The sequence below is a fragment of the Pseudonaja textilis genome, chromosome 9, assembly GCF_049901715.1.
Source record: "Pseudonaja textilis isolate UNSWEBS1 chromosome 9, rPseTex1.2, whole genome shotgun sequence".
Taxonomy (NCBI): domain Eukaryota; kingdom Metazoa; phylum Chordata; class Lepidosauria; order Squamata; family Elapidae; genus Pseudonaja; species Pseudonaja textilis.
This window is the reverse complement of record NC_141998.1, coordinates 10,275,471-10,336,418: the sequence shown is the minus strand read 5'-3', so window position 1 is coordinate 10,336,418 and position 60,948 is coordinate 10,275,471. Positions and strand designations below refer to the sequence as shown.

The 60,948-nt window shown below is 39.0% G+C and overlaps 2 protein-coding genes and 1 long non-coding RNA gene across 5 annotated transcripts; 1 reads left to right on the top strand and 2 right to left on the bottom strand.

Moving 5' to 3' along the window:
• The first annotated feature begins 1,040 nt into the window (after positions 1–1,040).
• DDHD2 (DDHD domain containing 2) lies at positions 1,041–28,758 on the top strand. 2 transcript variants are annotated; one of them, XM_026717234.2, is made up of 18 exons: positions 1,041–1,164; positions 3,643–3,861; positions 4,772–4,962; positions 6,943–7,032; positions 8,758–8,878; positions 10,326–10,415; positions 12,477–12,609; positions 13,180–13,388; positions 14,621–14,688; positions 15,774–15,896; positions 16,625–16,720; positions 17,902–18,018; positions 19,389–19,544; positions 21,075–21,177; positions 23,407–23,580; positions 24,247–24,409; positions 24,979–25,100; positions 25,316–28,758. In XM_026717234.2, the coding sequence occupies exons 2-17, from the start codon at positions 3,651–3,653 to the stop codon at positions 25,058–25,060; spliced, it is 2,127 nt and encodes a 708-aa protein (XP_026573019.2). In that variant the 5' UTR covers positions 1,041–1,164; positions 3,643–3,650; the 3' UTR covers positions 25,061–25,100; positions 25,316–28,758. The 2 variants fall into 2 exon arrangements, with proteins under 2 accessions (XP_026573019.2, XP_087795014.1); XM_087938888.1 differs by lacking the exon at positions 17,902–18,018.
• PLPP5 (phospholipid phosphatase 5) lies at positions 28,312–38,415 on the bottom strand. Of its 2 annotated transcripts, none has more exons than XM_087938889.1 (7): positions 37,127–38,415; positions 36,459–36,567; positions 35,416–35,506; positions 34,887–34,950; positions 33,796–33,920; positions 30,109–30,279; positions 28,312–29,144 (listed from the first exon to the last, which is right to left on the bottom strand). In XM_087938889.1, exons 1-7 carry the CDS (start codon positions 37,207–37,209, stop codon positions 28,975–28,977), a joined length of 813 nt encoding a protein of 270 aa, XP_087795015.1. In that variant the 5' UTR covers positions 37,210–38,415; the 3' UTR covers positions 28,312–28,974. The 2 variants fall into 2 exon arrangements, with proteins under 2 accessions (XP_087795015.1, XP_026573023.1); XM_026717238.2 differs by having other exon boundaries at positions 38,310–38,415.
• Positions 38,416–42,136: 3,721 nt separating this feature from the next.
• LOC148125029 (uncharacterized) lies at positions 42,137–46,912 on the bottom strand. The gene is made up of 2 exons (XR_015744658.1): positions 46,801–46,912; positions 42,137–44,577 (listed from the first exon to the last, which is right to left on the bottom strand). It is a non-coding gene; the product is annotated as an uncharacterized LOC148125029 (long non-coding RNA).
• Positions 46,913–60,948: the final 14,036 nt, after the last annotated feature.

The following is a 60,948-nucleotide window of genomic DNA, read 5'->3' as shown; positions in this document are numbered from 1 at the left end:
TCTGAATACAACTGTTTCTTCAACAGACAGGCTTATTCTTAGAATCTTTACTCTTCCAGCTAAACTTCAGGGAGTTTCCCATGCTATGAACTGTAGAACCATGGTGCTGGGTCTTGGCAATTTTCTCAGGAGTGGTCCCTGGCTTTCTCTAGAACTCATTTTAATCCCTGTCAGTGAAACTCTTATTTCTGTTCTCTTCCACTCCCTTTATAAACCACTCTTATTACAGACTTCCCTGACATTACAGAGGATTACCTGTACCAGCATCAACCTAGAACTAAGGAGACATTTCCTGACAACAATCAGTGGAACAGCTTGCCTCCAGAAGTTGTTAAAGCTCCAATACTGGAGATTTTTAAGAATTAGACAACCATTTGTTTGAAATGGTATAGGGCTTCCTGGCTGAGCAGGGGCTTGGACTAGAAGACTTCCAAGGCCCCTTCCAACAGTTATTCTGTTTTGACATTTAAGAAAAAATGTACAAAGGAAAGGTGAATGTCTATGGAGATTCTTCAATCATCCATGTCATGATAGTCCCAAAGATGCTTTTTTCAAAAGGCAACTGGACTTTGTTTTTTGGTATTTTTAAAAAACTTTTCACTTCTCCTCCAACAAGTTTCTTCAATTCTGACTTCAGAACTGAGGAAGCTTCTTGGATGAAAAAGCCAAACTCTCCAAGGAAGCCCCAAGTCCACCTGCCTTTTGAAAAAGCACCTTTGGGACAGAAGGAAAGCTGAGTTAATAAAGAGGGACTCTACTTTCATGCTCTGCCTGGAAGGGGGTGAAAGTGGAGCGTACAACCTGGATGGAACCCTAGGATTGGCTCTGGCCCCGCAAAGCGCTGGGTTCTGAAGACTACCCGAAGAAACGTGTCGACCCTACCCCGCCCTTCCTTCTTCCCCACCCTGTTCTGCCCTCGCCAGGGGAAGGTGCCCTGAAGCCTCCAAGGGGCGGAGCTTCGGAGCCCCGCTGGCATCGCCCAGCACAAATCCGCATGGCGGGGAAACTGACCAGAGGCCCTGTCCCTTCTTTTAGGCCCCGCCTCCTGGGCGGGGCCATCGCTCGGCGTTCGCCCGCCCACCTTCAACGGCCGCCGCGTCTGTCAGTAGCCGCGGCGGCCGTGGCGGTGAGGAGGAGCCTGCTTCTCGGGCTCTCGCGACCCGGGTGAGGCACTTTTAGCCGGGGCCGGGTGGCTACTCTGGCGCCGGAGAGAGAGAGGGAGAGAGAGAGAGAGAGAGAGAGAAAGACTGGGGGATGGGCGGTAGAAGAGGGATAAATTATACCTTCTCTGGGTTGGCGTTTTCAGACGTTTAATGGGGTGCGTGTGGGGAAGGGATGCGGCTCTCCTCCGCCTGGCCGAGGAAGGAAGGGGCTGGTCATGTGGGGTAGCGACCTTGGATGGAGGTCCCCGGAGATGCTTGTCAGGGGCAAAATGCTGAGGAAACGATCTGTGTGTGTGTACGTGTTGTACAAAACCATCAAGCTCTTCCCTGGGATTCCTTTTGGTTTTCCTTGTGGTTCCCTCCTTTCTTTATTGAATGCCTGTCAACGTTGCCCAGGCACAAAGGAGCGTTGTAACTGGCACCACATTTAACTCTTGCCTTTGGGGGGTGGGCGGAGCTCAGGGGCTCCCACCTGTGGACCCCACCCCCTTTCATGGCTCCTGAGAGGTGGGCTGTGGGCAGACGACCAGAACCCAGGTCTTTTCCAAATCTGCCCAGGTTTGGATTTCCAAGGCTGGCTATCTAGAATGGGAGGAAATAAATGGGGATGGGGGCAGGGAGACCCCTGGAGAGAAGAGGCTCCGGCTGCCCGCCCAACTGCTTCATTTCTTTACTGAAAAGTCATGGGTCATCCACTAGGCAAAGGCTTGGCTGTAGGCGTGACCTCTGGAGAAGCTCCTCAGAAGCTGATGGATCAGATGCAGGAGAAAAAGTGGAAACCGTATTTAGCAAATACGGTTGGATGGTTGCCAGGGTTGCAAGGAGACCTTGAATGGGGCTTTGGTGCCATCAACAATGGCTGGGAGTGGGCACATGCCAATGTGACAGAAGGATGTTTCTTTCAGCTCCTTCTCCAGGCTGAATCCATCACATTGTGTGCTGCCACTGCTGAGCACAATGTCTTTGATGAAGCTGGGAGCAAGAATTTGTAAATGTCCACATTTTCCATATTTATCCACATTTATCATTGGGCTATTGCCAGCGAAAGCCTACCCTTCAATGGGACCAGGAAATTGGTGTTTCACTTATGTTGCAAACTATAAATTTGTCAATTGTATGATCAGTTAGCATAGTGTGTGTAAATCACACCCTGATTTTTCATAAAGATCTGGAGTATCGCAGATATTTGGGTACCATATTAATACTGAAGGTCTCACTGTAAATATCACTATAGAAAAATGATATGGGAGAAATAGTTCAAAAAATCTGAAGGACCCTGCAGAAATAACAATCATTTAATTTAAGCATAATCTGTAGTGACAAAAAATAAAAATTGAATTAGTGAGACAGTGCACAGTTAGAAATGTAACATTTCCAGAAATGAGATGCAATGAGTACTGTCTCCTCCCCTTTAAAAAAGAAAACATATTTTTGGAAGGGAAAAAATGAAATCTGTCCACTCCTGAATTTTTAACAGCTTTACAGAGTTAGCTATTTTGTTACTTTATAAAGTATATGATTTGTAGTTGAGTTGCTTCCCAAAGTTGTTTGTTATGTAAACTTTGAACTCTTAAAGTTTGAGTTATATATAGATTGTTTTTTGTTACAAATGAAGTTATAAGTTTCTAAACTCTGAATCATGTGGTATCTTTTAATTTTGTTACTTCAGGAGAAGCAGGCAAAAAATTGAATAGAAAACAAAATTAACACCAATTGTTAATTTTCAGAAAAAGAGCAGACAAATTATTAAAGACACATTTTTTGGCACATGAAGCATTGTTTAATGAGATCAGTGTTGCTTGACTCCAAATAAACTGGATGCTGCCAAAATTAAATTCAATCAGTAGATGTTCTTTGTTCATCTTTAATTTTTTTTGTGGGCACGGGGGTAATTGTGGAGCCCTTAGTTGTTAAATGTTAAAATGTTCCTTGTTGAGGAAAATATATTAAGATGTATAGTCCACATGTATGTGAAATGCAGAGTTGAGTATTAAAGTCATTTTGGATTGTTGCTAAGGATAAAGTATTATTCCGTGTTTTTATAAAACACAATTTACGTGCTGATCTTGTGCATATTTGAAAGTACAATCTAGTGAACTCAGGAGCAACTTTTTTTTGTGTAGGATTGTATTATTAGCTTAGTTTCAACAAAGATATGTGAATTAGACACGGGTGCAACTAGTTGAGCTAAAATTACATATGTTTGCTCGTTCCAGCCTTGCTTGGTAATAAGGTTGTTGAGGTTGTCCATATCTATATATTTGTAGATGGTTCCAGGGGCTTTTTTTAAAAGTGAGTCATCTGCAGTTGTTGTTGGTTCATTTGCAACTTTTTAGTATTATTTCTTTCTCAATTCTGACAAAAAAACACTATTGATCTTTTCACAAAAAATAATAAGCTTTTACTGAGAAAAATATGAATTAAGTTTTTAACATGATTTTTTTTTGGCTTGTTTGCTTCATTTTCATGTTTGTACCAGGCAATATAATGTCCACAACAGAGCAACAATCAACAGAGGCCTCTCCATCTGCTAATTCAAATTCATCCACTTACTACGAAGCTGTAGAAGCAGAAGCAGCCAATAAATATGAACCTGTTTCTCCTCACTGGTTTTACTGCAGGACGGTAGATTCCAGAGAGAAATGGATTCCCTTCAGTGAACAAGATTCAGAGAAGTTGGAAACAGCTTATCAGTCTAGTAAGTAGAAACGTGATATCCCCCCAAAATTATGCAGTTAATTCTGCATTTTAATAGTTGCTGGGTGATGTGATTTAATTCTCAGTTCCATTATGTTGGGAGAAAATAACTAAAGCAAAAGCTTAGTACTCTCTACATCTTGTTGGATTGTAATTCTTTTCTGTTGAGAAACTCTTGTCTAGGCAGAAAGGAGGGGGGGCGTCAAATAGGGTACTATCTTGATTCATTGTGCAGCCACAAAAAGCATAAGCCTGACCCTTCCCAAATTCCATGAATCTTTATGTGGTTGTTCCTGGGGAAGCCAAGTAGTCTGGAGAGATTCTTGACACCATGAAATGTTGATTGGGACCTTTTACAAGTGGATCTGGTTGCACTTCAGCTTTACCCAGTGTAGCCAGTGATAATGAGTGATGGCAACTAAAGTTCATCGATAACTGGTAACTGTATCTTCTCTACCCTGTGCAGAGTCCGTGTCTTCCCTATATCACAAATGCATGAAAATAAATAAACCACAGTTATGAGATACAGACATTCTCAGGCTAGATCAGCCATCATTTAAACTGGAAATCTACAGTACATTATATATAAAATTAAGGTTTCCAGGGTATCAGGAAAAGATAAAATGAATGGACAAATACAACTATAGGACACAACGGAGGGACAAGACATCTGCCACTTGCCTTCTGATGTATTTTTTGTAAATATGATCCAGTGTATTTTCCTGGACATTTTCCCATCTAGATAATGTGTCTTCTAAAAATAATAATAATATGGTTGTCAACTGTATGAATTTTGACTTAGAGATCCTCCACACACGCCTACATCTTTGTATTCAGTTTTGGCCTTTTCCTTTTAACAAAGCCCTATTAATAGTACGCAGCTACTATCATGGTTACCCTTTGTTCTGTAGGCAAACATTGCAAGGAGCTAATTGTGCCGACCGAAGGGGGACGGTATGATGTCCACTTAAAGAAGAGGGTGCGCTATGCTGTTTACTGGGAAGAAGCTGAATCGGAAGTAAGACGCTGTACTTGGTTTTATAAGGGCGATAAAGACAACAGATACATTCCATATCCTGAAAACTTCAGTGAACAGTTAGAGGTAATGTTGATTAAGAACATGAGTCATATTCTTGATTGCATCACTTTTATTTCTGGCAAATCTTTCTGATTTCCTTGGGAATGCCCTTCACACTTTCCAGGAGCTGGTTGTGGGGGACATTGTGACCAGGATCTCTTATATAATTTGGAAATATAAATATCAGTCAAGAAACTTCCATTAGACTTATAGTGCTGTGTGGACTAGTTCTTTCTGTGATACTTTTTCATCCTGCCACATGTTCCCACTTCCCTGGAAAGAAAATATTTCTTCCACAGAACATGTGGTAAGAGCTGTTACCTCTATTTATTTTGTTAAGTGCGGTAGCAATAGCAATATGACTTAGACTTATATACCACTTCATAGTGCTTTACAGCCCGCTAACCAGTTTACAGAGTCAGCAGATTGCCCCCAACAATCTGGGTCGTTTTACCAACCTCAGAAGGATGGAAGGCTGAGTCAACTTTGAGCCAGTCAGGAGCCAGTCTCCTCGCAGTGAGCAATCAGCCTGCAATACCTCATTTTAACCAATACACCACCATGGCTCTCTAGTGGGTAAATAACCGGGCACCACTAAATTAACAAAACCGCTGCCCTGAACCAAATCGGGATCCCTCCAAGGACTGCTCTTTTAAATTCTAAAATATTTTACTAACTTTAGGGTTTTGGAGACCACATTCATGAATCAGCTGTTTTGAATCTAATTTAGTCCTTGGTCATTCAGCTCTTTCCGATCCAAAGGGGACTGGGAAGGCCTTTTAAATTGAAATATTTGGATTGTATGAGAGCTGCCTCTTCAGCAGTCCCCTCCATCACATTGGAGCAGTTGGATCCTCTTAGTTACTGGTAGTTTTCCTTCTCTTTGTTTCATGACCAAGTTAATTTGGTATTGTCTGCAAATGCCAATTAAAAAAAAACAGTCTTGACTTTGCAAGATACCTTGCCCTTCTGCTTTGCTTTTTAGAACCTAACATATGGTGACCACTACACTGCAAGGAATAACGTGTGGCTTACTTGATATATCTATCTACCTCAGGATAGCTCATATTCCAATTTCTTGCTGCATTGTATTCTTTGAGTCCCTTTTACCTTACAAAATACCTCTTCATTCTGGATTTTTGTTTGGAAGCTAGGACAAGTCTACCCAAATCCTTTGAGTGGGAGATGACATTTTAGGACAAATTCATTGTGATGAATTTGAGAACTGAGGGTAACAGTAAGAGATACACATTTTTCTCTGTTAACCTTCATCTAGTTACAGTATATATTATTCCTAGATACTAATTAGTTGATATTCTGGATAAGCATCATAGTTTCAGAAATGCTTTTATTACCTCCATCAGCTGAGTTTGAACAGAAACATTTGTTTGATAGTAGGCAGTACATTTTGTAGTATGTTCCAGTTGGAAATTGAAAGCATGCAAATCTAACTCGTGGATTCTGATATCTAATGATATGAAGCTGAACTAAAACCTTAAGTCTTATATTTTGTGAATCAAAATATAAATTGCTTCCAAAGTAATGAAAGTGGAATCAAACCATTTGAAATAGTAATCCATACAAACAAAAAAATAAGTAATAACTTCTCTACAGACAATTATCATGATTAGTGAAGAAGAAAATCTCGTTATGTCTAACATGCAAGCAATTTGATTTCTTGTTTTTTTTAAACTATAGCTGTAGTCTTGTTGAACAAACATGAAACCTTATTAGAGAACACTGCATGGAAAACAAGGCCTATTTTCCTTCCCTTTCCCTTTCCTCTCCTCTCTCCATTCCATTCCATTGTCTCTGTGTACATCTTCTGTTTGACCTGTGAATGTAGAGAGGATGATATTGACAGTCATTTGCAGCACTTTTGGCTTTATGTAATTATTTAGAGTAGTCAACTCTGAGTAAAATTTACACAGAGTTAGATTTTTATATTGTAAAAGTAAAAAACATGTTAACTCTCACAATATTCTATTCTGGTTTCCTTTGAAGGACACTTATATGATTTGTGTGACCTTAGATGAATGGAAGAAGAAATTGGAATCTCCAAACAGAGAAGTAATCATATTACATAACCCAAAGGTATGGTAAAGTTGATGGTTTTCTCTTCCCAAGAAACATGTTGCTGTTCTTAATAATTTGAATTGTATTAAGGAAACTTCTGAAAGTTTCCATAATACAACACAAGCTTTTGTGTGCCCAAGGAATAGCTGGGGTGGAAGGGAAGAATTTTCCTGTGTGTAGGCCAAGATATACTTTATTTTCGTTAGGAAACATCTCTTAATGGTCTGTGATGTTGCCCAAGGTCATAAGCTTTCCAATTGCAGATAACAAGCTTAGAAAAGCATGTTAGAATTACATCTGGCAGTTTATAGAGGTATTGTAAGAAAAGTAGAAGGAAAGTGTTTTATGTATACATCCTTGAGCTCCTGAATGAGGTCTTGCATGACTCTTGTACATTCTACATTAAATTAAAACTAAATTAAAAAAATAAATTAAAACTAATTAAATTAAAATGTTTGATAAATTGGAGTGAGATAATATCTTGCTCAGCATATGTACAGTATATATTTTCTTATATTTTCCTTATTTTGTACTAAGGATATTGAGAAGGGAGAGAAATTATATGGGGCATGTTAGAAGAGGATAAATATACTCCATTTTTAAAAGTGAACTTAGTAATTAAACTGTCTTGCAAGATTCTAGGAAAAGAGTTGGCAACCTATGGTACTCAAATGAGCTGTCTGAGCTATATAGGTATTCCTCAACTTACAACAGTTCATTTAGTGACTGTTCAAAGTTACAGCAGCACTGGAAAAAGTGCTGCTGTATGATGATTTTTCACACTTATGACCATTGCAGGATTCCAATCCTATGTGATCAAAATTCAGACACTTGGCAACTAACACATATTTATGATGGTTGCTATTTCCTGGGGTCATGCCCTTTTGTGACCCTCTGACAAGCAAAGTCAGTGTGGGAATCCAGAGTCATTTAACAACCATGTTACTAACTTATCAACTGCAACAATTAACTTACCAAGCGTGACAAGAAAAGTCATATTATGGGGCAAAGTTCACTTAACAACTGTCTCACTTAGCAACAGAAATTTTGAGCTCAATTGTGGTCGTAAGTTGAAGACTACTTGTACGCCTGACAGCTATAGTTCCTCCCATCCCCAGGGACATGGCCAATTGGGACAGATGCTAGGAAGTGTAGTTCAGCAATGTCTGGATTGCTATAAGTTGCCTACTATAAGTTATACTACTACTAACCTAGTAGGACAAGAGCAAAGAGGATTCTTTTTCTTCTAAGGATCCTCAGGTCAGCTGAGGTTGCTTTCTTTCAAAGAGTTGGTTTCTATTAAACTTTGAGCTTTTTTATTGTGACTCAATGTCTGTGGAATGCTGTAGCTCTCTCAAGTGGTTTCTTTCCATTGTTCTTTGGTCTCATGTTGGAGACCAACAAAAATTTGTATTTTTAGCTCTGCCAGGCTTTGGGAAATGACTGGGAGGCAGAAGTTCTGTTTACTGTTTTTAAATGGATTTAAGAAATATTTGAATAAATGTAGCTGTTTCATAACCTGCCCTTGGAACACTGTCAATTGCCTCTCTGCAGTGTTACAAAAATCAAAGCACAACATAATCAGTAGCAGGAGGCTGAAAGCTGCTGCATGGTTGGTGTCTGTGTGCCATTAGGATTTTCTTTAGTTTCTTTGCTTAGTTACAGAGATCTTTATTAATGCTTGTCTCCATTTTGTTATAAGATTAATTGATCTGATTTGTTTTTCTTTTTTTCCCCTTTAAGTTAATGGTGCATTACCAACCAGTAACAGTTACAGATGACTGGGGTGTGAGTCCTGCAGAACAAGGCCGGCCAAGGACTGTGAAGAGAGGAGTGGACAACATATCTGTTGAAATCCCTCATGGTGGATAATTATTTTCATCTTTGTTTGGAACACTCTTTCCTTCTTTTAATATGCTTTTGCTCGAGTGCTCAGGGATTATTTACATTACATATTTTTAGAAAATTATTCTGAGCAAGATTATTAAGAGTAAAGAGAACAGAGGAAAGGAACAGCGGTAGCAGAATCTTAAAACGTTTTTATTTAAAGTATATTTATGCATGTAGTATGACTGTTTTACTATTATCCTTCTCATTTTATACTACCTTCTCTTCTTGGTATTATTATGGTTATTATTAGAAGGGAAACTCATCAGATTTGCAGATGACACTAAATTGGCAGGAATAGCCAACACCCCAGAAGGCAAGTTCAGGATCCAAAATATTGACAGACTTGAACAATGGGCCCTATCCAAAAAAATGAAATTTAATGTGGAAAAAAACAAGGTTTTATACCTGGGCAAGAAAAACCAAAGGTACAAGTACAGATTAGGTGAAACCTGGCTCAAAAACAGTAGCAGTGGTAAGGACCTTGGAGTCCTAGTGGACAATCACTTAAACATGAGCCAGCAGTGTGTAGTAGCAGTTCAAACAAACTAATACATCCTTGGTTGTATAAACAGAGGCACAGAATCAAAATTACATGAAATATTAGTACCGCTTTATAAAGCCTTAGAAAGACTATACCTGGAATATTGCATCCAGCTTTTGTCAGCACATTACAAAAAAGATGTTGAGATTTTGGAACAGGTGCAAAGAAGAGCAACTAAGATGATTAAAGGCCTGGAGACTAAAGCATATGAAGAATGATTGCAGGATTTGGGTTTGCCTAGTTTAGAGAAAAGAAGGACTAGGGGGATATGATAGCAGCATTCTAGTATTTGAGCGGCTGCCACAAAGAAGAGCGGGTCAATTTGTTTTCCAAAGCACCACAGGACAGGACAAGCAACAATGGATGGAGACTAATCAAGGAGAGAAGCAATCTGGAATTAAGGAGAAACTTCCTAACAGTGAGGACAATTAGCCAGTGGAACAGCTTGTCTCCAGAAGTTGTGGGTGCTTCATCACTGGAGGTTTTTTGGAAAAGACAGGCAGATACTCGTCTGAAATGATATAAGGACTCTTGCTTGAGCAGGGTTTGAACTAGAAGACTTCCAAGGTCCCTTCCAGCTATATTGATTATTCTGTTGTTTTGCATATACCTTGAGAGCTTCTGCACTGGAGACAAATTCCTTGTGTGTGCAATCACACTTGGCCAAATTAAGCTATTCTGTTCCATTCCTTTCCATCCTCATCCACATTCCATTCCACTGTAAAAATAATATCAACTGGAATAATCTTGAATAGTATCGAATGTTTCATCTAATTCCAGCATTTTTAATTTTCAAAAAACTAAGACACTCCAGATATAATAAGATTTGGTATCTTTTTGGAAACAACACCCTGAGTAGGTTCTTGGTTGTTTGTTTCAGGGGAACCAACGCAAATTGATCATTTAGTTTTTGTTGTTCATGGAATTGGACCAGCTTGTGATATTCGATTCCGGAGTATTGTTCAATGTGGTAAGTGCAAAGAAGAAAAGTTGCTGGCTCTGCATCCCCAAAAGGAATTGGTGTGTGTTACATGGACAGATGTTATTACCATGACCTTTAACCATATAAAGCCAGGTTTTACTAAATTTGTCCTCCTATACAAGTGGATGCTAAGTTATTTGCAGACCTGAGTTACTAATACAGATGACCCTCGACTTAATATCAGGATTAAGTCAGGATTTTGGTTGTATCAGGATTTTGGTTGCTAAGCAACATGGTTTTTAAGGGAGTTGTACTCAATTTTGCTATTTTTGGGGCATGGTTTTTAAGCAAATCACTGCAGTTAAGTGAATCTCACAATCATTAAACATATCTACCCCCCCCCCAATGATTTTGCTCATTGGAAGCCAACTAGGCAGGTGAAGATCACATTACCCCGGCATAAATATATGCCAGTTGTCGAGCATCTGAATTTTGATCACATGACGATGGAGATGCTGCAATGCTCGTAAGTGTAAAGGCTTTTCCTAAGCCATTTTTTTCTGTTTGAACAATCACCAAATTAAGTTGATGACTACCTGTACATGCCTACTGATATATACCAATGCTTTTTAGTTTTATTCCTCAACAATTAAAGGTTTAGCATTGTTATCATAATAAACTTGGTAAGAGATTTTGATGTTGGGAAATCATTTATTTATTTCTACTGTTGCAATTACCTGGAGATGAGCCAGATTCCAAAGAAAGATGTGCCCAAATGATAATGGCTGCTTCATATTGGGGAGCTCTCAATTACATGGGATTCTTTTGTTGGGAATTATTTGAGAATTAATTTTACAACATCCTTAAAACACATTTTACTATGACATAAAGATTGTGTTTCTTGTTGACTGTGAACCAGGAAAGCTTATGACTCAAAATTTGCGAAAATATAAATTACATTGTGTTAAGATAAGCATCAATAAATCTTGACTAGTATTGTAGGAGGTGGGACGTGAGCAATGACATCCTTTGCAGTGACAGGTTCTCCAAGGTAATGTTTACATAATGCTATTAACATTTTAAATGAAGAAGCAGTTGAAGCAGTTGCTTGGACATTTCCCTTTTTCACAATGAATCTAGCATTCTAAGGTTAATGAGTTTCAAGACCATCTTGTCCTATTGCACAAAATGGTCCCACTGCATAGATTGCATAAAATGGATTGAATAAGTATGGTTTGGAGGGGCAACTACATTAGTGAAGTAACCTTGCTATAGAAGCTACCTGTACAGTAACATGCCAATGGTGTGGCTTCTAAGGGGGACTTCTTACAAGTCTTCTGAGAAAATGTATCTGTGGAAATGCTAAATTTCCAGAATCATAACTGGAGAGAAGAACAAGAATCAGGCAATTGCTGCTACTGCTAGGACTAACAACTTCTTTTTTTAATAAATATATGAGTTATGAACTGCTTACAGAGCCAGTTTGATGTTGTGGTTTACAGGAACCAGATAGGAATTGTTGAAGTCTAGTCCCGCCGTAGGCACAAATCCAGCTGAGGGACTTGGGGCCAGTTCTTATCTGTCAGCCCAAGGGAGATGATGAGCAAACCATTTCCCAAAAAATGTTGCTAAGAAAACTTCATAGGCATCTCTATGAGGTAACCAGGAGCCAAAATTGATTTGAAGACACATTTTTTACAAACACTTTAGGACTACAGTAGATGAAATGTAGAAAAGGCTTGTCTCTGCATCTATTGTGTTTGTTCACCCTAAAAATAAATTGGAACAGTCTGGTATAGAAACCAGACTGACTTCTAGTCTCCCCTTAGGCAGGAAAGCTAGCTGGGTTACTTTGGCCAATCACTCTGTCTTAACCCAACACACCTTTTTTGTTCGCTGTTGTGCCTTGAGTTACTTGTAACGAGGTGGAATAAAAATCTAATCAGCAAACAGTGCTGAGAAAGAGGAATTGATCCATTCTTCCTGTTCCGTTTTCTCATTTGAGTCTAATTCCAGTCTTGCCAGGAAATTGAATTTTCCTTCCCCATTGTGAAGTGTGCAGTAATAGCTACTTTGGTTCAAAAATAGTGTCTGCTGCTTCTTTTCCAGTCAACGACTTCCGCAGCGTTTCCTTGAACATGCTCTCAGCCCATTTCAAGAAAGCTCAGGAACAACAACGGATTGGTCGAGTTGAATTTATTCCAGTGAACTGGCACAGTACTTTACATACAGGAGTAGATGTGTAAGTACATTTTGCAATGCTTCTGTATGGGTTGATGATAGCCTGAGATCAAATATATTTTTCATTTCATAAAATGCTACAATTGTAACTGGTAAGAGCTGGCAATAAAGATAGAGTCTCTGCATTTTAGACTTTTAGGGAATCTATACAATGTATATAAAACAGATCTGATTTCCTTAGTCCCAGAGGTTGATATGTTACCTCACTCTTCCAGACCTGTGATCTGTGACCCAAGCCAAGCCAAGCCAAGCAACTAATTATCCTTTCTTTGTGTAGTTAGATGTAGGCATTACAAACAATTAATTTGCAAGTCAATTCTCATGTTGTTTTGGAAGTTCATTGAATTCAGTTGTGCTTATGGGTTAATAAAACCAATCACAAGAGTCCTTTAATATTTTTATAAGTGAATTTTATTTTGATACAGCTTTTGTTGTGAAGCCTCCTTACAATTACCAAAACTGAAATGGCAGAATATAGAAGTTGGAATACTAAGAGGAAAAATGACAATGGTCACTGGGAATTGTTTAAATCACTGTTCTTTCTAAATGTCCTTCTCTCCTTTACTCACAGAAATTTGGAGAGAATCACCTTGCCAAGCATCAACCGCTTACGTCACTTTATCAATGATACCATCCTGGATGTTTTTTTCTACAACAGTTCTACCTACTGTCAAACCATTGTAGATACAGTTGCATCAGAAATGAACCGGATCTACCTGCTCTTTTTAGAGAGAAATCCTGATTTCAAAGGAGGTGTCTCCATAGCTGGCCATAGCTTAGGTATAATTATTTTTCTTACTTTGATGCAAAGCCTATCAGCATACAGTATGTTATTTACAATATAATGGACTAGAAATGTTTTGGATTCTTCGATCAACATAGAAAAAAATTTCCAGAGAGAGCCCAATATATGCATGATTGTCGTGAATTAATTTACAGTTGAAACATACAGATCACAGGAAAAAGAAGAATTAAAACCAAATACATTGTTTTAATCAAGTATTAAGGATCTTGAGCAATTCATAGTAGAGTCTTTGTTTTGCATTCAGATGATCCCAAATTCAGTCTCTGACCTCTCTAGGTAGGGCTAGGAAAAATGTTGCTGAAAATCCCAGGTGACTACATCTTGGTAATCTAGTCCAGGGGTCCCCAACCTTGGTGCCATGGCCCATGGACTGCAGAAACAGCATACAACATGTGTGAGCAGCGGGCGAGCTTGTGCACACATGTTCCATTTGTTCACACAAATGGAGCTGCATGTGCGAGCTTGCCAGCTGCATGCACAGAATCCTTCTCCCCTCCACTGGTCCACAAAGCTGGAAAGGTTGGAGAATGCTGGTTTAATCAATAATGGCCTTATTTGGTGTAAGGACTTGTAAAATCATTTCATTTGGATTACCTTATGGTAAAATGTAAGATGGGCAGCCTATAAATTTTATAAGTCAATAAATAATCTGGGAATGAACTCTGCTATTAAAATATATATAGAACAGGACAAACTGGATCACTTATTACCTATTCCACTTAAAATCCATTTAAAATCTTGTATTGAAAGTAGATCTTTGTGTTTCTGGGATGCAGCATCTCTTGGGGTTGACTTTTCAGAATGTAATGTACGAAGTTTTTTTTGCCAAGATTAAACATTTGCAGGGCTGGGAGATTTGTTCCTTTCCTTGCATTTTTATGTGTAGTGGGTGATATACTGATAATACATTTCTGTATAGCAAAAAATAATAATTAGAACATAAACTTTTGAAGGGGATTTGTCTTTTTTTATACAAAGTTAAAAAAAATCCTTGAGAATAAGATTCCTAGGTTATAGATTTTTTAAAAAAAACTAATTTCTTCCACTTTCCAAATTGTAAAATCAATAATTTCTCCATAATTCTTCTAACAATAATTATGGATCTATATTTTATTTGAGAAGGTTGAAAACTTTTGGCAAGTTCTGATACCCCCTATTTGTGATATTCTCCAAGCATTGATACTTGCTCATGAAGTTCTTTTCTTAGGGTCTCTTATATTATTTGATCTTCTCACAAATCAGAAATGGACACCTGATGAACAAGAAAAAAAAGAGGTACATGATTGCATTTATTCTTTTTTTTTAATAAAGTTTTATTGTTTTTAAGACAAACTTAGACAAACACAACGTAAAAACATCAAGCCATCTTCCATATATCTACATACAGTGTGTCGGTTGGTTTACAAATTGTTTTGTGCTTCCACTTCATAGTCTTCATAGTCTTCACTTACAATTACATTGTATATGTTCTCGTATTGTCAATCAAATATTCCTAAATACATTAATATAATTGTTAATCAATCATTTGACTATACTATTATTCATTGAATAATAGCATTTATTCTGTTGTTTCAGATAATTCAATTTGCGATAAGCCCAATTTTACTGATATTTTCATAGTGTACTTTCATTTAGCCAAGATAACTTTTTAATCTTTAGAAATACTGTCAGGTAATCCTGGGAGAAGAACCATAGTATAGTCTATGGAGATTCCCAGTCATCCAGGTCATGGTTGTCCCAAAGGTGCTTTTTCAAGAGGCAACTGGGATTTTCTGGTTTTCCTTTGAAAATGTTTCGCTTCTCATCCAAGAAGCTCTTCCATTCCCCACCATCCAGTCAGAATTGAAGAAGCTTCTTGAATGAGAAGCAAAACATCTTCAAAAGAAAAACCAGAAAGTCCAGTTACCTCTTGAAAAAGCACCTTTGGGACAATCCTGACCTGGATGACTGAGAATCTCCATAGACATAAAGGTTGACATGCTCCATTGATTTCTGTAGTTGTACTCCAAGCGTGATTGCACTTACATTTAACCATTTGTTTGTTTGTGTTCAATTCTATCCAATTCTTGGAGACTGCCTGGACAAGTCCCTGTGGTTTTCTTGGCAAGGTGTTTTACAACTGGCTCAAGGTCACACACTTGGTTTTCTACCTAAAAGGGTGGGGGACTAGAATTCAGAAGTCTCCTGGTTTCTAGTCTGAGGCCTTAACCATTACACCAAATAGGTTCTACAATTCAGTATTAGGAGAATCATTTGAAAAATTTCACAATTTGATCATTTATTTCAGTGATAACATTTGCATACATCCTAAACTGAAGGAAACCAGGAGCCTTAAAATCTTCTCAATTAACTTTTCACAGGGATTACAAAGACTGGTAATGGATCAGGAAGTCAACAAATCTATGAAGGACATCTTAGCAGAACTTGATCTTTCTGAATATTATGCTGTGTTTGAGAAGGAAAAAATGGACAATCGAGCATTGGTAAATGAAACTGGGGTTGCTTCTGTTACCTAGAAGCCTAGAACCCTATGGTTGCTGCTAGCTTTTATATATCTTTTATATATCTGTCTTCAGCATTGTCTCTTAAAGCAATAAAATTTAGATCAATAATTACAGAGGGTGCTCATGTGGATGAGCAATTTTTCCCATTGAATTTTTGTTTGGATCTACTTGGAGATCATCATCTAGCATATTGATGTTCAGAAGGAATAACATCCTACCTTTCCTATTTATTCATATTACTTCGGTCTTACTTTAGAACTCCAACTGCATATACAAGAATGTCCCAATCTTATATTTAAAGACAGAATTATTTAACACACACACACACACACACAAAACCATTCTGTGGTTGAATCTTTGGGGAAGCACTTTGCTTTTCCCATTCTTACTCTTTTGTAGTGTGGCATTTCAAAGCCATTGCCTCTTGGACAACAGGACTTAGTGAACTACGGAAGGTCACAGGACTTGCTTATGGAAAAGCTTATGGACTGTGACTCAGGTGTCACCTTTTCTGCAGTGTTTCCCGATTCTGGGCTTTGCTGACTCCCTTTGTTTTGTTTGGGATTAGTATGTTGGTTTTACAAAGCTGAGTTGCCTCTTGAAATTGCCATGTAGAAGGACAGCCTAAGCCCTCCCCATTCCTTCTACCTTTCTGTATTCTGTTTATAGTAGAACTGTGTTTCTGAGTGTGGAATTCTTATGTGCAGGCCTTGTGCACAGACAAGGAGCTTAAAGAGATGGGGATCCCCTTGGGACCCAGAATCAAGATCCTGCACTATTTAAGGAAGAGAAGCAACTATCAGGTATGACTTGTGTAAACCTTTGAGCCAGTGAAATGTGCATTTTTGGGGACATTGCAATAAGGTTATGCTTTGGGACATAGGACAGGTTGTATTAATTTCATCACCTAAGTCGAAAAGAATACTTTGTCACTATTCTCTTATTTTTGCTTTCTTGTCTCTACGTTGGAATTAAAAATCTGTGTTTTCTATTAGTTACAGTAGTCCTCGACTTATGTTTGCTCACTTAGTGACATTTGAAGTTACAATAGACTTCCCTGGGGATACTTATAATCTGGTTCTGAAGTTCTGCCCGTCATCCCCTGTGATCATGTGATCATGTGACTGCATGTCATGCACTTGGCAACCAGCTAATTCATGGCTAATTGCAGTGTTCCACAATCATATGACCCCATTTTACACATTTTTCCCCAAAACCAGCAATAACTTCCAGTTTTCAGCAAAAGAGGCTCATAACAAGCCATTGATTTACTTAACAACTGGGGCAAAGAAAGTCATAAAATCAAGTTGATCATGTGGTGACCAATTTTACAACTATCATGACCTACAACCTTGATGGACAGGTTCCATTATGGTCATAAGCTGAGGATTATCTGTATATATGCAGTTATCAGGCCACTCCCATATCTCTGTAGCGGTATATAATTACATGGACTGTATGTATAACCTCACTTCTCTTCTGTCATGTCCATTATATGCTAAAGAAATAAAACTCCCCATTGGTTAGTATTCCACAGCCATTGCTGTTAAGGATATGATCCTCCATAGACTTTCTAAAGTGCCTTTCAGTGCTACCTAATTGACAGCCATCATCACCAGCAAATCCCATAGTTGAAAATGTTCTCTTTGTGTTGAAGGTTTTCCATGCTTCTTGTATTCATGCTTAGGCCCTTTTCGTTCCTGATGCATTTTCCCATTGGAATCACACCACCTTCCAGTTGCTTTTCTAGATATAATGCTTTTTTTTTACATCAGTTTAACCTTTTGCTTATTCCTTTTGTTTTTTCTTAGATCATTCAATAATGAGGTTGTGGGACAATATAAACTTCTGAAGCCTTTGACATGTTCTAGGCAGAAGAATCAATAATATAATACAAATAATTGAATCCTCCTGTTGTTGAGGTAGCAGGAAATTTGAAAGCAACTGCAGATTTTTTTTAAAGTTAAAATTATTTACTTTTTAGACTTTGAGACTAACCTCTGGAGCTGCTGAGGAAGGCGGAGATGCCAATCAGGAAACATCTGCAATGCCCACATGTGCAGAAACCAGTTGCAGACATCCGGGTGTTGTAACAGGGCAGGTAACTTTAATAGACAACAGCCTCCTATTAACTGCATCATAGATATAAAGGTAGAGTTTCGCTGAGGTGTTCAGAAGGTTTAGCTGAACCAAGATAATGACCAGGCTATAAAACATACAGGATCTGTAATCACACTTCATGCAAATACTGATTGGAATAATAATTCTCTGTTCAATAAACCATGATAGCTGAATTCACACATAATATAATCTGGTGCCAGACAACCAAGATCACATAGCACAAGGGCAATTAGTGAATTCCCGAATGCTATAGAGATGCAGAGCCTTATGGTTTTGTGGTGTTTTTTCCTTTACATTTTATTTAAATCCAGTTAGTCCTCAGCTTATAACCATTTGTATAGTGACAGTTTGAGGTTACAGCAGCACTGAAAAAAGTGATTTATGACTGGCCCTTGCACTTACGGCTGTCACCGCATCCCCACGGCCACATGATCAAAATTCAGGCACGTAGCAACCGGCAGGTATTCATGATGGTTGAAATATTCCAGGGTCATGTGATCATCATTTGCAACCTTCCCAGCAGGTTTCCAGCAAGCAAAGTCAGTGGGGAAAGCTGGATTTGCTAAATGGCTATGTGATTCATTTAACAACAGCATTGATTTGCTTAAGGACCATGGCAAAAAAAAATTCGTGAAATTGGTGCTACTCACATAACAATTGTGTTGCTCAGCAATGGAAATTCTGGTCCCAATTGTGGTCCTAAGTCGAAGGCTATCTGTAATACATCAAAAAATATAATTAAAAAAATCTATAACATTTTCATAAAGTCATGCAGGCAAAAATATTACATTTATATAGATTATGTGAAGTATTTTTTTCAGACCCCTGCTGAGCCTAGACTATATTATCTCATATCAGATCCTTCCTTAAGGTGGGGGGAGAAGTATCACACTAAATGCCTATCCTTTTTATTCTTTGCTATCTTTGTTTACATTCTTTCATCCTTGCTTGCTGACTATCTCCAGCCTTTATGAGCTGCTGAATTCCACAGTTCATTATGCCAATGCACAAGCTACAAAATATTTTCCTGTTTCAGAAAATACTGTGTGTAGCTTGGAGGAGTATCTGAAAATTCTGAAGCTTTTAGATATGTCTTGAAGGGAAGATAAGGTGTTTGCTTTTTTTTTTTTTTAGCAGCATGTTTCTGTTTGGATTTTATATTATGGATGTTTTTAATTTTTGTAAGTGAGTCCCACAGATGAGTAACGATATAAAAAGGAAGCAAATTCTTGATGCGTGTTAATTGAATTGACATATGCTAGTATTTTGGATTGATGTATGGGCAGACAGACAGACAGAATGGAATTGCTTGTTCCCTGCAAACTGTCAATTCTATTTCTATTCTACCAGGTCTCTGCAAACTACCCTCAGCTTATCTACAACCCACAGATTTTTTTTGCCTTTGGCTCACCCATTGGTATGTTTCTTACTGTACGAGGCGTGAATCGGATTGATCCAACTTACACTCTGCCTACCTGCAAAGGCTTCTTCAATATCTTTCATCCTGTGAGTAGTTATCTTGTTCCTTTGTCCATGGAGTAAAAAGAGAAAATTACAGTGGGCTGCACTGCAGTTCAAATGGATCATGGCTAACTTGATTCAAGTCCTATTGAAATTGATGGGACTCAAATATGGCTAGTTTACACTGGCTCCAGTCCTTCCCATTGTTCACTGGATGGCAGATATCTGCATAATATGGAATGAGATTTTGGTTATCCACGTAACTGATGAGAAATTAACAAATCTGCCAGCCTTAGAAAAAAAAGATAAAAGAAAACTAAGAATCATAACAGAGAGATAGAATGTAGATACACCAAGGTTCTGTGGCACTTTGCTTATACACATGTATCCATCCAAATTCTACCCTGTTCAAAAGTATGTAACATTTGGAAACAATTAAAATCTTGAATCCAATCTGTAAATTATGCAGCTTCTAAATTAGACAAAGCTTAATGCGCCCTTTCTGGAGATAATCTCATCCTCTATTGGTGCTTAGGTTAACCATCCAGTGACATTAGAATTAGGATATAGGAGTCTGAAAAAGAAAGTTTACCTCTGCTACTTTTCAGTCATGGGTGGAGTTATTGATTTCTGAAGATTTATTTGTTAATTGACAACAGTCTTGCTGTTGCCTCAGAAGGTCCCCTGGGTAGCTTAATGAAAAGTGCAGCTCAATATAAAACAAAAATGACACCGTAATAATATGCAGGTATAAAAACCCAAATGGTAGTTTATATAAACCAAACAGAAAAAGATTTGCAATTTAAATCAATGTCCTCATTTTTCCCATTTTCATTAAAAAAAATCAGTGTAGAAGACAAAAAATTAAGCTTCTTTTGATAGGGATGGTTATTAACTGGTGTCAAGATAATACAGGTAGTCCTCATTTAGTGACTGTTCATAATTACGATGGTGATAAAAAGCAACTTTGTAACCAATGCTCACATTTACAGCCTTTGCAGTCGGTAAAGCAAAATAAAATTGAAATATGATAATTAGCATAGTTGTGGTTTCACTTAGCAATTGCTTTGCTTAATGAAAAGTTGCCAATTATGGTTGCTTAAATGAGGACTACCTTCAAGATTGTGCGATGGAAAGTTTTCTTCTCATAACAATATGAAATCAACTCTGAGAAGATGAATACTGCTGAGAGATGATCAGAAAAAAATGGAAATGTGTTGAAGCATCTTGAAAATAATCTTTTAAGTTTTCTAAATGAAAGAGAGGGGGGGAAATCAAAGTCAAGGAAAATAAATAAATTTAGAACAAATTAAAACAGACAAAATTGCTCTTAAAATGAGGGTTCATTGCCACTGAATTTCACAAACAAAATATTCATCAGAACTTGATATCAATCTGTAAAAAGAATCCACAAAGCCATGTGTGATCTGCAGGTTTCCCACTTCTTAAAAATAAGTAATAGTTTACTTAATTGTGGCTTTCTTTTTTAAAAAATGGTTTGCATGCTTCCTTTGGGATTAAAGGTCGTATAGAAAATGGACAGATTGTAATATCTGCAAACCCTTTGTTTTGTAGTTTGATCCAGTAGCATACAGGATTGAGCCCATGATTGTTCCTGATGTGGAATTCGAACCTATGCTGCTTCCCCACCACAAGGGCCGGAAGAGGATGCACTTAGGTAAAAAAAAAAAAACAGCAAAAGAAAGCATTGTTCCTTCTTCATCTTACATACCTTTTTATTATGAGTGATCTTCAATGAGACTCCAACTCCAGCTTTGCATGTGATGGTATGTGACCTGTATTATCCATGCGAGAATTAGGAATACAGTTGAATCAGGATGGCTGGCAGGTAACTTATCACATCCATCCTAGGATGCTTCTTCAGGTGTCCCATGGTTGCACAGGTATGAAGTCACTTTCTCAGAATTTTCCCTATAATGTATGAAGGAATGCTTACAAAGATATTCATGCTGGCTGGGGAATTCTGGGAATTGAAATCCACACAACTTAAAGTTGCCAGGGTTGAGAAACACTGATTTAGAATGACAGGCTTTTTCAATAGCAAACACTCTAGAACCTGGTCCAACTGCCTGAATACAGAGCATATAAATCCTTTCCATTCCCCACCAGTTGGTTAGAACCGAAAAAGTTTCTTGGATGAGAAGCAAATCAATTCAGTTGCCTTTAAAATAAAATCACCTTTGGGACAACCATTATCTGGATGAATGAGAACTTCCATAGACATTAGTCTAAAATGCATTTAGGTTGCACATCTACAGGTGAAACTCGAAAAATTAGAATATTGTGCCAAAGTTCATTTATTTCAGTAATGCAACTTAAAAGGTGAAAGTAATATATGAGATAGACTCATTACATGCAAAGCAAGCTAGTTCAAGCCGTGATTTGTCATAATTGTGATGATTATGGCTTACAGCTCATAAAAACCCCAAATCCACAATCTCAGAAAATTAGAATATTGCATGCAATCAATAAAACAAGGATTGTACATAGAACAATATTGGACCTCTGAAAAGTATAAGCATGCAGATGTACCCTTTTGCAGCAATTACTGCCTCAATGCGGCATGGCATAGAAGCTATCAGCCTGTGGCACTGCTGAGGTGTTATGGAAGACCAGGATGCTTCAATAGTGGCCTTTACCTCTTCTGCATTGTTCGGTCTCATGTCTCTCATCTTTCTCTTGGCAATGCCCCATAGATTCTCTATGAGGTTCAGGTCAGGCGAGTTTGCTAGCCAATCAAGCACAGTAATCCCACGGTCATTGAACCAGGTTTTGGTGCTTTTGGCAGTGTGGACAGATGCCAAGTCCTGCTGAAAAATGAAGTCAGCATCCCCATAAAGCTCATCTGTGGAAGGAAGCATGAAGTGCTCCAAAATCTCCTGGTAGATGGCTGCGTTGACCCTGGACTTAATGAAACACAGTGGACCAACACCAGCAGATGACATGGCTCCCCAAATCAACACAGACTGTGGAAACTTCACACTGGACTTCAAGCATCTTGCAGTGTGTGCCTCTCCATTCTTCCTCCGGACTCTGGGTCCTTGGTTTCCAAATGAGATGCGAAAGTTGCTCTCATCAGAAAAGAGGACTTTGGACTACTGAGCAACAGACCAGTTCTGTTTTTCTTTAGCCCAAGTAAGATGCTTTTGACGTTGTTGTTCAGGAGTGGCTTGACAAGAGGAATACGACATTTGAAGCCCATGTCCAGGATCCGTCTGTGTGTGGTGGCTCTTGATGCACTGACTCCAGCCTCAGTCCACTCCTTGTGAAAGTCCCCAACACTTTTGAATGGCCTTTTCCTGACAATCATCTCCAGGCTGCGGTCATCCCTGCTGCTTGTGCACCTTTTTCTTCCAGTTTTCCCTTCCACATAACTTTCTATTAATGTGCTTTGATACAGCACTTTGGGAACATCCAACTTCTTTTGCAATTACCGTTTGAGGCTTTCCCTCCTTATGGAGGGTGTCAGTGATGGTTTTCTGCACAACTGTCAGGTCAGCAGTCTTTCCCATGATTGTGATTCCTACTGAACCAGACTGAGAGACCATTTAAAGGCTCAGGAACCCTTTGCAGGTGTTATGGCTTCATTAGCTGATTAGAGTGGGACACTTTGAGCCTAGAGTATTGAACCTTTTCACAATATTCTAATTTTCTGAGATTGTGGATTTGGGGGTTTTCATGAGCTATAATCCATAGTCATCTCAATTATGACAAATCATGGCTTGAACTATCTTGCTTTGCATGTAATGAGTCCATCTCATATATTAGTTTCACCTTTTAAGTTGCATTACTGAAATAAATGAACTTCTTGCACAATATTCTAATTTTTCAAGTATGCAATCTTGTCTTTTTTTCTGGTTTTGATTTTTTTTCTTTATTTTTCCAGAATTGAAGGAAGGCCTCACTCGGATGAGCATGGACCTGAAAAATAACTTGCTGGGCTCCTTGAGGACTGCTTGGCAGTCCTTTACCAGAACATCATTTCCAGCTGTGGAGGCAGGAGCCACCGGAGATGTGGAACAGGAGTCAGAAGCTGAACCCAGCATGGAGAAGCCACCTGGTTGGTTTAAAGCCTAGGTTTAAATTATGGTTTGCACACTCAGAGTTTGCTCACCTTTGGTGTGCAAAAGAACACATTTTGTGTTGCTTTGGGCTCAGGCTTCCCATTTATAAAATTCCCATTGTCATAAAGATTTGGGATCAATAGTGCAGAATGAATATGTGGATACAGTGGTTTGTATTTGAGAGATTCTGAGTTGCCTGAAGGCCTCCTTGGTACCAGGTAAGAGCTCCTTCTGCTCTATTGAGTGAAGAGAGAGCTGGCCTCTGGACTGAATTGGGCAGTTTCCAGGGCTCGGCACAGAGCACTGTAACTCTTCAACTAGAATTGCTATCCAAGTACTTGTGGGCAAGAGTTGCCACTTCTTTTTAATATTGTCTGAAGAAAGTTATTTTGAGAATATGCAAGGGCCTCCAAACCTGGCAACTTTAAGACTTGTGGATTTCAGCTCCCAGGATTCTGGTTTAGGAGTTCAACTCCCATGGATGGATGAGAAATTCTGGGAGCTGAAGTCCATGACTCTTAAAACTTGCCATGTTTGGAGATCTCTATAAGACTGAGCTGCCACCATTATCTTAGGCAGGAAAATTAAGGCTGGTCTTAGCTTATCTGGCCTGTTCACTTATTGCAAGTGTGTTGATTCAGTTTTCCTCCATTTGAATACAGAGGAGAAACCAGAGGAACCAACCACATCAGCAAAAGAGGATCTGCCTCCAGTTAATGTGGGGCTGCTGAACGGGGGCCATCGCATTGACTACGTGCTTCAAGAGAAACCCATTGAAAGCTTTAATGAATATTTATTTGCACTGCAAGGCCATTTATGCTACTGGTAAGCTCTGTCTACTGGGCTAATCCTGATCTGGTACCCAACAGTTTTGCTGGGTGGGGGCTGTCATCAAATACCTTTGACCCAGGATATTGATCTGGTCTTCCACTAAGTGTGCAAGTTTGGGAAGGACGCACATGTAGCCAGGAAGGAAGGGTAGGATACCAGCCTAGCAATCTAGATCAGCTAACTCAACCCTTCCAGCCAGATGGCTTTCTCATCTATATTGTCATGCAAGGTGGCAGTTGAAGAAGACTGTATTGTCTCTCATCTTCTCCATCATTCCTATTCTTCTCCAAGAGGCTCATAACTATGTATCTCCTTCCTTTGTATTGTGTTGTTTTAATTGCTGAGGTGGAAGTTAGGCTTATGCCCAGTTTTTACTTTTTCACATTTAGTTTCAAATTGTATACAGATGGGATAAACATGATGTCCTGAATTGAATTTAGTTAACTATATGCATTACAGCTAGGATTCTAAGTATGTGAAATATATATACATCAAAATTTTGCTAGTGTGTAATCAATAATGAATAGTTGTTTCTTTTTCCTTTTTTCTATCCCTCCTTCTAGGGAGTCAGAAGACACAGTATTATTGTTGTTGAAAGAGATTTATCAAACAAAGGGCATCAGCATGGATCAGCCCCTTTTGTAGAGACAAACTGACCAGCTGCACAACTCTGGATACCAAATATGTAAGTCTGTTTTTTTTATTTGAGGCCAGTTAGCTCCAGCTACCGTTTGAGAAAAAGATAAAAAGCAATTGAAGATTTAGAAATTATCCTGCTGTGTATATTGTATGTCTTCTATTAATTTTTTCCTTGAATTAGATCCTCTTCAAGATCAGCTGCCTTCAATGAAAAGCTAACCTAACATGGCTGATGTACCATGTTGTTTCTTTGTTTTACAGATCTCCTGTCACCTTCCTCCTCTTTTGTCTGATGTGCCCAGCATGCTTCCTCCTCTTAGTCTGGAACTCTGGAAAATTCAGTATCCTATTCAGGGATAGTAGTGACCATTGAGATCCTGTCAAGACTCCTGGTATATTCAGGCCCTTGTGAATTAACCGAACTGCATTTTCTGTCTACAGCCAGTGTGTCTTTAGATCCAGTGCAATACCAGTTGTGTCACCTTCAGTTTATGCACTAGTCAAGACTTGAAATTGGTGCTAGAATTTCACATCTTGTCTCCATTAGAAAAAACCTCAAGATGAGTGATGGACAGTGAAGGATTTTGACTTTTAGAAGCACTTCTGAGGTCATACCGAGTGTTCAGCATTACATGTCCCATTGTTTGTGGGGAGTTCATTTTTGTTTTGTCTTCTCTTATTGCTGCTGCTGATTTACTCAAAGGGTTCAAGGTCAAAGCGAAAAGCTGGGCAAGCTAAGTCCCATTCTTCTCTGAAATAAGTATGATGATGCCAGCAGTAGCAATTGTATCATTCTACTTTTCTAAAGTATAACTACTTACCTGGGAAGGAACTGGCAAAGCTTGTAAATTTGATCTTGTTCACAACGATCAGAATATGGATGAGTGATTCCTCTCCATAATGTAAACAGTGTTGTAGAAGCTGTGTGTTTACATTCTGACGTGGGAGGTGCCAAACTTCATACAAGCAGCAGCTTGATATGTCCTTGTTTCAATGCATGCAATTGGGTTCTTGAAAGCATCTGAAGAATGAGCTCACTTCCTAAACCTCTACCCAGTTATTGGATTGTTTCTTCAAGCACCAGATGAGGGCAGCTCTATACTGGCAATTTTACTTGGGAGCTCAGGGTGATTGGCTGACCATTTGGACAGACAGTTCACATTGATAGTTTAGTCTGCCAGAGTGTAAATTCAATGCATGTCTCAATATAATCTTGGCTGGCTAGTTGTGGAACACACCTGTGATTTCATGGTGTATGTATGTTGGGCCATGCAACTGTTACATGACCATTTTTTTTTTTTTTGGTCATGAAGTGGTCAATTGCTTTTCACTTATCTCACATTCTGCAAAATTTCTCTTTTCAAGAAAGTCTTGGCCAAGGGAGCAGCAAGCAGCCTGTTTACAAGTAAGATGTGATCACGCTATTGCTACATGTCTGTTCACCTTGCGTATTCCAATTCTGTGCCGGATACTTAGTTGTTCTCGTTATGTTTGCACTATTATTGCATCATTGAATTTTCCAGCCTCTCATGCTACACTTGTGGTTGAACAGAATGCCATTTGACACGACCAAATTTTCACAATTGGAGTATCAATAGGAAAAATCAAGCAGTTGGAAGTTAATGCACTTTGTAAAATATTACCTTTTTAAAAAAAAGTTATTTAACTCTTTTCCAGCAGCTGTCTGCCTTTGGTGAATTTATTGATCTTTGCAAGCAGAACCCTGACTGACAGTTAGGCCTCTTTATCTTCTAATAAGCACAGTTGTTAAATCATTAGGATTGACTTCTTATACAGTAATCTTAGTGATCCCAAGTGGTTTTATCTTGTTATGGTAGTTAGATCATCATCCATAGATTGGCTGTTCATTGGTTGTTCAAATGAGATTTAAGGATGTATAGGATTAATCTCACAATGCAACCACAGATATCTTTAAAAAATACCCAAGTGCTGTTATGCTGCACAAGTTTGGTTATTCTGTAAAACTTTGCAATTGTTATACCTATCTATGGTAGAAAAACGTTTCAGCCTAGACTGTCTTAATAGTAATCTGCTGTACAGTATGAATAGTATAAAAAAAATCAATAATCATAATTTCTGATGTTAGAATAGCAATTTCACATGAAAACAGCAGCATCCAATGACCCCAAGATTAAAAACAAAGCACATGGGTAATGACATGGATAAATTGAACTTTGGGTCTTTCTCCAGCTAAGGAAATACCTTTGAAAATGGGAGTTTGTTATAGTTGGATAAATGCACAAAACTGCAAGCTGAGTACTAATTGAGGGACCAAGAAGTAACAAATTAGTTATGAGCTATAAAACATTGATCCATTGCACAGAAATTCCACCACAATCAACAAAATGTATTGTGGTGCGAGTATTGATGGGAATTAAATAGACTCTAAAAAATGCTTTCTTTTAGGAAAGTTCTTACCTATTTATCTTTAACCAGGAGTGCAAAATATATTGACTGTAAGAACCCCTAAACCCTTTTGGGGATAGCTGAATATTGCCCACTATTGCTAGAGTAGTGGTTTAGGAAGGGACATGATAGCTCAGCAGTTAAACACGCCAAGCTTGTCAGTTGGAGAGCTAACAATCCAGGTTCAAGACCTAAGCTCCATGCAACAGCTCCCATTACTTGGCCCAGCTTCTGCCAATCTAACAGGTCACAAGTATGCAAATGCAAGTAGATAACTAGATACCACTTCAATGGGAAGCCAACAGCATTCTGTGGGCCTTGGCATCTAGTCATTCTGGCCACAACACTGTGGCTCCCTCCATCAAGAAAAAGATGAGCACTGTGCTCTAAAGTTGGACATGAACTCACAGGGAAATCTTTAATTTTTAGTGGTTTAGGAACAGCAGTGGTGTGAAGCCATAGTTTAACTCATTAAAAATCCCCCTAAAAGAAGCAAGGCTAAAAATAGAAGTGTGTAGTCTTGCGAACTTTGAGTCATCACACTATTTTAAATCAATACCAATTTGCACTGCTGAGAATCAAACTTTTTGCAGAGCAGTGCAATGGTAGAGGATGCAAAACTAAGAATACTGCCATAAATATAGAAAAACTGCACAAATCTTGAATGAACAGCAAGGAGGGAACCTGGCAGAACAAATATATGCAGTTAATATAATTAGTCTCCTAGATTTAATTTTGACTCCTTAAATATTACACCTCAGTGGCAAATGTTGGAGACTCCTGATTCCTTTGTAATTAAGAGTAGCAGAAAAATGGCCAATGCATGGGTCTGGATTTAGGGCATCTATCTTTATACCTGTTTCAATGCATGTCAATGTCCTTGGTGAATGGTTGAGTTACTGCTCTGTTTTGAAAGGACTGGTGTGTTGTTGCACAAAATCACTGAATCCTGAAATACTTTACCACCACCCCCGTGCTGCTATTTTAAGGCAGAATTTTGGGGAGAAAACTATTACAATTGTACCCATCTGTCTTTGGATGGACAGGAATGTTCCCTGGGCATCATGGGAAAAGATGTCAGACCTCTCCTGTAATACATAGGTCAAGACTGCACACTGAGATCATGTGACATCTATTTATAGGCATTTAAACTCAAGAGCAATGAGGGAATGGACTAGAGACTCCTTTTGTTGCTCTGTTGTGATCAGATGAGGAATGGTTCAATATTGCCAGGAATGAGTTGGCCACAAAAAAATAAATCTTCCCAAACTCTGCAATTTTGCTGTCCTGGAAAATATTCACTCTCTCAGCCACATATGCGTGATGAAGGGGAAGAAGTAGAGGCCCTGAGTTTCAATCAGGCTGGTATACTTTGGACAACGATGCTTCTCCCCCTACCACCTCCTGGCCATTGAGCAAAGCAGAACATGGATGATTAAGCTCTCTTTCCCCCCCTCGAGTCTGCAAATACAGAAAGGAAGCCCCTGAGTCCTTCATACATCTAGGTTGAAACCAGAAAGTGTCAGCTTTTGCCTCTCTGGAGAAGATAGCCTGGATACATGCTGCAGAGGCTGATGGCATTTGGGGTCCGTCAGTGGAGGGTAATACTGTCTGTAGCAGAGATAGGCAAAGGTGAAACCCATTCCAGAGCCAACCAGCACATCTTAAAAGGAACAAAAGAATACAAAGATCAATATCTAACACATTGGATATCAACCCATGCTAAGCTTTGGTAGCCAGCAATGGTCTTAATTTTGCACAGGGGCCATGCTACCAAGGAAGGCAGAGTTGGCTGGGATTTTTTCAACTGCTAAGAGGCTGCAAGATTTGGTTTGGAAATTGATTTATCCTCTTTTAGGGTTTGGGTAGTGCAGTGGCTTAGTGGTTAAGACCCTGGGCTTGTCAGCTGGAAAGCTGGGAGCCAAGATTCAAGACCCGAGTGCCATGTTACAGGGTGAGCTCCCGTCCTTGGCCCAGTTCCTGCCAACCTAGCAGTTCGAAAGTATGCAAATGTGAATTGATAAATAGGTACAATTTCAGTGGGAAGGTAACAACATTCCTTGAGGTCATGCTGGCCACATGACTGCAGAAATGTCTTTGCACAGTGCTACCTCAATGGCTTTGACTCCTTTTAGGGTTTACATGCTACTCCCAACTCAAACAGTCATACAATAACAATTTAGACCATTAAGATTTGCAGCAGCATCAGATATTTGCACTGAAATTTGCCATTCCATTACAACCAGAGGTGGTGGTGGCCTCATGAGTTTTGGCAGAAAAAGATGCCACTCCCTCCATTCCTTTCTTTACAGCAGAGATGTACAAGCTAAAGACTCCAAAGCCATCAGCACCTCCACCAAAGCCCAGGCTTCAAAAACAATTTCATCATAGGACAGAAAGGGAAAGTTATTAGATGCCCCAATGGAGAATGGCCTTATGACTCTTATTCCATTTGAATTAAATAGAGATGTATGGAGTTTCTTTTGTTCACCCAATGAAGCTCAAGAACATGGCTCTTGGCCAAAATATAAGCAATGTTGGGCTTTTGACTAATGGGGCAAGGAAACAGACTTGTATGTAATAGAAAAATCGTCTTTCCCACATACGTACACACACTTTTCCCTCACCTTGCCAGTGATGTTTGTAATCACACATATGGGACAAGGCAATGAGCATGGCAATGAAGAGGGGTCCCCAGAAGGCGCAGAGGTGCCAGGATTGGCCCCGACCACCAGGTGCAAAGCAATGCAGCTTCCCTGCAATGTAGAAGGAGCCAAAAGCAAACCCAGCAAAGACAACTGGAAAACATAAAAGATCCCTTATGAGATCCAGCAGTGCAAATGGCCATCACTATCTGTAGCTAGAAATACAAGGGATCCAAAGAAGAAATCTCTGCTTTTCTCAAATAGAAATGTGGAATAGACATAGATGTGGGAGAACGAGTGGCAGAACCTGGGGGTGGAGTTAAAAGAAGGTTCAGCCAAAAATCCCAACATAGTCACAAACTAAATCCAACCTCCCTTGAATTCTGTTGATCCTTATTTAGCTCCTAGCAGTTCATTGAGAAGATTCCTGTGTGTAGGCATGATTAGCAATAAATCTGTTTAATTGGACCTTCCCACGGTCCTGAGCTTTCATACCTCACAACAATGCTGTTAAGAGCTGCCCTAAACCAAAAAGAAAGTCACATCCTTTCAGCTACTCCCAAGTGATGCAACACTGCTCCTCCCAAACAAGCAAACAAAACAATTGACATAAATTAAAAATAAAAGAATGGGAGTTGAATACAGTAATTGAAGGAAATGAGAGATTTATCAATGTTACAGTGGGTAAATTGCAATTAGGTCCAATATCTTCTGACCACAATAGATAAGAGTGTACTTTTCTGCTGGTGCCAATTGAAATAGTTTGCAATTAAGAAGGTTTATCAATTCTATTCTCCAAGAATGACAGATTGGGCAAACCAGGAGGATAGTTCTGACTGTTTCAGTGTTAGTATCAGACCAGTTAAATGATCAATCTTGGAAGGGAATGTTTTGTTCTTTTCAAACAATTCTATACAAGTAAAGGAAAGGATCTACTGAATTAAATACAATTTACTGTCAGATCAGGCAAGCAGGACTACAATCCTGGTTGTTTTTCAATGTTAATGCAATTAAAGAAGGAGAGAACCATATATAGCCCTACCGATGTTGGAACCTGCCCTCCACTCTTGCCTAGCTAGTTGAGAGGGAATATACATGTACGCATACATACATACATACATTCCTTACTTATAAAATACACTGCTCAAAAAAATAAAAAAGGAAACACAAAAATAAGACATCCTAGATGTAAATGAATGAAATAATCTTATTGACAACAAAATCACACAAAAATTATCAATGGAAATCAAATTTAGCAACCCATGGAGGTCTGGATTTGGAGTTACACACAAAATTAAAGTGGAAAAAAACACTACAGGATGGTCCAACTTTGATGTATTGTCCTTAAAACAAGTCAAAGTGAGGCTCAGTAGTGTGTGGCCTCCATGTGCCTGTATGACCTCCTTACAACACCTGGGCATGCTCCTGATGAGGTGGCGGATGGTCTCCTGAGGGATCTCCTCCCACACCTGGACTAAAGCATCCCCCAACTCCTGGACAGTCTGTGATGCAACGTAGCACTGGTGGATGGAGCGAATCATGATGTCCCAGATGTGCTCAATTGGATTCAGGTCTGGGGAACGGGTGGACCAGTCCATAGCATCAATGCCTTCGTCTTGCAGGAACTACTAACACACTCCAGCCACATGAGGTCTAGCATTGTCATGCATTAGGAGGAACCCAGGGCCAACACCAGCATATGGTCTCACAAGGGGTCTGAGGATCTCATCTCGGTACCTAATGGCAGTCTGGCTACCTCTGGCGAGCACATGGAGGGCTGTACGCCCCCCCCTAAAGAAATGCCACCCCATACGATTACTGACCCACTGCCAAACTGGTCATGCTGGAGGATGTTGCAGGCAGCAGAATGTTCTCCATGGTGTCTCCAGACCCTGTCACATCTGTCCCATGTGCTCAGTGTGAACCTGCTTTCATCTGTGAAGAGCACAGGGTGCCAGTGGCGAATTTGCCAATCTTGGTGTTCTCTGGCAAATGCCAAACGTCCTGCACGGTGTTGGGCTGTAAGAACAACCCCCACCTGTGGACATCAGGCCCTCATACCACCCTCATGGAGTCTGTTTCTGACCGTTTGAGCATCCACATGCACATTTGTGACCCGCTGGAGGTCATTTTGCAGGGCTCTGGCAGTGCTCCTCCTGTCCCTCCTTGCACAAAGGCAGAGGTAGCGGTCCTGATGCTGGGTTGTTGCCCTCCTACAGCCTCCTCCACGTCTCCTGATGTATTGGCCTGTCTCCTGGTAGTGCCTCCATGCTCTGGACACTACGCTGACAGACACAGCAAACCTTCTTGCCACAGCTCGCATTGATGTGCCATCCTGGATGAGCTGCACTACCTGAGCCACTTGTGTGGATTGTAAACTCCGTCTCATGCTACCACTAGAGTGAAAGCACTGCCAGCATTCAAAAGTGACCAAACCATCAGCCAGAAAGCATAGGAACTGAGAAGTGGTCTGTGGTCACCACCTGCAGAACCACTCCTTTATTAGGGATGTCTTGCTAACTGCCTATGCTTTCCACCTGTTGTCCATTCCATTTGCACAACAGCATGTGAAATTGATTGTCAATCAGTGTTGCTACCTAAGTGGGCAGATTGATTTCACAGAAGTGTGATTGACTTGGAGTTACATTGTTTTTTTTAACCCCTTTATTTTTTTGAGCAGTGTACTTTTGGTTTGATTAAAAAAAAACCCATAAATATGCAATGAAAGATGCCACTGCTTATTAAATTGAATAACAACAAAAAAAGGTACTTCTCTCCTTGAATTAAAAAAAAAATTCAGGCAGGAATGGTATCTTTTCCAAAGAACAAAACTGAATAGAATTCAGAAAATTTCCTTTGCCTGCAGCACTTAGACTGCACCGTAAGCAACTCAAATATAGCAAGGATGCTTGGTAAGACGTATATAATGTATGTATGCAAACTGCAGATCTAGAAGTAGAGACAAAATGGCGTATCTTTAATATATGATTTTTTTTTCTGACAGAAGCAATGAATAAATGAGAGGTGGGCAACGTAAAAAAAATACTGAGGCTGTTGTATGTATCCCTACAATAAGATGCTTCAGTGAGCACATATGCATAATGGAACATTCACACAGAGGGACAAATCACATGAATAATACTCTATAGATTGTAAGACAGTTCATAAAGAATGGTTATCTCATAGGACCTAATAACATTTAAATGAAGCCCAAGGGGAGAGAAATACATTCATAACCACTGCAACTTCTATTTCCTTTTAATATCTGCTTAGGCTTTTCTTGGATTCCTAGACCAATTCTGTGAACTGAACTGCAATATTTTGAAAAATGATTTTATGCCACATTAGATTGGGACATAGTACATAGTACATACATCATATATCATAGTAAAGACCCTTAAGCAATGTGTTGTGTTTAAAGTTAAATATGCAAACCCAACCATTCTGACTGATAGTTTTTGGCTAAATGTGTTGGGTACAGCCAACCAAAAGTGGTTTATTCAATGAATTGTGGTTATTCAAGCCATGTCTTAGCACAATATATGAACCAATTCAATATGGTTCCTCAAAACAAAAGTTCTTGGAAAGGGTAATTAAATGTCCCCAAACTAGCCATAATACTATTGCCAGTTCTCTAAGGGCAGTTCTCACAGGAAAAAAAATACTCACACGAGGAATATCCACTAGGGAAGCTCTTGCGCCCTTCAATCACTACTTGTGCATCTCCTGTGCACAAGAACTGATCAGTTGCCCGTCCATCTGGAAAGCAGCGGTAGAAGAAATCGGGCCGAGGCCTTGAAGAGAAGTGTAGGTCAAAGTTTCTCAACTTCAGGAAGATGGAGAAGAGCTGAGGCAAAGAGCTAACCCGAATCTCCAATGTTGCTGTGACAGGTCTAGACTCTATTGTGGTACCTACAAATACCTCACTCCATATCCAATATCCCCTATTTGACTTCTATATTGTGAGATCATCTCTCTCTTCTCATCAGAGCTTGAGCTGTTGTAGATGTGATTCTCCCCAAATATTATCCTTTACAATAGGGCTGTAAGAGGGGATGATTGACTTAAGACTTCACTGTGATGTCTATAGCTGAGTAGGGCCTAGAACTTAAGATGTCCAGTCCAATATCTTAATTAAAGCATTAATAGCTATAAATACCATAAAAACAGATCAGCTAGATACTCCTGTCCTCTCCACTAGGCTTGTTGGTCTTCTGAAAGAGAAGGAAATCCCATGACATCCCTTCCTCTGTGTGGAAGAAGGGAAATCTTTTCTCTATCAGTGGCCCCTTTTTTAAGGGAGGAAGGAAGTGGATGGAAAAATAAGGATTAAGGAAAGGAGAGAAGAAGGTAACTTCATGCACTTGATGAGAAAGCTCCATAACTTGCCTATCAAGGAAAGTATCCAGTGATACTTTTAACTTGGATTGCCGAAAGGAAAAATTATGGAGTGATGGAGCAAATAAGACTGTCTCCAAAAGTGGGATGGAGACACCAATGGGAGAAAAATGATATTTTTCAACATATTCTTTGGACGATACCTTTAGAAAGAAATACAAGGGAACATTTCCGCTGTTTCTTATGTAACATTACAGGAAGTGTTCAAACTTAAATAATTGCTCTTCCATATTGCCATCTGGTTTCTTCCACTTCATTTCTGGCCCTCTCACATTACTATCTCAGAATATCAGTCCTGCCTAGAAGCAACCAGAGGGGAAAATGCTAGCTCTTTCTCTAAAATTGCCAGAAAAGAACCTTACCTGCCCACGGCCAGCTTTACAACATTGGTGAAGATACCATTCAGGGCAAGTGCCAAGCTAATAGCTGAACCAAAGAAAAACAAAGCAATTCCAGTTTAGATCCCCAAGGGAAACAACTGGACAGAAATACAAGTACAATACCTTTAAAGCAATGCAGCTCAATAGGTCTCAACAGTCAATTTGTTTTGTATGGGAAATCCAAATTTGGGGTTGCCATGAATAAGCAGCTTGCCATGTCCTATCAGCAAGTCTGGTAAGGAAACTAGAATCACCCTCCATAAGTTTTTATTGAAATATTCATTCATTCATTCATTCATTCACTCACTCACTCATTCTAGATTGCCCATCTCCCTCAAAGAGGGATAGATGCAGATGGAATCCTGGTTTATTGTTCCCAACATTAAGGTGACAACAAACTTCTCATCTCTTCCCTACAATAGGACAAATTTGACACAATGAACCTACTGCCTTATTCAGCAATTTAATGCAACCCCCAACTTTCTGCAAACATCATCCCCCCTGTGCTCACCCAAGCATGCTTCCCGGGTATCTTCTTTGCCAGCTTTCATGAAGAATTTGGCCAGGAAAATTAAGACCAAAGGAGACACAAAGGAAATGAACTGCAACAAGAGGATCAAGATTCAGATAAGTGTTACATTTACAAAAGCAAAACAAAGCTGCACAAATGATTTAAAAAAAGACATTGGGACATTTCTTAGCTTTAAAACAGGATTGTACCACCTTTTACATAGAAGAGGATTCATTTAAGCTCTTTGGATGCTTGCTGGGAATTATGCTAAAATAACAGTTTTCAGAAAAATGGGCATTTCTGCCCCCCAAAATGAGAGCAAGCAATGTGCATAGGACTTCATTTGGATCAGTGTTTTTCAAGTTTGACAACTTTAAGGTGTATGGACTTCAACTCCCAGAATTCCCCAGGCAGTAGAGAATTCTGGGAGTTGGGAATCCATACATCTTAAAGCTCTGAAGTTTGAAAGACACAGATTTAGACTTAACAGACCCAGATGAACAAAAATAAACCACAGAAAAACAATTCCATGCCTCCCCAAAACACATGACATGTACTGGAAATTTTAGCCACCCCACCTTATACCACTCAGTTTCACTTTGTTCTGTCCAAAAATGCTATTTTTCTTTAAGGTTTGATTCTGGCTGACCCACCATTGTCCATCACCTTTTTTGCTCTGAAACAACAAAGATTTGATAATCTGGAAGCATGCAGCTACATGTTTTGAAGCTTACAGTGGCAGTCCTTTCAAAGCATGAAATAAAGGTTTTTAACCATAAGAAGAGTCTATTTTAATGTATGTGTGTGGGGGAAATAACTTTCTAATAGTAAAGATGGTTTCACAATGGAAAAAATTAACAAGGAAATTGGTATCCTTTTTCCAAGTCTCTTCAAACAGAGGCTACACAGCCATCTGGATTGGGGTGCTTTAATTTGGGTTTATTGCACTGAGCCAAAGTCTGGGCTTAATCGAAGCAAAGTTCTGCTTGCCAAGAAACAGGCATGCAAATAAAAGTTGAAGGGCGAATGGACAAAACACTTACAAATATAGACCTGGTGAGCACATGGTCAGACTCTATGTAGGGATTTTTGTAGAGCCACATTTCTTCAGGTTGGATGACTCGCTGGAAAGGTGGCAACACTTGAGTGAACCTAAAGAAAGTAGGATCCCAAAATGTTTGGCTCTGTAAGAATTATGGGCTTTCCATAGCAATTTACAGCACCACATTGCTCTTTCAGTTACATGAAATCATACAACCTTGGTCCATGAATACAATATATCTTAATCCCAGTATTTGTAAACATTTGTCTAGCCCTGGGCTGTAATAAAATATCTTTCTAATTCTATGTAATGCAGCACAGTTTGTCATCTCTTTAACCTTAACCCATCTTCCCCAGGGCGAAAATAAAGGATAATAGTAATAATAGTAATACCAACAGCATCATCTACCACATACTGAGCTATTGCAAGACAATCACTCAGACTGACTACAAACAGTCGCTCGGATAGTCCACTGGAATTTGTGTCACAACTACCATCTGCCTGTAGCAAAGAACTGGTGGGATCATAAGCCTGAAAAAGTGATCGAAAATGAGCATGCAAAACTACTGTGGGACTTCCGAATACAGACTGACAAAGTTTTGGAACATAATACCCCGGATATCACGATTGTGAAGAAGAAAAAAGTGTGGATCATCGACATTGCCATACCTGGTGACAGCAGAATCGTCGAGAAACTTGAAAAAGTCACCAGATAACAGGACTTGAGAATCGAACTGCAGAGACTCTGGCATAAACCAGTGCAGGTGGTTCCAGTGGTACTCAGCACACTGGATGCTGTGCCTAAAGACCTAGGCAAGCACTTAAAAAAATTGGCGCTGACAAGATCACCCTTGGTCAGCTGCAGAAGGCCACCTTACTGGGATCTGCTCACATAATCCGCTGATACATCACACAGTCCTAAACGCTTGGGAAGGGTTCGACTAATGATTTGTGATAGGAAACCCAGCATAGTTATCTCGTTTGCTGTGTATACTGTCATTTCTATGTATAATAATAATAATAATAATAATAATAATAATAATAATAATAATAATAATAATAATAATAATCCAAAAAACAGCACGCAAAGAAAAGGGAGAATGGTGGTTCTTATGACCAGATAGAACAAATTCCGGTTTGTCTTTCTCTTCTCTGAATCTCTTTGGGATGTGACTACATATAGAAAATGCAAGGCAGGTATCAGCTGTCTTTGATGGAGATTGACATATTTGTTCCAGGCATTTGAAATCCAAGCACTTCCTGGAGGCCTTTGGCCCAGGCAACCATTGTATCCTATGTCCCTGAGGTTAATTGCAACGCACCTCAGCCACCTAGTTCTAAGGATCACAACTAACAACATAAACCCTCTGCTGCTGGGAATTCTGGAACGAAGCCCCTCCCCCAGCGATCCTCTCCTCTGCCCCTCATTTGCAAGCTCCAAAAGAACAGGCCAGCATCTAGCACCAGCCTATGTATTCCCCGCGAGATGCCCAGCCTGACGCACAGCGCAAAATGCCACCAAACACTGCAGGTGCCTCCTTCTTTTGAGGGCCTTCAGCCCACAAAGGGCATGCCATTCGGCTCAGGCCAACTCCTAGCAACCAAGACGCCGAGAAGGCCGCCCCAGCTTTCCGAAAAGCCACGCAACTTCTTTGCAAGCCCGGAAAAGCTCCAGATGGAGAGGATGGCGAAAGGGGGAGGGAGACAGGAAGGCTGCCCGCTGGCATTCCGGTAAGGCGTGGGAATAGGAACCGTCCCCAAAGAAGAGGGAGAGCAACGCCCCTTCCCTTTTCTGCTCCTGCCTCGCGACCCCCACCGGAGACGGAGGCCCTCCCACTCCTCGGCCACTCACAAGAAGAGACCCAGCAGCAACGCGCGCACCCCCACTTCCAGCAGCAGGGCTAGCCCCGCGCGCGGGACCGGCCACATCCTACACTCCTGCTGCAGCTGCGAGCCACGCGGCGCGCGCTCCCGCCCGCGTCCTGGGGAGGAAAGGAGGGCGGAGCCTCGCTCGCTTTCTTTTTTCTCTCTCTCTCCTTCCCTCCCCCTCCCTTTCAGAGGCGGGCAGCGGAGTCAAAACGAAGCGAGTCATCCCGGCTGAAGTGGGAGAGGAAGAGCGCAGGAGGCGCTGTTGTTTCCTTGCGTTAATCCGCTTTGCGGAGGGTGGCGACGGGACAAGAAATCCGGAATCGTAAGTGATCAAAGGAAGATATTTGTAACTCAGGGTTCAAATGAAGGGTCCTTGGTACTTCATTACTATTATCCTTCTCATCTTTCCCATTACCTATTTCCTTGGCTTCTTATGACTATAATTTAGAATAGAATAGAATAGAATAGAATAGAATAGAATAGAATAGAATAGCTTTGACAGTTTGAATGTACACTAATCAACATACATTAAAATGACATTTCATTGTATACAGCTCGAAGGGTCTTTATATCTTATGATTTATGTTGATTGCTTATTTAGTATCATATCACTATCACTGAGTATTGTGTCTTACAATTTATGATGATTGTATTTTATGATGATCATGATTTATCACTTGTTGCTTGCACGTACACTTAGAGCTTACGGACCTGAGACACATTCCTTGTGTATCCAATCACACTTGGCCAATAAAGAATTCTGTTCTATTACCAAAGTAGATAATGTCATCAGTGGTCCCAATGATGTTACCTAGTTTGGGTGATGAAACATCTGCAAGAAAACCACCCAAATCAGAGAGTACCAATGTCATGTCCCTGGTGGAGACTGACTCTGAGGAAGAGGAGAAACAGCCAACAGGGAGTGGAAGTGTGGCTCCAGAGGTGGTGGAGGAGGCTGGGGAAGGGCAGAGGCAGGCTGAGCAGTTAGAGGAGGTCCCCAGACCCAGGCCCTATTCATCTTAGGGCACACAGGGAGGAGAGGATCAGGGTAAAATGTGGTCTACTCAGGAGGAGAGGGCCATGATCCTCTTCATGGGTTGCAGGTATGAGATCTGCATAAAAGGTTGGACCTGCGTGCTAGCAGACACTAGAGATAAATTAGTGTTTATTCCTAAAGGAGGTTTATCCTGGTTATCTTCCTGAAGTTGGCAATTATCCTGGTTTGTCGTGGAACTTTATTCAGTGTGGTTTGTTTTTGGTTTTTGCTTCGTTATCAGCTCTTTGAATTTGAACTGTGTTTCTTTCCTTTGAAATGTTATTTTGAAAATAGTTTACTCCTTCACTGTGAACAATTAAACAGTGAAGCCAAGTTGAAGGCATTAAAGGACTTTTATTTCCGTTTTGGTTTTTGTTATATTTCTGATATACTCTGGGTCATCACAACCAAGGAGCCCAAGAGCTGAGTATGGACAACGGGCTGAGTCCTTCATCTCTGCACTCCCCTCACTGCCACCTAGCCAAGCAAGGTTAACCTCAGTCAAGCTTGTTGGCCAATGCCATCTGCTACTTAGCCAACTTGGTGAATGCAGTCATTGTGGTTTTGCAAAGAGTTATGGTGATTATGACTTTCCCAACAGTTAAGCTGGGGCTTTATTTGAGCAGGTTTATTTATATCTGTATCATTTCAGTGGCGCAGTGGTTAAAGTACAGTATTGCAGCCTACTTCTGCTGCAGCCAGCTGCCTGCAATTTGGCAGTTCAAATCCCACCAAGCTCAAGGTTGACTCAGCCTTCCATCCTTCCAAGGTGGGTAAAATGAAGACCCAGATGGTTGGGGGCAATATGCTGACTCTGTAAACTGCTTCGAGAGAGCTGTAAAGCGGTATATAGGTCTAAGTTAGAACGGGACTAAAAAAGTGACTCATGACATTTTTCACTGTTACCACATCTTTGTCGCATCCCCAAGATTATCTGATCAAAATTCAGATGCTTGGCAATTGGTTCATATTTATAACCATTCAGTGGTGAGATTCAGCCAGTTCGCACCACTTTGCGAGAACCGATTGTTAATATTCTGAGCGGTTTGGTGAACTGGTTGTTGGAAGAACTCATTAGGGCAGAGAATCAGTTGTTTGACTCCCACTACTGTGACCATTGCTGTGTCCCAAGGTCATGATTCACTTAACCATGCTACTAACTCATCAACTGCAGTGGTTCACTTAACAGTTATGACAAGAAAGGTCATAAGGTGGGGCAAAACTCACTTAACAAAGGTCTCACTTAACAACAGAAATTTTGGGCTGAATTGTGGTCATAAGGACTCCTATATACAGTAGTAGCTTCTCTCATTGATAATCCATGGCTAACCAGAATAAGACTAGGAGAAGAGGCAACAATCCGTTGACCACTAGGTGGCCCTATTGACGTTGCATAAAGGAAGAGAGAACCTGCAACTTGGCTCCAAGGGGAGGGAGGGAAGGAAGCTCTAATTCAGCAACATCTGGAAAGCCAATCTGGCATTTAGATTTGTTGCAGGTGTTGCTGAGATGGCACGTCTCTTCTTAGGAGTTAATCAAATACTAAATTAATGATTTGTGCCTGGTTTCAGTAGGTGGTAGCATTTGGTCTTCCATGTCTGAACTCGAGACCTAAATAGGGTCAGGTTCTTTCTAAAAGCAGTATTCATATTTGCGGTTTCCTTATAGCCTGAATTGGGCAAATAATACATTTCGTATGGCCTTTTAAATGTTTTTTATTGAAAGGAACTGAAATCCTGATGTATTTTAACCTCTCTTTGGAAAGGGAAGTGACCCATCCCATTTTATACATGACACATATAGTTTGGACTGATGTCAGAGAAGCACTATTCTAATTTTTAATTAAGGGTTGACTGCCAAGCATCCTGCTAATGGAATCATTTATCTAAAAAGTATTGATGTATTTGGGTAAAAAAGGAATTGTATATGTGTATTGCTTTTACTTTGAACCTAGGAGATTTCTTATACACAAACTCTTGTGATACCATATTATTCAGCACTGATTTCTGTCACCAGTGTCAAGCTGTCTCCTATTCTTCTTTGTGCAGATAGTCCTCATCTTAAAACAATTCATTTAGTGACCTTTCAAAGTTACAACGGCACTGAAAAAATAACTTATGACTGTTTTTCACACTTATGACCATTGCAGCATCCCTATGGTCACATGATCAAAATTCAGATGCTTGGCAACTGGTTCATACTTATGTGTCCCAAGGTCATGTGATCAGGTCACCTTCTGACAAGCTGAGTCAATGGGGAAGCCAGATTCCCTTAACAACCATGATACTAACTTCACAACTGCAGTGATTCACTTGCAGAACTGTGGCAAGAAAAGTCATCAAATGGGACAAGACAAAATTTACTTAAGTGTCTCACTTAGCAACTGAAGCTTTTGGCTCAATTGTTGTCTTAAATCAAGGACTACCTGTAGTATCTCTCCAGCTGGATGACTGCACTTAGCCAGACTGGGCTGATGTCATATAAGCTAACATTCATTAGCGAATATGAAATGGGATGGGAAATCACCAAGGAATGGGATGGGAAATTATCAAAGAATCTGATAGGTTACATTACTGAAAAGTCAAAAATTATTCTAGAAGAAGATTGAACAGTGAGCCAAGTATTCATCACAGACATCTGTGACATCCAGGAATTAAGCACAGCTTGACTTGACTTCACTTTCAACCCACTTCTCCAGAGTCTGAGAAAATCCAAGGTATGAATTCCTATCCACATTTTTTCTTTTTCTTAAAAGACGGACACTGGAAACCAAATGGCATTTGCAATATTTGTTTTAATTTGCAGTTGAGCAAAGATAGAGATACAGAATGGACATTTCAACAGGAACTAAAATTCATTTTCTCACATTGGATGCCTAAGAAATTGTCCTGCCTAGTGAAATTATCTCAGGATCAGTTGTCTGTATTTGGATTCACATAATGTACTATATTAATACATTATTTCTTCCTTCCTTTGGCTATGTGCTATAAACTCAATCCGCTATGATTTGAAAATTATGGTTTATAACAATGTATGGTATTAACCCAGCCTATTCAACAAATCCTAATTAAATCATAGCTAAAATATAACATGAAATCTATATTGCTGGCCAAAAGCATTATTGTGCAAACAACCTTAGCTCATTGTTTTTAAACTTCTTGCATCCAAAGTCAAATCAATCTATCAAAGAACGAGAGTCCCCAGAAAACAGAAATAAAAGTGTGTAGCTTTTCCAAGAAGAGAGAGATACCAGATCTTCTGCTATACTGTATGTGTCAATTAATAACAAGTTTTCAAAGCATTAAAAATTGCAATGGTACTCCCATATTAACAATACTTCTCTAAGCTGGAATTGATGCACTCTCTGCCCTAAATCCTAACTTAACCATTTCCCCCACTATATAACTAAATTAGAAATTAAAGTTAATTACTGCAAAATGTTAAGCTTAGTTTTTAAACCCAAATCTCGCTGAGCTGGGCAGCTCTTTGCTCAGAGAACCCCACCTGGAAGCTATTGTTTTTGGCCCCCCTGCTCTGCTGCCCCATCTTGAGAAATGAATCATTTGTCAACTACTAGATTATTTTTGTGGATCACCAATGATACATGGCTTTCTGAATGAGAAACAATAGATAACTTTCCTAGTTAAGTGCTAGAAGAAGGGATTCTTTCAATCGTGTTCTTTTTTCAGTTGATAATTACAGGTATTCCTTGACTTATGAGCACAATTGAGTCCAAAATTTCTGTTGTTAAGATATTTGTTAAGTGAGTTTTATGACCTTTTTTGCCACAGTTGTTAACTGAATCACTGCAGTTGTTAAGTTAGTGACACAGCTAAGTGAATCTGGCTTCTCCATTGATTTTGTCAGAAAGTCAAAAAAAGTGATCATATGACTCCAGAACACTGCAATGGTTATAAATATGAGTCAATAGCCAAGTGTCTGAATTTTGATCATGTGACTTATGCAATGATCATAAATGTGAAAAACAGTCAAAAGTCACTTTTTAAAGTGCCGTTGTAACTTTGAACAGTCTCTAAATATGCTGTTGTAATTCGAGGTCTATCTGTACTGCTTTCAAATTGTTGACATCAGTTTTTACAATCAAATATAAAAAGTATACCCCATAATATTATTGTTATAACCTGCAGACCACTATGGGAGCCTTAGTGCTCTCTGAGCTTCCTGTGGTTTTTTTGCAGATATTTCATTACTAAATTAGGTAACATCATGCTAGCACTGATGATGTTACCTAGCTTGGTAAATTAAATGTCTGCACAAAAACCACCAAGTTCAGAGAGCACCAAGGACCCCACAGTTCAATTCCAAGCCACAAATATTATATCAGTATACAGACCACTGTCTTTCAAGTACAATAAATGAAGATGGCAGATGAGGAGGTCTTTGGTAGAAAATGGGGCCCATGCCAAACAACTCAAAGTGTTTGCTTATGCCTTCTTTGTGGTGTATCTAATGGACACTATTCCACTGATTACTTAAGAGATAATGGCGCAGTTAATGGGAAGGAAAGTTCTAGGCAATGAAAATTCTGATCAGAAAGACAAGATTAATTTTTATATTTTTCAGTAAGGTCATGCTACCATGATGGATGGAAAATGAAGAATCAGACTTTCCATTACTGACACGAAAAAGCTCTAAGCAAATATTAGTGAGGCATCTGGAAATAACAGACCCAGGAGAGGTTTAAAATGGATGTTTCTTTTACATGGCCAAATCATAATCCATGAGGACTTCTCTAGTCCCTGATGGTTTTGACATTTGTGGTAAACTGAGTGATAACATTGCACTAAATTAGACTTTTCTATAACTATTATTTATTGATTGCATGAACAATTGATTGGATTTGCATAACACCATTATGAGCCAAAAATAAACTAATCTCAGGATGATCAATCATAACCTGGCCAAATTAATCAAGTGTCTACAAGTTGAGAATTATGGTCTGCTTCTCCTTTGGATTCAAAAATTTGGTTTGCAGTCATGACAGTTGGTTCATACAACAATATTTTATGTCCAAAAGATTAAGAGCAACCTTGGCCAGATCTCAAACAGCAGGGTAAGACCTGGTTAGGATTTGGAGAGGAGCTGTAGGCTGACCTGAGAATTTGAAAGAATATCTGGCATAATGCATTGGCAAGTCACTTGTGGTTTTGTGGTCAAGAAAATTATAGCGATATGTCCATGAAGTCCCCATGCCCTGAGAAAGGTAAAGCAAAAGGAGGAAGTCATCCATTTTAAAGATCTAAAGACCAGTGAAAAGAACATGACTGAGAAAGAAAATAGAACTCTATAGTTTTCTTTAAAAACCTGAACAGGTTGTTTTCAGGATTTACCGCTCTTTCAACCCTTAAACAGGCCAGTTCTGGATCAGATGAAGATCTGATTTTCAGATGATTGCTTGACAAAGTATTAAAATGCAATGCTTTGTAATATGAAGTATTGTAATATAATGGAACACTTTGAAAGATTTGGCAAAGTATTACAATACAAAGTATATTGTTTGTATTCCCAGCGCATTTCTAATGTTCATCAAATTGTATTTGGAGATTTTAAAAAAAAATCCAATCTTTTCCATCATACAGGATGACTTTGGGGGTAAGTTAGAAAAATGTATTAGGTATGATGGAAACAAAAAAAGTAGAAGCAGTGCCTGCAAAGATTTTTTTTAAGGGGTGTTTTTGCTTCCCTTTCTTTATTGATAGCTAACGGGCTATGGTGGAGCCTCTGTTCATATGTAAAAATCTAATGAATAAACTTAGGATTTCTGAGACCACCATTATTATTCATTTTTATTCTTAATTTCATTGGACCCGAGGAGATTATCCCATCTTGGTTCAAAATAGTGATAAAAGAATTTTATCTTACAGATAGACTTCAGGCTTGGAGTAAAAACTGTTTTGTGTCTTATTTTGTATAAAGTCAGTCTATAATATATTATAGTATATAATATATTGTGATTTATAAATTAATGTGGCATTTAATAAACAATGCATAAAATAACTTAATATAAGTTCTGAATCTAGCTAATGTTTGAGATTGGCATATATATATAAAATGGAGATCTGGAAAAAAGATGTCTGAGTTGTTCCTAATCATCCAGAAATCTTTGAGTAGATCCCAATCTGCCTTCCTGCATAGTTCTCTAGTAGTTTCTTTAAGCTGGCTTCTAAAATCCTACCATTTATGTATGGGCATCAATTACATTTCCCATAGATATTTGCACAACTGATACTGATTGATGCAAATTATTTAATGCATGTCATGTGTGCAATTAGTATGATGTACATGATGACACTTGCCTGTCTTCTTCCCCTGATATACATTCTCTTAATACACAAAAAGAAAATCTTTAAGGTGGTCAATGACCAGTACATAATGAAACTTGATGATATAAATCAATCTATCTATCTATCTATCTATCTATCTATCTATCTATCTATCTATCTATCTATCTATCTATCTATCATCTATTGCCATTATTATTTTCATAAATAACTATATTGTATTGCATTATACCTAAATAAAGATGGCAAATATTAATTGTAGACTAACTAGACATATCTATAAGTTGGCTATAGTTCTTACACATGATACAGTGAGATGTGGTTAGTATAATAGAACTGCACATATCTATAAATCAGATAAAAGATATAAGATTGAAATGATGTGGGATTATCCAAATATGTAGCAGCATAAATTTGCAATATAATAAAATATGATTAATAGTTTCAGAGGTGCCTAGAAATATTTCAAATGTTATTCCAGAGTGACCCTGACTGGCAAAGCTGGTTAAATATAACCTTGATTTTTCTGACCTTAGTTAAACCTCAGTTCTCTAAATCATTCACACATTTACATCACTGTGCATTTATCACAGACACTTTCCCCCCCATTGTGGGGAGCGGAACGGGGAAGCTGATGGTTGAATGAAAATTGTAAATGCCTGCACATAATTGACTAATTGTTTCCCTATCGGTAGAAATTCAAGCAGAGGGAAGGAAGCTTTGCTATTTGCAAATTTCCTTTTTGGTTTTCGTAGCACTTTCTCCCATGCTCTACTGTGAGCTAAGGATGGAGTAAGCCACAAGGCTCATCATTAGAGTGAAGTAATGGGCACTGCTAACATTTGAAGATCTTGCGCATGGCAGACTGCAAGATTCATTGGCACACAAGTGATTGATCACGAGCCACATCACCCTCTTGCTGGGTTCACTTGCATTCTTCCCATCAGGCAGGCTCAGGTTGCTGGAAGTGATGATGAAGTCAACACATTCCTCAGTTTGAGTTTCACTGCTCTCATTAAGCTGGAGGGGCAAAGAACAGTTGGGGTAGAAAACTCCATTGGGAAATTCCTTGGCATTATCCCTGTAAAAAATGGTGTCATTGGCCTCCAGGGTCATGTTGTCAATCATTTCATTACCATAGCAAAGATTTTCCAGGGTGGTGGAATTTTTCCTGATATCTTTGAAGAACTTCTTCCATAGCCGCCTTCTATATGAGCTGCTCCTTCTCAGGCAAACATTGCTGTAGAGGCCTGCAAGGAGGACCGCAACCAGCAGATTTTTCCACATTGTGAAGTCTTTGAAAAAAAAAAAAAGATAAGTGGTCATATATTGCATAAGTAGAAGTACTGAAAAAGTTTGGAAACCATTGCAACTATAAAAATTCACCAAGTAGTTTAATTCTTCTGCTTGCTAAGAAATAAGAAACTTCCTTTGGCACGCAAGAACAGTACAAGACAAAAGCCAACAGAAACTCCATTTTCATTTAAGATTCACATCCAAATAGATTCTTCTGCACTACCCAGCCACGATCAAATTAAAATTAGCCATTAAAAAAAACCTAGTATGTGTGTCAGCTCCAAAAACCAAAGAAGATACCTTGTGATTCTTTCCAACAGATTTTTTTTAATTGTCACTCACCCATAGACAGAAATCTTGCAAAACAGAAGCATGCTAACAATTCCTTTAATTATATACTCTGGGAACTATTAGGGAGGAACTGTCTTCACCCTGTGTCTCTCACACAAATTATCTGAACTGAGTTGTCTCTTGCTCCTCTGGAGCAAGACACACGCACTGGGGAGTCCTGACTACTTGTGTGCTTGTGTGTGAAAGGAGGAGTGAGACTGAATGGCAGATAACAGCAGAGACATAGATGAAATTTTGGATTTATTTTTTGTTCTAAAATAACAGAAAAAGAAAGGAATAAACATACATGTAATTATGATGCAATTTTCTAGAGTAGAAAATTGTTCTTTTTAAAGTGAAAAATTGTAAGAGGACAAAGGAATCAAAGCATAAGATATTGTCAAAACAGCCAACAGCTACAAATCTACATATACTTATCTAATGTAAATATTATCCAAGTGCATACATATTTATTTCTAATACAGTTATATAATTATTTTTAACCTCCTGTATTTTGCAGAAATCCATGTTTCATTATACTTGTCCCTACAAAGTCTACGTTTATAAGGCAATTTGCTCATAGGTGGCCAGGGCAATCAGGTCCTCAATAAATTGAGTGAATGGGACCATACATTTATTTTTCCAGTACTGCACAGTAGGGCTCCAAAGAATCCATTTACAGTGTCCACTTATCACATTCCATCTACTAGGCATGCAATAGTTCACCCCTTTTTCCCAAAACTTGGTAAATGTTAGACATTGTAAAAGCATATTTTCAAGAGGCTCCTCAGCATTTTGCTAAGAAATAAATATGTATGCACTTGGATAATATTTGCATTAGATAAGTATATGTAGATGAAACTTGATACATTGTGCCTACATCTGAAGATGCCAATCACAATTGCCAGGAACATATCAGGAAACCTGTTGTCTAGCTCACGGTCACGAAACCCTGACATTCAGCACTGTCCAACAGATACCAGCCATGAAAACCTACCCCAGTTTCACTATTTTATATACTTTTATCCTTTTCAGTTGGACATTCTTTTTTTTTTTTTTTAATACTTTAGCCCTTGAATTGTTGGCTTAAAAATTATCTCAAAAGTAAAAGCATTATAACCTGAAGAACGGAGTCTAAAAAGAGACCATATCTTTTCCTGGAATATGCTAGCAGACACACCGAAGCAAAACAGCTAAAAATGGATTCTTATTTAATAAGCAAAGAACTGAAGATACTTATGGAAACTTTTCCATCCACTAATAGATTTGCTGTGCTGGACTCTCAACCTTTATTTACAGTTCTAACAGATTCTGCATGATCTCTTCCTCCGAATGAGTTAGAAAAATGCTCTCTACAACCATCTTTGGAAACTCACCATGGAGGTATGTTTGCAAATGCATTCTTTTTACAGCAGAAACAGTTTTTTCATTTCTTTGAGCAGCTTCAGATGGCAAGTGAGAAGCTTGATTTCTTTGAAAAGCCGATTGGCACCCTGGGAGAAAGTCATTGTAAGTATTCATCCAGATGATTTTACTTGTTTATTTCTGGCCATATGGTCTAATAAATCCTTTATCAAACTCCTAAACTGCACACAACCTCCAGCCAGAATGGAAAGCTCTATTCCTACTATCTGGGGATGAAAAAGAATTGTAGTCCAACATATCCAGGGAGGAAGGCTGCTAAAATGCTGCTTAAGTACTGCAAAGACTGAATAGTCTTGGGAGTAACTTACCTCTCAATAGGAATTATTCCTGGCGGGCTTCTCTGGAGGTGTGTGCTTTAGAAAGGCAAGTCTCTCTCTATGCTCTAGGATTGATCTCTCTTGAAATTTATAACGGGAGGAGGGGTTTAAATGCCAAGTATAGCCAATGTCTCAGAGGATCTGCCATCTCTGAACTTTGCAGTCACCATTCATGATGCATTTGTTAGTTGAATATGTTTTCTAGAGGGATGTTCCGATACAGTGGAAAGAAAACCTCACCAGCCCATCACAGACTTGAGGCAGAAGCTGTGCTTTTTGCAAAGAGAGAAGGAAGAATAAATTATACCCCTTAACATTAGTTTTAAAACTAGGACTATACAATCATTACTCAGGAGTCTCTGCAGGTCTTTTATGTGAAGTGCATGTGCCTCTGAACAGAATTCTAGCAAAGTCAGATTGATACAATATGATGTCAGCCCAACAAGCTAGACCAGACTAAGAAATCAGGGCCTTTATTGTAACAGTTATAGTAACTGACCATGTTGACAAAAAAGCTGGAACACTCAGTCACATCTTTCATTAACCTTGATCTTTCAGAAAAATCTTAATCTTTCATTAATCAGCAAGCATATGTTTGTGCTATGGAAACTTTTTCCTCGGTAAATAAAACGGAATAAAACTAAACTAAAGCCATTGTTCTTCTCCCACTAGAATTATAGTGAAGAAAAGAGATGCAGATAGATATTTTGGTACCAATCAATTGTTTTCTCTTATGTTTCTGGAAAGGATATTTGCAAAAAAGTGATACATCCCTTTATATATATGATTCTGGGGAAAAATGGCAGCTGAAGACTTGGAGGCACAGTAGGAATATGATATTTTCTGGTGCTCTAAAAAGTAAGCCTGAATTTAAAAAGTGCCAACAGAAGGAAGAAAAAAAAAATCAATTTACTGGTAGTTGCTGAATTCCTTTTCCCCATGCAAGATTCAGTGCATCATTTAAACTACATTAATGCTCCCAGGATCAGTCCAGGTAGACATTTGTTGCACTAAAATTAATCTTTTTAAAAGGTATAATGTTCAACTTTATCTTCAGAAGCTAATATTGAAAGGGTAGGTTTAGCTAGAACTACTGAGCCGTCTGCTTTTCCTCAGAAGACTGGGAATTACTCATCAAAATATTTGATTTCCAAATCCATTTAGCAGAATGGTAATCTGTTTCAAAGGCTGCTCTTATTTGTTTTGTTTTCCAAGGTAAGCTACAGGTGATGTTTGACACTGAACATGCCCCACTGAATTTGACACTGAATGTACTCCAATGCCTGCTTAACATTAGACATCTGGATAAATATATAAGGGACCACAAACTTCAACTAGATTATCTGATACAGTTGCCCCAATAATTTATTTCTATGATTATTACTGTTCTAGCTTTGCTGGGATGAATTTGGGAATGTTACGTGGTCAAGTTGAAATCATGTTTATAACTGTAACTTGTGTTCTGTTCCTCAGATTGGACAAAGGAGAAGAAAAAAAAGAAATTTCAACTGACTGTAGATAGGAAGGACATCTTCATTTATAAGATGCATGGATGTTTGGAAAAAAGAGTGATTAATTTCATACTGAGAGTCAGAATCAGGAAATGGAATCAGATGCTCTGTCATCTGTCAAACAATCAATGGGTGTTTGACAGATAAGCCCAAACTTTTGCATCCTTAGAAAAAGGGACCAGAAGCAAATGTTTTCTGCTTTTTTTTCACAGCACTCAATCCCTCTCATTTCCTAATCCAATTAGTAGAATGTGGTCCAGACTTTTAATGGCAAATTTGCAGTCATAAACAACTGTCTGTTGTTTACACCAAACATGCTGCACCCACTTTTAGGGAAGAGAGCTGAATTTGAGAATGCTCACTTTAGAACAGGGCTCCCCAAACTTGGCAACTTTAAGACTTGTGGTTTTAACTCCCAGAATTCTCCAGACAGCTATGCTAGCTGGAGAATTCTGGAAGTTGAAGTCCACAAGTCTTAAAGTTGCCAAGTTTGGGGACCTCTGCTTTAGAAGGAAACAGGCAGGGAAACTGACTCCAATGAAATCCAATCAAACAAACTGGGGGTGGCTACTAGATTGACAACAAACCCCACTCTCCCGCTGCGTTATCTGCTGCCCATCTTTTAATTTCATATTACTGTATTTTCATTGTTTATTTCATTGTTTTTACTATGTTGCTACTGTTACATTTTTCTTTTCATTCCTTGATTTTTACTGTGGTAAGTCACTTAGAGTAGCTCCATGGAGAGAGACGTGGCAAATAAATTTAACAAATAATAAAAGCAAGCAACGATAATACCAATAGTAATAGGTGTCGTGGGTGCAATCCTAAAACAACTGGAGCATCACTTGAACATTATTGGCACTGACAAATTCACCATCAATCAATTGCAAAAACTAGCTTTATTTAGAATACCTTATATCTTGCAGTGAGAACTTAACATTATCAAACATCCACATCTGCCTCTCTTAGAAAGGACTCAATAGGTAGACAAAAATGCCAAATTTAGTATGAACACCTGGCTGACTATGCAATGATCCATAATAGAATTCCAAAACAATTGGTGCACAACCTGAATACCATTGGCATTGACAGATTCACCATTAGTCAATTGCAAAAGGCAGCTTTACTTGGAACAGCTTACATCCTATGATGATATCTTAATACCGTTAAATATTTACATCTGCTTATCTCAGTTCCTTGGGAAGGACTCAGTAAGTAGACAAAAATGCCAAATCCAGCCTGAACGTCTGGATGATTGTGCAATGAACCATAATAATAAAATGATTGCTGTAGGCTTTACACATTACATTAGAACACTCAGAATTATATCTTAAGTTATTTAATATCATTTGTCTTGGATAAGGTTCTTGCAAGGCAATTTCTATGGAATGAGGAGTTTGCAGCGACTTGTTAATTTTCTTTGGGAGTGGTAGGAATTAATTAAACCTTTTCTTCTTTTGAAGGTATCAGCAAATGTATATACTGTGAGTATTTATAGGGTGAAGAAATGTATACTATATTGGGTGGAAGCCCAGTTTTATTTCTGAACTTGAATATGCAGGTTTGGTATTGGAGGAGCCTTGTGTTAACATATATGGCAGTTTGCAGAATAAGTGAAACCAACCACACCCCCTGATTTATTTGTAGTCTGACTTCAAAGAGGAAAAGAGACAATGGACTGGGGGAGACAAATGAGGCAAAGATTACAAATGCCAAATATGAACAAGATCTTGTTGTGATAGTTATGTTGGCAATCCATCTAAGCAGTATGGGAAAGCAGCATTGAAACAGCTGGTTTGGGGTACTGGTTAAGGTATCAGGCTAGAAACCAGAAGACCATGATTTTAGTCTCATCGTAGGCACAAAGTCAGGTTAGTGACCTTGGGCCAATCATACTCTCTCATCCTCAGGAAAGAAGCAATGGCAAACCACTTCTGAAAAAGCTGCATAAGGAAACTGCTTTTGCCAGGATTCAGAAAAAGCACCCTCTCTTGAAAGACACAATGGTGGATGGTGCCACTTCCTGCCAATGTGAAGATTTGCATTTTTAGAAGGGACAAAATTGGCACCTCTAAGCTTTGGCATCTTAGGACAGTGCCTACCTATGGCCTAAACCTGGCCCTGACCATCACTAAAATTTATGTTGGGACAATGCAAATTTTAGTCCAATACTTCTGGATAATCCCAGAGTGAGGTTTCTTCTGCTATCAAACAGTAATGCAACATGTTTAAAAACTGGTGTGCAAATTAAATGTGATTGGGCTTCTATCCTGTTGGACGCCAATTATTCACTTTCTTGTAAAGTCAGATGACAGAGTCCTAATATATTTCCCTATTATGCTCTCTATATAATAGGACTATAATAGGGTTCACTTGCTGGCATCCAGAGGCATGCATTAAGTCTGCTTAGGCATTCACACACAATCTTTCATAGGCAATGGGGATATGTATATCCATTTCCATCCTGGCATTACTTGCCGGAGAGCATGGCAACTAAGTAAGAACACAGCACACTGTATTAGTGCATTGTGGAGAGCCCTAAAAGAGAACCTTCCACACATTCACTCAGTGGACCAACTCATAATCCTAAACCTAACCCTTTATCCCAAAAACTGATCCATACCTAGAGCTCTACTCTTTAACAGTTTAACCGAAACCATGGTTCTTCATGGCCTACCTGAAACAAGCAATCCAGAAATACAATAGAACAAGATGGAGATGCCTCTGAACCTGAGACACACAATGAAAGAGGGACCACACCCCCCACCCACACTTAACTCTTCTTGGATTCAAGGAGATAGTGCAGCTGTACTTAACCACTGAGGTGGTCTCACCTCAGGGTTCTACTCAAATCCAGAGAAACATCCCAAGACCCAATCACTTTGCTACTTGTAGTGAAGCAGAGGATAACAGCTGTTCAGAGATCCCACAGGATTGGCTCTTACATTTTCAATCTTGGCCATAAGAATGTAGTTCTTTCTCTGACAAAAAGCAATAGGCTGCTTGCTCGACACAAGGCAGGCTGTAAAGCACAGTTTACTTCTTCTAACACCTTTCAGTTCCTCCTGCTGCTTATCACATATTGCATAATTATGTTGTCTCTGCTAATTTAACAGAAAGTAAACTTGATAATATAATGGAAGTCCTGGAAGATTGCCAGTCTGCTTTAATAACACTATTCTTCACTGGAACAGCACAAGAGTATAAGCAATGGTTATCGTGCAATAGCCTATTCTGATTATGCAGTTGGTTCTGAATCTACCACATTCAGCTTTTGAGATATCTCTGGACTGATAAAATCCAATGAACAACCATGCTAGATTGAAATGTGAATACCACAAGAATACACCTTAATGTCAGAGGTTGGTTGGGAAGAGCAATAGTAAAATGTACGGATTTCGAACAAATAAGTTGTCATGGTTCCAAACCAAGCCAGCAAAAGAAAAGGCCACTCTGTGAGCAGAATAGGTCTCTTTACTGGAGTCTCAGCTTGGCACTTGGTGAACAATACAAGTAAAAGGGTTTCTAGCCAGCATTACTGGCTTCTGCTAGCCAGCTGGCTATACAGACTCAGCACACCCCGCCCTCATGTTCCCAATTGCTCCCTGGCCGGCTCCAGCAAGTACTCTTCAGGCTTGGATGGCTTCTGAACTGATTGCAGCTGGCTTGCCTTCCTGGCTCCTCTCCCAGTGTGAGTCCCATCACCCAACACCCAGAGGTGGCATTCAACAGGTTCTGACCAGTTCTGGAAACCGGTAGTGGAAATTTTGAGTAGTTCGGAGAACTGGCAAACACCACCTCTGACTGGAGATTTTACAGTATCCTTCCCCTGCCCACAGAACCGGTAGTAAAAATTTTTGAATCCCACCACTGCAGATACCCATCTGTGCCCCCATGCACCCATCTGTGCTCCCCCTGTGTGTGTGAATACAGGAAGCAAGCTAAAAAGAAGAAGTGTAACTTCCAAGAGAATGAGAGATGAAGGATAGGAAGGATTTTTTTTCTTTTAAAAAAAAGAAAATAAAAATGAAACCAGCCTAGAGGGAATATACATTTCTTTATCTAACACAATATTTAAAGTGAATACAAGAAGTTGAGATTAGAGCTTGGAAAAGGATGTCACTAAGTATGCTCAAAAACAATACTATTATTACTGGAAGTAGGTAGCAAATATTGAATAAGGGTAGTATAAATATTGAAGTACAAATATTGAAGAATTATGAATTGACATAGTTATGTATAACAACATTAGACTAATGTAGCAATTTGTTAGATTGGCCATACTAAAAATTAGAATAGACATAAAATTTAGAAATGGGGAAACATTGTTATACGTGCTCTTATTCAATACATAAAAAAGTGAATATCAAAGGTTAAAATTAGAATGTGAAAAAGGAGGCTACTAGGTATGCTCAAAAATAAAAGTTACTATTAGAAGAATGTAGCAAATATCAATAATTGAAAAATGAAGGATTAAGTGCTGATACAGTTATATATACATTAGACCAGGTAAGCTGGACTAATTTAGTAATTTTTTTCTATATAATTATTGGTTTTGTATTAAAATGATGACACTCAGTACCATATTGTTCATGAAATGATAGTGTATGTTTATAAAAATACTTTACAAAAAAATAGAATTTAAAAGAGAGGAATGGAAAGAAAGGGAAATCTGTCAGTAAATGATAAATAATGGTTATCACATTCTAATTCCTTCCAGATTTACAACAGTCTCTGCTGTCTGGAGAGTTTGGAATACAGTATTACAGGTTGTATTGTGGGACCTGGAGAAGGAGACATATGGGTAGTTCTCGGGTTACGTCCACCATTGAGCCCAAAATTTCGGTTTCAGCCATTTTACAATTTTTCTTGCCACAGTTGTTAAGTGGATCACTGCAGTTGTTAAGTTAGCAACATAGTTGTTAATTGAATTTGGCTTCCCCATTGCTTGTCAGAAGATTGCAAAAGGTGATCACATGAGCAACCATCATAAATATGAGTCAGTTGCCAAGTATCTGAGTTTTGATCACATGCTCATGGGGATGCTGCAACGATCATAAGTCAGAAAAATGGTCATAAGTCATTTCTTTCAGTGTCATTGTAACTTCGAACAGTCGCTATACAAATTGTAAGTTGAGGACTACCTGCATTAAAACTATTCAATTGAGAACTGTGTAAGATTATGTTGTACATCAAAATGGGGAACCTGTGGTGGTCTTCAAGATGTTAATGAATATAATTTCCAACTTCCTCATCCCCATCCATAATAGTATAAGGCAATGAAGTCGATCTTGGGAAAAGTAGCTGCAGTTACACTTTGCACCACATTTTCCCCATGCTTTCATTAACTCACAACTCTATTCACAAGCATTCAAGTCGGTGTTGCAGCTGCTTGTGATATTTGAGACACCCTGGTGTTTTCAAGGACACGCTGATGTTCAGAGGCAGCTTCACCCTGCCCAGCCCCATAGCTTACTAAAGCAAACATTAAGATTCAGTGGAAAAAGTGGGTGTAGGAAAAAGTTGATCAGCAAATGGCATAGAGGTAGGTTGGAGGTGACATCTGGAGATTAACAGCTATTACAAGCAGGCTAGAGGACTATTATTCAACTTCCAGAAGCACCAACTATGGCGAGCAGCAAATCCTGGTGGGAATCTGCTTGGAGTTTTGCCAGAAGCTTGATAGCAATCCAGAAAAGAATTGAAACAGCACCTCATCACAACTAGTACAAGAACTCTGGGGAAAAGACAAAGGTTGTATGCAAGTTTGAGACTTTTGTTTGAACCGAGTATTAAAAAAACCTAAGTCTTCCCAAAGGTGCTTTTTCAAAAGGCAACTGGATTTTGTTTTTTCCTTTAAGATGTTTCACTTCTCATCCAAGAAGCTTCTTGAGTTCTGATGAAGCTTCTTGGATGAGAAGTGAAATGTCTTCAAGGAAAAACAAAGAAAGCCCAGTTACCTTTTGAAAAAGCACCTTTTGGATAACCATGACCTGGATGACTGAGAATCTCCACAAACATTTAAAAGACTTAATATAAAGGAATGAGTATTACAGAGATACTTAGGAGGCAACATCACCTTGCAAAATCTAAAAGGGTGGAATTGACCCAGAATAATGCCCTGTAGTTGGGGTAGGGGTGAGCTGCAAGCATTGTGTACAGATTTACTACATGGTGGTGTGTCCAATCCTTGGAGATCAAAAAACTCTCAAAAATGGCTAGGTTGGTGAGAAATTGCAACATTATGCAAAAGCTTGGATGGTTCTTCTAAACCAGGAATGGGAGTCGTGCCTGTTCACTAATCATTCTGTCATGCCCCTGGTGGAGACTGACTTTGAGGGAGAGGAGGAACAGCTGACGGAGTGGAAGTGTGGCTCCAGAGGTTGTGGAGGAGGCTGGGGAAGGGCAGAGGCCAGCTGAGCAGTTGGAGGAGGACCCAGGCTCATCCCCTCTCCATCCTAGGGCATGCAGGGAGGAGAGGATAAGGGAGAGATGTGGTCTACTCAGGAGGAGAGGGCTTTGATCCTCTTCATGGGCTGCAGCTGTGACAACTGAATAAGAGGACGGATCTGCATAGGGGTGAATGCTGGAAAGAAAGCATGGAAATATCTCTAGTTTGTGGTTCCTCTCTGAGTTTGGCGTCCTTCCCAGTGTGTGTTCTGTTATTTGTAGACTCCTCCAGCTCTTATCTTGCCTGATTTGTGTTGCTTTTTCCCTTTTTCTTGTATCTGATTGGGTTGGAGTTTTTTGTCTTCTATCAAGGATATTTGGAGCTTGGAAACAAAGTGAAGGAATAAAAGGGGCTTCACCTGTTTTTTGTGACTGTTTGTTTTGTATCCCACCGTGGGTCATCACACATTCCATGGTCTATCATCACAAGAGGTTCTTGTAGTTTATCTCACAGGTGATAAATGTTCTTCCAGTGGTTGTTTTGGAATACAAAAAAAAAGAAGACAACTAATTTAGATGTTTTGTAGCAAGATTTCTCTAACCCTTTAAAGTTGCATTTTATAGGGACTTCAGAGTAGAAACCAGCACTCAGTTAATAACTGCAGTAGTTTTCGTGTTTTGTGCTACTGATATCCCTAAAATGAGAAATGAATTTGAGCAAACATTTCATAGGACAAATTTAATGATCTCACTAGATCATGGTTGGACCAGAAAGAAATTTACCATCAACTTTTAATGTTTACCATTTAATCTATGTATTGCAGAGATTCTCAAACTTTATGTGCTTGCATAGGTAAAACTCAGTCTAGTAGCCTTGGATATTTTGAATTACAATAGTACATGAAAATGAGAAGAGAGGGCATTTAGTAATATTTTGCAGAATTCATGTTTCTTTGAGCAAGATTTTATACAAAGAAGCTAATTTCAGATAATATACTTTTAGAGAGAATTTCTATTTTTAAGAACTACAATCTTTAATCAATGCTGTTAAATGCTATTTTTGTTTCTTAATAAATAAATGCAGTATGTCATAATTACAAGTGTTATAGAAAACACACTTGGAAACAGCCACTCTTATTAATTTAAATAAGCAGATTGTACATTAGGTAATAGAACAACAAAAAAGGCAACGAAGTTTAGAAATTAAAGCTCAGCTTTTCTTTGTTTACAAGAAAGTGAAGTTGGATGTCCCAAGCAACCATTTTCTTTCCACTCCTTTCATGCAATTCAATGTAGTTAATTTAAAGATTGTTTTATTTCCAATGTATTTTTCATACGGTACCTAATATATGTCTAGCTCTCTCCATGATTACTATTTCTCAGATATGCCGTAAGAGAACTTTGATTTTGATTTAAAACAATGTTTTCTGGGAATGCTTCCAACATCAGAAGCAATATGTTATTTTGTAAAAGGGCATTTTGCCAACAAGTTCCTCAGCTACCCAAACACAACCTACACAAATTAGAAGTGCCCCCTAGATGGTTGCAGAGATAGGATTAGACAGTACAAATGCCCCCAAATTATCTTTTCTCTCACAGCTTCTCAACCCTTTCTTGCTAAGTTTCTGGGCTTCTGAAGTGAATCACATGGTCCTTAAACAAATCTGGCTTTCCTCATTAATTTTGCTTGTTGGAAACTAATTGGGAAGGTTGCAAACGGCAATCGTGAGCCTGGAGCACTACAACCCATTGTAAGTACACGCTGGTTGCTAAGTTCCCGGATTTTGATCATGTAGTTATGTTGTAATGGTTTTAAATGCAATGATCATTTGTAAGTCATTTTTTCCAGTGCTGTGGTAAATTTAGTCATTAAACAAAGAGTTGTAAGTCAAGGACCATCTGTATAGAGTAAATAGTTTAATTCAATAACCAGAGCGCATTGCATGTGAATACAACATTTTTGGATTAACAAAATTAGGAGGTCTTCAAGTGAAAATACCCACCTATCAGACATAGTTTGGAAATAATGGCTTCTATGTGTTCTTGACTGTGAATTACAATCCAGGTTTTTCCATGTGTCTCAAAACATAAAATTTCATTGTACTGAAAAGACCTCTTAGAAACTCTCCCATATAAAGGAAAATAGCGGCTTGTAAACAGACTTTGAGAGTGTAGAATCTAATCAGAATGGTCAAACAAATGGCAACTTCAAATCTCAACAAATAAATGCTCTGTCTTACATATCGGCAAAAAAATCAGAAAATATAATACAAGCTGAATAATCAAGACCTTGTTGATGACCCCAACTATGTCAAGAACCTTGGAGTACTCATCTCTAATGATCTAAGTGCTAGAGCCCACTGTAACTACATACCCAAAAAGGCATTAAGAGTTGTTAATCTAATCCTATGTAGCTTCTTCTTTAGTAATATCACACTATTAACTAGAGCATACAAAGCATTTGCTAGACCAAAACTTGAATACAGCTCATCAGTCTGGAATCTGCATTACGTATCTGATATTAATACAGTTGAGAAAGTCCAGAAATATTTCAGAAGAAGAGTTCTACACTCCTACTCGTTGCAGAATACCTTATGCCACCAGACTCAAAATTCTAGACCTAGAAAACCTAGAACTATTGCCTCCAGTCCGATCTAAGTATAGTATATAAAATCATACATTGCAATGTCCTACCTGTCAATGAATACTTCAGCTTCAACCATAACAACACAAGAGCAAACAATAGATACAAACTCAAGGTTAATCGCACCAAACTTGATTGCAGGAGATACGACTTCAGCAACAGAGTGGACAATGTCTGGAATACTCTACCTGACTCTGTGGTTTCTTCCCCAAACCCCCAAAACTTTAACCTTAATCTGTCTACTATTGACCTCATCCCTTTCCTAAGAGGTCTATAGGAGGCGTGCATAAGTGCACCAACGTGCTTACCGTTCCTGTCCTATTGTTTCTTTTTTATTCGTATCCATGTCATGTATTCATAACCATGCTTATACTTATACCTGTTATCTAATACTTGCTTGACAAATAAATAAAATAAATAAATGGGGGGGAATGAATATCATTCTTCCAGAATCAGCTGCTATGCTAGTTTTGAGATGTCTGAAAAAAGTTGTCTATCTTCTTCAACTCTCTCAGTCATCAGTCCTTTATTACAATCAACGAGTGGTATTGTAGAGAAGTACAAAGGTTTAAAATATACCAGACAAAATAAAACAAAATGCAATGAAAATTGCATGAAGGGTCTGGAGAACTTTACGATGAAGAAAGATATGGCATTTTTGGATTTTTTGTTTAGAAAAGAGAAGATTTGGAGGGGGATATGTTGAGAGTTACAAAAAAAAAAATATATATGGTGTGGATAAAGTGGACATGCTACTTTTCCTTCAACAAAATTAATTAGAAGTTGTGGGATGAATGGCCACTAGTCGTGATGTGAGTATGCCTGTCTCCGAAGAGAGACTGGTGTTGATCACTGTGGGATCAGACTGCTGGACTAAATGGGCCAGGGGTCCAAAGCAACAAACTGCTTATGTGAGACAAAATTTGGGGGAAAAAATACAGGTAGTCCTCAACTTACGACCACAGTTGAGACCAAAATTTCTGTTAAGTGAGGCATTTGTTAAGTGAGTTTTGCCCCCTTTTACGACCTTTCTTGCCCCAGCTGTTAAGTGAATCACTGCAATTGTTCAGTTAGTAACATGGTTGTTAAATGACTGATCGCAAAAGCTGATCACATGACCCTGGTACACTGCAACCATCATCAATACATGCCAGTTGCCAAGCATCTGGATTTTGATCACGTAATCGTGGGGATGCTGCAATGGTCAGAAGTTTGAAAAATGGTCACAAATCACTTTCAATGAAGGAAAATCACTTTTTTTTTCAGTAAAGTTGTACCTTTGAACGGTCACGAAATGAATTGTTGTAAGTTGAAGACCACCCATAATAATATGATTGGATGAGGCTAATGGAGATGGTAGCAACTGAA

Bases quoted from the DNA above. Each gene is read 5' to 3' on its own strand.
- DDHD2 (XM_026717234.2), top strand. From the start codon at position 3,651: ATGTCCACAACAGAGCAACAATCAACAGAGGCCTCTCCATCTGCTAAT. The intron at 19,545-21,074 runs GTGAGTAGTTAT...TTTGTTTTGTAG, and splicing joins TCTTCAATATCTTTCATCCT to TTTGATCCAGTAGCATACAG. The intron at 23,581-24,246 runs GTTGGTTTAAAG...ATTTGAATACAG, and splicing joins CAGCATGGAGAAGCCACCTG to AGGAGAAACCAGAGGAACCA.
- PLPP5 (XM_087938889.1), bottom strand. From the start codon at position 37,209: ATGCCAGAGTCTCTGCAGTTCGATTCTCAAGTCCTGTTATCTGGTGAC. The intron at 36,568-37,126 runs GTATGGCAATGT...TACTTTCTTTAG, and splicing joins GACGATTCTGCTGTCACCAG to GTTCACTCAAGTGTTGCCAC. The intron at 30,280-33,795 runs GTGAGTATTTTT...TATGTTTTCCAG, and splicing joins CCCTAGTGGATATTCCTCGT to TTGTCTTTGCTGGGTTTGCT.